Consider the following 72,089-nt stretch of genomic DNA (forward strand, 5'->3'; position numbering starts at 1 on the left):
TGGACCCGTCTTGATATCTCCTTTGCAGTCAATCAAATTTGCCAGTTCATGCATGCTCATCTCGATCAACACCTACAGGCTGCAAAGAGGGTTCTTAGATACCTTAAAAGCACTGTCTCTGAAGGTTTTTGGTTTAATAAGGGTTCTATTAATCTCACTGTCTTCTCTGATGCTGACTGGGCAGGATGTACATTTGATCGACGATCCATGAGTGGTTACTGTGTCTTTTTAGGATCTAATCTTATCAGCTGGAGTGCTAAGAAACAATCCACTGTAGCCCGCTCTTCCACTAAAGCAGAATATCGTTCTTTGGCACATACTGCTGCTGAACTTACTTGGATCCGCAAAATATTTCGTGACATCGGCTTCCCACTCTCTTAGGTTCCAGATCTGTGGTGTGACAATATTTCAGCCATCTCTCTTGCTTATAATCCAATGTTTCATGCCAGAACCAAACACATTGAAATTGACTACCATTACATCCGAGAACTGGTCTTAGCTAATCTCATCAAAGTTAAATTTGTTTGTAGTCAAGACTAATTGGCAGATATTCACACAAAGTCTCTATCCAAAAGCCGATTCAGCTATCTTAAATCCAAGCTTTCTCTTGGTTCCATGGTTGATCTCCAGATCAACTTGAGGGGGTGTATTGAGATAGATGCCAAATCATCCAAATAAGTCATTAGTTAGTTATAACTGTATACAATTAGCTGTGGTAATTGTGTAATTAGTTTTAGAAGTTAAGGGCATTAGTGGTGCAAGTCTGTGGCTATATATACACCATCTTGTACTGTTGTAATCATTCAATGAGAAAAAGTAGTTTCTTGTTGTGGTCTATTTTATCTGACAAAGAGACTAGGGCCGGCGGCAGAGAAAGAAAGAAGAGAGATATGTGTTTGTAGAATTGTAGGGGAATGTGTGTGTTGTTATCCCTCCTACATTGTGCCTTTATTTATAGTAGTAAAGGTAGAGAAGATATTTCTTCTCCTCCAAGTAATACAAGTTGTAATAGGAAATGATAACTAGAATCAATGCTTATCTAGGATTTACACAATCATACTTAAACTAGGAATGTTTACAACCTTCCCCCTTGAGTGGGTAAATACTCAAGGTAGATTCAGCATCATGCAGAAGTTGAGGAAGTCGATTCGTCGGCATTGATTCCAAGGAACAACGCTTATTCTCAATAAGGTAAGAACTTGCATAAGTAGTAAGTCTCACTAAAAAAACCCTAAGGTTATGGCAAAAACCCGAGTAGGGACAAAATCCATAGTCTAAGGAAAAATGCGTGAGAAATACAAAGTCAAAAGAAACGTTTACAAGACGTCATCAGGGATATGACCAGCCCAAGGTGGGAGCCTCGTTAAAACCTAGTTAGGTAGCAAAAACCCAGTGGGAAAAATGCTCCTAATCGTAGGGAAAAAGAGTACATTAAGATCAAGCAAGTATCCAGAAGATACTCCCCTTGAGTTTGACATAATTCCAAAGAGAAATAGCAAAGTTACAACTCAGAAAGTTTACGCATACCAATTCCATGAACAAGCTTCTGAAACATCGCATTCGGTAGTGATTTGGTGAAGAGGTCGGCCAAATTGTCTTGTGATCGGATTTGCGTGACTTCAATCTTCTGATGCTCTTGTTGTTGATGTGTAAAGAAGAACTTCGGCGCAATATGCTTGGTGTTGTCTCCTTTGATGTAACCCTTCTTGAGCTGTTCGATGCAAGCTGCGTTATCTTCAAAAATTGTCGTCGGGGCATTAACGGCGGGATGAAGATCACAGGAGCTTCGAATATGGCCCACTACTGCTCTCAACCAAAAGCATTCCCGAGTTGCTTCATGTAAGGCGAGAATTTCAGCATGGTTAGACAAAGTGGCAACTAAGGTCTGTTTAGTTGACCTCCAAGATATTGCGGTGCCTCCAACGGTAAAGACATAACCCATTTGAGAACGCGCCTTGTGCGGATCAGATAAGTATCCAGCGTCGGCATAACCAACAAGGCGAGAATCAACCCGATGAGCATAGGGTGCGGCATCACTCGAGGATTCGTAGGGATAGAATAAGCCCAAATCCGTAGTACCCTTAAGGTAACGGAAGATGTCTTTCACGCCAGTCCAGTGTCTGCGTGTTGGTGCATTGTTGTATCTTGCCAAAAGATTAACAGCGAAGGAGATGTCGGGTCTAGTGCATTGAGCTAAGTACAATAAAGCGCCTATCGCACTTAGATAAGGAACTTCAGGCTCTAAAATCTCTTCATCATCCTCCTTCGGACGGAAAGGATCTCGTTTTGCATCTAGCGTATGAACGACCATAGGAGTACTCGAAGACTTCGCTTTATCCTCATTAAAACGACGCAACACCTTCTGGGTGTAGTTCGATTGATGTACTAAGATTCCATCCGAACAATGCTCTATCTCGAGACCGAGACAGTATCGAGTCTTACCTAGATCTTTCATCTCAAATTCCAACTTCAGGTGCGAAGCAGTTTTCGCGAGCTCTTCAGGAGTTCCGATGAGATTCATGTCATCGACATATACTGCAACAATCGCAAATCCAGAATGTGACTTCTTAATGAACACACAAGGGCATAGTTCGTTATTCATATATCCCTGACTAGTCAAATACTCACTCAAACGGTTATACCACATTCTTCCGGATTGTTTCAAACCGTATAGTGAACGCCTCAGCCGAATTGAGAGCGTGTTCCGGGGTTTGGAAATATTTGAACCAGTCAATGTAAGTCATTCGGGAACTTTCATATAAATTTCCGTATCAAGATCCCCATAGAGATACGCGGTTACTACGTCCATTAGCTGCATATCCAGTTTTTCGGAAACTACCAAACTGATAAGGTATCGAAAGGTAATCACATCCATAACGGGTGAGTAAGTTTCGTCATAGTCAATCCCGGGGCGTTGTGAGAAACCTTGTGCTACAAGACGAGCTTTGTAACGCACAATTTCGTTCTTCTCATTACGCTTTCGAACGAAAATCCACTTGTAGCCAACGGGCTTCACATGTGGAGGAGTAGGAACTACAGGTCCAAACACCTTACGTTTCGCAAGTGAATCAAGTTTGACTTGGATTGCTTGTTTCCAGTTTGACCAATCAGCTCTACGTCGACATTCATCAACGGAACGCGGTTCAATGTCATCGCTCAACATGATCTCAGTAGCTACTGCAATTGCTAATGCATCGTCGACAATCATCTCATTTCTACGCCACACATCATCTAAGCTAGCATAATAGACCGAAATCTCACGATTCTCGGGAGGAGGATTCGTCTCTTCAAGGACGCTTCCATAATATAGAATTTCCTCATGAGTTGGGTAAAATGAGTAAGCGATAGTCGGATTCACGGTAGGCTCTTCAGGACCTTGTGCCGTGGTTTTCCTCTTCCAGGGGTGTGAATCCTTTGAACCAAGGGGTCTGCCACGCTTTTGTGTAGGGGCAGATGATTGGCTAGCCGCTAATGTACCTGGATCACCAGAATTGGCGTCCCGGGCTTCCAGGAGGGTAGTCCGTTGTACATTTGGTACATCCATCTTTGCAGGCGTATTCGCAGCTGGAATATGTGATCTTGTCACGCACGCTAGATCGGTGAAAGCATCTGGCATGCTCTGAGCTATGCTTTGGAGATCTAATATGCGCTGCACTTCAGCTTCAGACTGAGCGGTGCGGGGATCTAAATGAGACAAAGTGGGAGTCGTCCACGATAATTCACGTCGTTCATTAGGAACGTTGACGTTCTTATCTCCCCCTAACGACGGGAAGACTGTCTCATAGAAGTGAAAATCCACGAAACGAGCGGTAAACAGATCGCTTGTCAAAGGTTCTAAGTAACGAATAATCGAATGAGAATCATATCTGACATAGATTCCCATCCTTCGCTGAGGCCCCATTTTTGTACGTAAGGGCGGCGAGATCGGCACATAGACCGCACAATAAAAAACGCGCAGATGCGATATGTCGGGTTAGCATCCGGTGACCAACTGAAGGGCACTAAATGGTTGTGTCGCAACAGGCCTCAGGCGGACCAACTTTGCTGCGTGCAATATTGCATGGCCCCAAGCAGCGATCGGGAGCTTGGTACGTGTGACCAACGATCGAGCAATCATTTGTAAACGCTTAATGAAAGCCTCTGCCAGGCCGTTCTGGGTGTGAACATGGGGTATAGGATGTTCAACTTCAACCCCAACCGACATGCAATAGTCATCAAAAGTTTTAGATGTGAATTCTCCAGCATTATCCAATCGAATAGATTTGATCGGATAATCAGGGTGGTGAGCCCTGAGCTTGATAACCTGAGCCAACAGTTTGGAGAATGCAGCGTTCCTTGTGGACAACAAGCACACGTGTGACCAACGTGTAGAAGTGTCAACCAAAACCATAAAATATCTAAATGGTCCGTAGGGAGGTTGAATCGGTCCACAAATGTCCCCCTGAATCCGTTGTAGAAAAATGGGAGGATTCAAACGAATCTTGTCATAAGAAGGCTTAGTAATAAGTTTTCCCATAGAACATGTTTGACATGCAATTTCATGGATCGAACCTAAGCTTCGGGTTAGTGGATGCCCGTGTGAAGTTTTGAGGATACGGCGCATCGCTATTCGTCCAGGATGTCCCAAACGATCATGCCAAAGTGTAATTTCGTGCGCGGTCCCTGTGGTAGGGCCGGCCACATAGTGGCATTCTATGGGGCGTATGGTCGTAGTATACAGACCACTCGGGCTACGCTTCATCTTCTCTAGAATACGCTTCTGGCCATATTCGTAGGAAGTTACGCACAGAAATTCAACTCCGTTTTCTACGTGTGTTTCAGCGTGGTAATTGTTATCTCTAATGTCCTTGAAACTTAGTAACGTTCTTCCAGAACGTGGAGAATAGAGTGCCTCAGCAATGGTCAAGATTGTACCATTGGACAACATTATACGTGCCTTACCGTATCCTTCGATCAGGTTGGATGGGCCTGTGAGGGTTGTCAGAGGTGCATTCTTAGGTACGAAGTTAGTGAAATAGATGCGTTCACGCAAAACAGCATGCGTGGTTGCATTATCTGCCAGACAACTAACTTTCCCACTAGTCATACCTAGAATGAAAAATTAATTTGAATCGGTCACATGCATAAAAGTTTATAAAAACAAGTATCAATTCAAAATAATTTCATTTATTCAAGGATTAAAAACTTAATATCCAAAATAAATCGCCAACTAATAATCCAAAACATAAAGGAAAATTGTTCAAAATCAACCAAAAAAACAAGGTGGGGTTCGGCCACTAGGTGGAATTCGGCCCTAATTGTCTTATTTCAACTGAAAAATAAGTCTATGTCTAAGATTCTAATCTTCCATAGGAGTGGTATCCTCCTGAAAGTCAGAAACCTCCATCTTTGTAGTCTCCGGTTCGTCCACTTGCATGAAGTTTGATTCAAACTTCTTACGACGAGAATGATATTCATCTACAACCTTCTTGGGAGCACGGCAAATACGGGACCAATGGTCCTTTGAACCACAACGATAGCACATATCGTCATTCATTGTGGCAAGTGCTTTGCCTTTATTCTTGAAGTTCGGGGCCTTGGGAGCGAGGTTTGGGCGCTTCTGGGCTTTGTTTCCTCGCTTGGATGGGCCTTGGCTCTGTTGACCTTGGTGGGATGGCTTCTGGCCGCCCTTACCACGCCTCTTTTGGCGTTTTGGGTGCTGATTAGTGCTATAATGTGCTTCAGGCACAACAGTAGCCCCAGTAGGTCGAGCTTGATGATTCTTCATCAATAGCTGGTTCTGCTTTTCAGCAAGAAGTAAAATAGAGATCAAATCCGAGAACGTAGTGAACTTCTGAGCTCTATATTGTTGTTGCAGGACAATATTAGAAGCAGAGAATGTCGAGTAGGTCTTCTCCAGGAGATCCTCTTCAGTCAAAGTTTCATTGCAAAACTTGAGAAGTGATCGGATTCGACAAACTTCAGAATTATATTCATTCACAGACTTAAAGTCTTGGAAGCGCAAGTGCTGCCAGTCGTGTCTTGCTTCAGGCAAGAATATGTCATTTTGGTGATCGAAACGATCAGCCAAAACGACCCATAATGCACGTGGATCCTCTTCAGCAAGGTACTCAGTTTGCAGAGCGTCATGGATATGTCTTCGGATGAAGATCATAGCAGTGGCTTTTTCAGCTTCGCCAACAGGTGTATCCGTTGCTTCTTTAATAGCAGGACGCAAGTTCTTTGCAGTGAGGTGGAGCTTCACATCTTGAACCCACTTGAGGTAGTTCCTTCCAGAAACCTCCAAAGCGGTGAAGTCGAGTTTGTTCAAATTCGACATGTTCCTATCACAAAATGGATGAACAAGATGTGGTTAGTGTAATGGAGAAAAATCAATCCATTCACATAGGAGTAGAACATACAGGTTCTAATAGACATGTATTGGTTTAATTTCGCATGAAAAACTTCGGGTTTCATGGGTGATATGTTTAAGTGAAAACTTCAGGTTTTCAAACAAGGCATGTTTAGAAGAAACTTCGGGTTTCAAAGTAATTATGAACTTCAGGTTCATATATTCTTGCAGGCAAACACAAATATATATGCAAACAAATATGCAAAGAATATATGTAGAAATATTGTATAATGATAAGTGAATTAATTTATTTTTGGTCTTCGGGGCCAAATTAAAGTGTGGGTGAAAATATAAAACCCATATTATTTTAAAAAAAATATTAAATAATAACATCTCGGGGCCTAAAAATATAGGCCGAGTACCCCCGGGTGTAGGCTGTAGGCCCACGGGGTGAGAAGGGAATGGGCTGCTGTGTGCAGCCCTAAAAAAAATTTTCTATTTTTTTTTTTTCGCGGGCGGGCCACTTCAGGTTGGCCCAAAGAAACAAAAAAAATTCTTTTTTTTCGGTCTAGGCCGTTGCAGGCGAGCCCAGGAAATAGACAAAAAAGTTTGATTTCTTTGCGGGCTGGGCCGCTGCAAGTGAGCCCAACAAAAAAAATTGTTTTTTTTTTCTTGTGTTACACGGGCCGAGTGACAGAGCCCGAGTAGGGCTCGGGAAAGAGGTCCAAAGAAATCCCAGCCGTGCTGGGTGTGCGATGCCGAAGAAGAAAGCCGAAGTTCGTGGACGGCGCCATGGCAGGCGGTGTGTCCAGGGTCGAGCAAGCCATGGTTCGTCGAAGAACCAGGTGTTTGTCGACGAAGAAGAGATCTCGACGTCGATGGAAGAAAAAAACCGAATGAATTCAATTGAATTCGAGTGAAGACCCATGAAATTCTTCTGGAATTTCTAGAAATCGTTGGTGAAAACGATGGGTGGTCAATTTTGCACGACTGCAGGTCGTGTGGTGTCGGAAAATCGACGGCGAGGACCTGGGCTTCAGGCCGTAGGTCGGGACAAGGTGCTTCAAACGCACCGTTTCGGTTCAAGGCTTGCGGCCTGGGTTCTCGGTTTGGGTTGGGCCATCGCAGGCTGCGGGCCTGGTGGCTTGCGGCCTTGCAAAGGCACGGGTTCGACTAGAACCCTAATTCCCAATCGCAAAAAAATATTTTTCTTTTTCAATTCAAATATAATTATATGCATGTAAAATTCAATGAATCACATATTTACGTTGATGCATATGCAAATAATAGTTTCAATGCATGTACATATGTAAGATTCAATTCATGATAAATATCAAATTCACATAATTGTAGCAATTTTGATTATGAAGCATACACAATTTATGTAGAATCTAAAATACGTTAAACGTAAAGTTGGGTCATGCATCATGGTGAATGTTCATGCTATCAGGGCTTGCAAAATATCGAGTTAAAAGCCGTTGTTTGGAAAGAACCTGATTGCGTGATGATATGGATGAACTGGTTTGATGTAGAAAAAAAATCTCCAACGTCAGATTCCTAAGCGCAGCGGTAGGAGCGTGCTGATAACGTGTTGTGGTCTATTTTATCTGACAGAGAGACTAGGGCCGGCGGCAGAGAAAGAGAGAAGAGAGATGTGTGTTTGTAGAATTGTAGGGGAATGTGTGTGTTGTTATCCCTCCTACATTGTGCCTTTATTTATAGTAGTAAAGGTAGAGAAGATATTTCTTCTCCTCCAAGTAATACAAGTTGTAATAGGAAAGGATAACTAGAATCAATGCTTATCTAGGATTTACACAATCATACTTAAACTAGGAATGTTTACAACATTTCTATAATTATTGGAGACGGGATCACTTTAAGTGTCCAATTATTTAAGGGCTCATTTGACTACTACTTCGGTTTTAGTATTTAATATTTTTCATTTGAAATATGCAAAAAATATACAGGAAAAATTGAGAGATAAAAAAGGACGGTGAAAGGGAGAAAAAGAATAAAGACTGAATAGAAAAATAAAATCTAAACAAACTTCAAAAGGTAAACACGAAATGATTGGTTATGGTTCTTGCAACGTTAGAAAATGAAGATGTGCAAATTTTTCCTTGGATGATGGCTCCCTCCTATGAACTTAGAAACTTGTATTTGCAATTATAATACAAAGTTTCAAAAGGTTTGTCCAAATTCATGCATCCAAAAATGCTCGTTTGACAAGTTTCCCTCGTCAAGATAGAATATTGCCCAAAAAAAGGTTTATCCATTACCTGTCGTTATACACCGTCCAGACGTACCAACTTAGTTATGTTGGGGTTGCAAGGTTTAAAGCAGGTCATGATGGACTTAATTTCACATTGAAAAATGTCACAACAATCTACAATATAAAAGTAAGTGGTTCAAAGCAGTGAAAACTTTTAAGATAAAACTTCACACTTCAACAATTAAGTTAGGTATATTGGGTTTGACTGACCCATATTGGACTCGAGTAGTTAAGTTGGGATAATATTAGCACTGGATTAAATGCATAACAAGTTAGACATAGGTCTTTAGTCAAGGATTTGATTCACAAACCCCTCGTCCGGTGCGCCAATAAAAATAAAATAAAAATGAATAAACGAAATACGTGAAGAAGTTGGAAGGCTACAGAGTTCCCTCTGTTTCATTTTTCCTTCTTTTTCTTAGTCTGTATCCAATATATGTCTTTAGTCAAGGATTTGATTAATCTAAGTTGGATTTTATGTGTTTGGCTTTATGAGGCATGTAAAAACCTTTGGACAAAAATATAATTATGGTTTATTATTGGTATTAGGGATTCGGGAGATGTACATGAATTCGAGTGGTGATTATTAATTTGCAAACTGATAGAATTTTTACCACCTGCAAAAGTAGGAATAAAAATATTTAAAAATACTTGCAAGAGAACAAGGTAGTTGTAGTATAAATGACTCAAGTAAGGTCGTTTTCCACATGAATTGAATGAATAATTTGTATTTAAACTAATTCTTAACTAATTATCTAAAACAAGGTTTTGGAAAATGTTGATTTTATGATCTAAAATATTAAAAACGAATTTAAAATTAAAAAATTTAAAGAAATTAGCAAAATAAAGAAACCAAAATGAAATGTTTTGGAAACCAAATTGTAAAAGTCTAGTGTTCCACCATCACCTTAACAATCTTATGTAGTTTTACCAATTACTTATGAATTACACATGCAACTTTGAAGGTTAGGTATTTCTAATGCATATTCTCCTGGTGATATTCAAGCAAGAACGTAATGCAATCCGTCTATGATATTTAGATCAAATATGAACATGCAAGACTCATTAAGTTTTGTTAAAACCCTTTGAAAAACCATGCAACCCCCTAAGAGTGTGGTATTCTCATTGGGTGAAATTACAATTATTAACCACAGGAAAGCAATACTCAATCCTCCGGAGATATTCCGACCGAATTGCATCCGATTACTTATCATTAAGACATAGAGACAATTTAAACACAACGATTAATAATTCAAAGTAAACATGCATAATATCATAAGCAATTGAATAAAGACTACATATTTATGCTAAGGCTCATGACCTCGCCCTAGCAAACAGAAATTAGTTACAAACAACCATAAAACAAAAAGAGTTTTATTGAAATGGAAAAAGGATAGAAAACACCTTGAAAGAAAAATACAAATCATCAAACGCTCTCTAAATTAGTGCATCCCCTCCAAAACCTTAATGGCTAAAAAGCCTTATTTATACTACTATAAAATAAAACCCTACCTAAAAAAGGTCTTAGAATAAAATTAGGAAACCAAATAAATTAAAATAAACTATGAAACATAATCCCAAATTAACTAGGAGAATCTGCCATAAATCTGCACAGTCACGTTTTGGACCCATATCTGCTCCAAAATCAGCCCAAAATAGCTGGATTTAAAGTTTGGACTATGTTGAACACTTCTTTAGAAGAAGGCCACGAACTCATCGGATGTCATCTTGAGATCCAAAAATCGCAATTAAGCCCAGAAACGTCACTTTCCAGCACCACGCACTGCTTCTTTATTTCATCGCCAGAAAATAACCGCTTGGTGGAAAAATATGATATTTTGACGCAATCAAGCTAAGCAACTCGCAAAGATCCTCGAATTGGAATGACTCCAAAATTCTTCCATTTGATCACATTTTGACCCAGAGGAAATCGGAAATCCTATATTGAAAATACAATTTAAAATATCAAAATTCTTCTGAAATAATAACCAAAATAAACTAAGATTAGGGTAATATATATATATAGCATAATATTGACTCATCACTAAGGATGGCAATTTAATCCGTCAAATCCGATACCCGCAGGTAACTGGCCCGAACAATTCGGTTTCGGGGAGCAAATTTCGGGTTTGTTACGGTTATGGGTAACTGTTGGGTAAAATTTTCTGTTTCGGGTTCGGTTATGGTTATAGGGGTATCCGCTCCAAACCCATACCCGAACCCGCCCCATTTTCATTATTTAATAAAAAATATAAATATTTATTATATTTAAAACCTTTGATTTCTTTAATACTACATGGGAGACTACAAAAGTCTTGAGCACCACATACACGTACACGCGTACCCACACATGCAAAAGTCTTGAGACTACAAAAGTCCCATTTTTGTGCTCTGTACTTCTCCGTTCTCCAAGCACCTTTCTCTTCTTCCCGTGCTCTGTCCCTCACCTCACTTCTCTGCAAGTCTCTCTCTCTGTCTTTCTCGCCTTCTCCTCATTACACACCACACCACCATCTTCTTTCCCTCATCCCTCACCTTTCCCTTCTTCCCATGCTCTCTCCCTCACCTCAATTCTCTGCAAGTCTCTCTCTCTTTGTCTTTCTCTCCTTCTCCTCATTACACTCTCCTCACCTCTCCTGATCTACGCAAACATGGCACCGCCACCCACACCACCCCACCGTCTCTAGCGAGCCCTCGAACCACACCCTCCAAACCCCCACCATCTCTGCAACCTCTCACTCTCTCTCCCCGTCCCTCTCGTACCATCACCTCAAACTCCCCTGAGAACCAACCACCGACCTCCTCGTCCCTCTAACTGTTTAATCAGTTAAATTTTACGGTTACGGGAAAACCGTTACCCGATGGACTTGGTTACGGGGAATACCCGTTCGGGTTTTTTACGGTTTTGAGTATGGGGAAAACAAACGGGTTCGGTTATGGGGATGGCACATCCGAACCCAATCCGCCCTATTGCCATCCCTACTAATCATGAACTATGGTGAAAGGGGAATGCGAGAGAAACTAAATTTGTAAACTAAATGACATGAAAGTTGATGATTGGATTATGACTTAAGCATTGATAAACATGTTCATCTCTATTGGTAATATATTATCATTTAGTTTACAAATTTAGTCTTCCTGATATTATCCATAGTAAAAATACGAGTTTAGCTAGTCGGGGTTCCTTTCACTTGCCTCATCGGTTTCTCCCGTGCTATTTTTTTATACATGTTTTGTACGGAATGATTCACGTTTAAATTGTATTGTTGATTATTTGGTCTTGGATTTAAATTGATTTTGGTCTTGATTATGAAATTGCATTTGAATGTGGTTTCGTGTTTCTCCGAATGTGACCCGTATTGCATGTGGTGATGACCAGTTGTTATTTAGATATTTGGCATACGTACTATATCCCTTTTGTGAACCCCTCCGCTTTATGGCATAGGTAGTTATTATGTTTTATTTGGTAATTAGGCAATGTTGGTGTATAGTGACAATTGGGTAATCGCGTGCCATTGGTTTTAACTCATCGATCGAGCATGTGTGTGAGATGACATGGCAGTGACGATATTAAATTATATTTGTTATTCTCAGAGGCTTAATTATGCATTACTATATCGGTGATGTGATTATCATGTTAATAGTTGGATTGTTTTTGCAAGCTGAATTGCCCCCACATCTTGATGTAACATGCTAGGCTTTGAGGGAACACTAAATTGAGAAATGTATATATGTTGGTTCCCTCAATGGTAATTGAATATCTTTAATGTTAGGAATGGTCATTTGGATTTATATGTCACTATGTTGGTCTCTATATATGCATTATAGCCTACACCAAACGTTGATTACTTCATCTCGTGGTACTTGTGGAACCACAGAATACGTCTTCGGTGACTGGTAATGATGATCATATACAACTGGTGATATAACAAATTTTCTTTCCAAGTTGTGAGATGTCAAACTATTGTATGGATGCAGTAGTAAGTGTTTTACAGTTGGCCAAGCATGACTTACGAAATATAAACGAACTCCGACTGCAATTTGATTACTTCAATTTAAGGTTTGATACAGTGCAAAACTCCATGGACTGGATGGTGAAGCTTATGATTCACTCTCCGGACATTCTGATTGTTGGGACCAAATGAAGCCGGCACATTAGACGGATTAGTACTAAGCATCTGGAAGCACAAGACTTGCCACTTCATTCCAAGAGAAACATTTGTTTAATTCAACATTTAGGTAGTTCTGGCATTAACTGAGAGAAGAGACATTACTTGCATCCTACAATGCTCAGGTACAATGCAACGCAACACGATTATTCTTGTATCCTTCTTAAGGGACTATCGACCACGGAAAATTAGATATATTACTCAAATGTTCACAATGATCCCCAATGATGCCAAGATCACTGACGGGTGAACGTTGTAACCTTTCTGAGAACATCCGAGAGGTTACACTCGTTGAGGGGCTCATGAGCTTACAGATAATGACATGATCCCACACTCAAAAAGTATGCAGACTTCAGATTGTCTCTTGTGGACTAAGCATCAGTGCCTGGCTCTTGAATTGCTACCTTCGAAAAGCTTGCTTCCAACTCGTTTAACTCATCTATGTACAGTTCATCACCATCGTCAACATTGGTAACTTCAGCATCACCACCAGCTGTTGCCGAGTCGCTCGGTCCATCTCCATTAGAGTTCTCATTGGCCTGAATTGGAACCATAGAAAATTTGAGTGATACAGTTAACGCAGTGTCCATTCAATTTGTGCTAGTCAAACATAACACCCCATAGAAAAGCATGTTGTGCTTTGGCCGGTCAGTGCGAAACCAAATTCAGATTATCTCACCAAAATACAAATCCACAGTTGAATAGTTTAAAATACAAGAAATAAAGACACCAAGAAAATTACGAGGTTCGGCAAAATCCTGCCTACGTCCCCGGAGAGATATTGCTCTTCACTATGAGAATAACTAGTACAAAATACAAACAACAACAACAACAACAAAGCCTTTTCCCACTAAGTGGGGTCGGCTATATGAATCCTAGAACGCCATTGCGCTCGGTTTTGTGTCATGTCCTCCGTTAGAACCAAGTACTCTAAGTCTTTTCTTAGAGTCTCTTCCAAAGTTTTCCTAGGTCTTCCTCTACCCCTTTGGCCCTAAACCTCTGTCCCGTAGTCACATCTTCGAACCGGAGCGTCAGTAGGCCTTCTTTGCACATGTCCAAATCACCGGAACCGATTTTCTCTCATCTTTCCTTCAATTTCGGCCACTCCTACTTTACCTCGAATATCTTCATTTCCAATCTTATCATTTCTTGTGTGCCCACACATCCCATGAAGCATCCTCGTCTCCGCCACACCCATTTTGTGTACGTGTTGATGCTTCACCGCCCAACATTCTGAGTCATACAACATCGCTGGCCTTATTGCCGTCCTATAAAATTTTCCCTTGAGCTTCAGTGGCCTACGACGGTCACACAACCTGCCGGATGCACTCTTACACTTCATCTATCCAACTTCTATTCTATGGTTGAGATCTCTCTCTAATTCTCCGTTCTCTTGCACGATATATCCTAGGTAGCGAAAACGGTCGCTTTTTGTGATCTTCGCTAGATTGCTCCGATCATTAGTGTGGATAAGTATATAAATGGATATAGATAGGAAAGCAAACACAAGATGTACGTGGTTCACCCAGATTGGCTACGTCCACGGAATAGAGGAGTTCTCATTAATTGTGAAGGGTTTACACAAGTACATAGGTTCAAGCTTTCCTTTAGTGAGTACAGGTGAATGATTTAGTACAAATGACATTAGGAAATATTGTGGCAGAATGATCTCGTAATCACGAAACTTCTAAGTATCGGAATGTGGTATCGTCTTGACTTGCCTTATCTGTCTCATAGGTAGATGTGGCATCTTCTCTGGAAGTACTCTTTCTCCATCCAGGGGTGGTATCTTTAACTGGTGGAGATGCACAAGGTAATGTATCAATTTCACTTGAAGCTTACTTGTAGTTTCAGGCTTGGTCAAGCACGATACAAACCATGTAGTAGGAGTCCCTCAAGTTGCCGAGCTAGGGGATTTACTGAAAGAGGTGACAGACAAGGTAAGCAATCAGAGCTCCGGCTGATTGTTCACATTCTCCCTATCTTGCAGGCAGCATGAAGGATAAAGAGAAGAAAAATGAGAAGAGATGATATGGGATACTTTTGCTTTTGAAGAAGTAACTTTCCACAGACTTATTCTTGAACTGAGCTGGAGGGTTTTCTGGTTTCCTCCAGAGTATAAGGCCGACTGAAGAATTTGAGGGTCAAAACAAGTCCATCAAATCTAGAGTACGTTCGACCCTACTGATATGGGATACTTTTGCTTTGACAGAGTAATGGATGTATCGGCACGTGTGCTGTTACGTTTGTCTCCACATGCTTCCTTGTATCCTTCTCACTTGCCCTATCTGTTCCTCAGGCAGATGCGGTATCTTCCCTGGAAGCATAAGATGTTGAAGATGAGTACTCGAGAGCAATGCCAGGTAAGTAAGTTCCAGGCAGTCAGTTCCTGGCTGGAAGCTTGATTCCAAGTGCTGACTGATTGCTCTCTTTCTCCTTGTCTTGCAGGTAAGAACAAGGCCAAAGGAAAAGACAGGGAAAAAGCATGATATGGGATACTCTTGCTTTTAACCCTGATGATATGAGATATTCTTGCTCTAGTATAACTTGTTTGCAGAGGTATTATCGGGGGGAAAGAGAGCTGAATATTTCGAAAGGCTTCGTTGAGAGTGCCCTCTCATATATGAGGAAGGGTTGAGCATTTTTGCAGGTCTGTTTGTCCGTTGGGGATGGAGGTTGACATATATAGGAGTCTCCTTAACAACAAGTAATAATGCTATTCCTTTACCCTGTCAGAGCACTTTGAAAAAGTGGTCTGTGGTATGTGGAAAGCTGATGTTGCGTGTGAAGATTACAGACAGCTTTATCCAAGGAGATCCGGCTCTTGTAGTTGGGAAAGTGTTGCCTCTTCGGTTTTCGAACAAGCAATCCTATCAGGGATCTGGCTCTCGAGATTCGGAGAACGATGTCTCTTCGATTTTTGAGAAAGCAATCATTCTGGGGGTCTGGCTCTCGAGATTCGGAGAGCGGTGTCTCTTCGATTTTTGGGAAAGTAATCATGTTGGGAGTCTGGCTCTCGAGATTCGGAGGGCGGTGCCTCTTCGATTTTGGAGCAAGCAATCTTGTTGGGAGTGTTTTCTCGAATGTGAGTAAAGGTTGGGCATGTTTGCTAGTCTACCTTGCCACGAAGCACAGAGGTTGACACACAGGGACTTTCCAATTATCCAGCAATGGTACTGTTCCTTTACCCTCTCTTCGATTTTTGAGAAAGTAGTCATGTTGGGAGTCTGGCTCTCGAGATTCGGAGGACGGTGCCTCTTCGATTTTGGAGCAAGCAATCTTGTTGGGAGTGTTTTCTCGAATGTGAGTAAAGGTTGGGCATGTTTGCTAGTCTACCTTGCCACGAAGCACAGAGGTTGACACACAGGGACTTTCCAATTATCCAGCAGTGATACTGTTCCTTTACCCTTGTGGGTAATAATATGGGGTAGCTAGACCTTCAAAATTTATGTGTCTAAACTTTGTTAGTGCTGTTTCTTTGCTATTCTTTTACCCGTCTTGGTCAGAGCGATGTAGTGGAAGCTGCAAGCTTCACGTGCTCAACTTTGGCAGAGAACTTTGGCAAAGTTATCTGTGATACACATGAGCTACTATTGCGTGTGGGAAGTGGGTGATTGAACAGTAAGACTCATGTGCTTTCTACTTCACCAGAAGTCTTCGACAGAATGCCCATAATTTCCGCAAAGCTGAGTGTGCGTGTGACAGGTGCTGCCAAGGCTGGAAAAGTAGGTGCCTCTTCGATTTCTGAGATCGGCCCTCGTGGTCTCTGAGCAGCCCAACTTTTGAGAAAGCAAGCGCCTCTTCGATTTCTGAGATCGGCCTTCGTGGTCTTTGAGCAGCCCAACTTTTGAGAAAGCAGACGCCTCTTCGATTTCTGAGATCGACCCTCGTGGTCTCTGAGCAGCCCAGCTTTTGAGAAAGCAAACGCCTCTTCGATTTCTGAGCAGGCGCCTCTTCGATTTCTGAAGCTCCGTCGAGTGCAGATTTTTATAGGGGTTGGCATTAAGTTCCAAAGCACACTTGAATCTCCACCAGTAGAAGCTCCATTCTTACACTTCTAAGATCTTGATTTGTTCGACCTCTTCTCTCTTCAACACCTTTGAAAATGTCTGGCCCTTCCGACCGTCGTTTTGACTTGAACCTTGTTGAAGAGGCAGCCCCGCCTTCTCCAGACAACATATGGCGCCCATCCTTCGTCTCCCCTACTGGTCCTCTTACCGTTGGGGATTCCGTTATGAAGAATGATATGACCGCTGCGGTGGTGGCCAGGAACATTCTCACTCCCAAAGATAACAGACTACTTTCCAAACGATCTGATGAGTTAGCTGTTAAGGATTCTCTGGCTCTCAGTGTTCAGTGTGCAGGTTCTGTGTCTAATATGGCCCAACGCCTATTTGCTCGAACCCGCCAAGTTGAATCATTGGCGGCTGAAGTGATGAGTCTCAAACAGGAGATTAGAGGGCTCAAGCATGAGAATAAACAGTTGCACCGTCTCGCACATGACTATGCTACAAACATGAAGAGGAAGCTGGACCAGATGAAGGAATCTGATGGTCAGGTTTTACTTGATCATCAGAGATTTGTGGGTTTGTTCCAAAGGCATTTATTGCCTTCGTCTTCTGGGGCTGTACCGCGTAATGAAGCTCCAAATGATCAACCTCTGATGCCTCCTCCTTCTAGGGTTCTGTCCAGTACTGAGGCTCCGAATGATCCCCCTCTGGTGCCTTCTCTTTCTGGGGCTCTACCGACTGCTGCGACTTCTCCTAAGCAACCTTTGTGAAGGCTCTCTCTTGTTTGTTTATTTTGACTCATGTATATGTACATATTTGTAGCTTATCGGGGATATCAATAAATATGCTTTCCTTCATTTCAACGTATTGTGTTAAATACACCAAAGCCTTCTTCGCTAAGTTCTTTGAATTTTCTTTTGTTGGAGCTTTGTGAGTGGAGCATGTAGGTTGAGGTAGTGTTCCCTTAATTTCCTGAGTGAGGAAAACTTCTCGGTTGGAGACTTGGAAAATCCAAGTCACTGAGTGGGATCGGCTACATGAATCTTAGAACGCCATTGTGCTCGGTCCTGTGTCATGTCCTTCGTTAGATCCAAGTACTCTAAGTCTTTTCTTAGAGTCTCTTCCAAAGTTTTCCTAGGTCTTCCTCTACCCCTTCGGCCCTGAACCTCTATCCCATAGTCACATCTTCTAATCGGAGCGTCAGTAAGCCTTCTTTGCACATGTCCAAACCACCGTAACCGATTTTCTCTCATCTTTCCTTCAATTTCTGCTACTCCTACTTTACCCCGGATATCCTCATTCCTAATCTTATCCTTTCTCGTGTGCCCACACATCCAACGAAGCATCCTCATCTCCGCTACACCCATTTTGTGTACGTGTTGATGCTTCACCGCCCAACATTCTGTGCCATACAGCATCGCCGGCCTTATTGCCGTCCTATAAAATTTTCCCTTGAGCTTCAATGGCATACGGCGGTCACACAACACGCCGGATGCACTCTTCCACTTCATCCATCCAGCTTGTATTCTATGGTTGAGATCTCCATCTAATTCTCCGTTTTTTTGCAAGATAGATCCTAGGTAACGAAAACGATCGCTCTTTGGTATTTCTTGATCACCGATCCTCACCCCTAACTCGTTTTGGCCTCCATTTGCACTGAACTTGCACTCCATATATTCTGTCTTTGATCGGCTTAGGCGAAGACCTTTAGATTCCAACACTTCTTTCCAAAGGTTAAGCTTTGCATTTACCCCTTCCTGAGTTTCATCTATCAACACTATATCGTCTGCGAAAAGCATACACCAAGGAATATCATCTTGAATATGTCCTGTTAACTCATCCATTACCAACGCAAAAAGGTAAGGACTTAAGGATGAGCCTTGATGTAATCCTACAGTTATGGGAAAGCTTTCAGTTTGTCCTTCATGAGTTCTTACGGCAGTCTTTGCTCCTTCATACATATCCTTTATAGCTTGGATATATGCTACTCGTACTCCTTTCTTCTCTAAAATCCTCCAAAGAATGTCTCTTGGGACCCTATCGTACGCTTTCTCCAAATCTATAAAGACCATGTGTAAATCCTTTTTCCCATCTCTATATCTTTCCATCAATCTTCGTAAGAGATAGATTGCCTCCATGGTTGAGCGCCCTGGCATGAACCCGAATTGGTTGTCCGAAACCCGTGTCTCTTGCCTCAATCTATGCTCAATGACTTTCTCCCAGAGCTTCATTGTATGACTCATTAGCTTAATACCCCTATAGTTCATGCAATTTTGTACGTCGCCCTTATTCCTGTAGATAGGCACTAAAGTGCTCGTTCGCCACTCATTTGGCATCTTCTTCGTTTTCAAAATCCTATTGAAAAGGTCAGTGAGCCATGTTATACCTGTCTCTCCCAAAACTTTCCACACTTCGATTGGTATCTCATCTGGGCCTATTGCTTTTCTTTGCTTCATCTTCTTCAAAGCTACAACCACTTCTTCCTTCCGGATTCGACGATAAAAAGAGTAGTTTCTACACTCTTCTGAGTTACTCAACTCCCCTAAAGAAGCACTCCTTTCATGTCCTTTATTGAAAAGATTATGAAAATAACCTCTCCATCTGTCTTTAACCGCATTCTCTGTAGCAAGAACTTTTCCATCCTCATCCTTGATGCACCTCACTTGGTTTAGGTCCCTTGTCTTCTTTTCCCTTGCTCTAGCTAGTTTATAGATATCCAACTCTCCTTCTTTGGTATCTAGTCGTTTATACATATCGTCGTAAGCCGCTAACTTAGCTTCTCTCACAGCTTTCTTCGCCTCTTGCTTCGCTTTTCTATACCTTTCACCATTTTCATCAGTCCTATCCTTGTATAAGGCTTTACAACATTCCTTCTTAGCCTTCACCTTTGTTTGTACCTCCTCATTCCACCACCAAGATTCCTTTTGGTGTGGGGCAAAGCCCTTGGACTCTCCTAATACCTCTTTTGCTACTTTTCGGATACAACTAGCCATGGAATCCCACATTTGGCTAGCTTCCCCCTCTCTATCCCACACACACTGGGTGATTACTTTCTCTTTGAAAATGGCTTGTTTTTCTTCTTTTAGATTCCACCATCTAGTCCTTGGGCACTTCCAAGTCTTGTTCTTTTGTCTCACTCTTTTGATATGTACATCCATCACCAACAAGCGATGTTGATTAGCCACGCTCTCTCCTGGTATAACTTTGCAATCCTTACAAGTTATAAGATCCCCTTTCCTCATTAGAAGAAAATCTATTTGTGTTTTTGACGACCCACTCTTGTAGGTGATCACATGTTCTTCTCTCTTCTTAAAGAAGGTGTTGGCTAAGAAGAGATCAAATGCCATTGCAAAATCCAAGATAGCTTCCCCATCCTCGTTTCTCTCCCCAAAACCATGGCCACCATGAAAACCTCCATAGTTGCCTGTCTCCCTGCCCACGTGTCCATTTAAATCTCCTCCTATAAATAACTTCTCCGTCTGAGCAATTCCTTGCACCAAGTCTCCAAGATCTTCCCAAAATTTCTCCTTCGACCTCGTATCCAACCCTACTTGAGGTGCGTACGCACTAATCACATTGATAAGTTCTTGTCCTATTACAATCTTGATTGCCATGATTCTATCTCCTACCCTCTTGACATCTACAACATCTTGTACCAAGGTCTTGTCCACGATGATGCCAACACCGTTTCTCGTTCTATGTGTGCCCGAATACCAAAGTTTAAACCCTGAGTTTTCTAGATCCTTTGCCTTACTACCAACCCACTTAGTTTCTTGTAGGCACATAATATTTATCCTTCTCCTCACCATAACTTCCACTACTTCCATAGATTTTCCCGTTAAGGTTCCTATATTCCACGTTCCTAAACGCATTTTGCTCTCTTGAACTCTACCCTTCTGTCCTAGCTTCTTCACCCTCCCCCGTCTAATAGGATCAAAGTACTTCTTTTGTGTGTCCCGGGTAAAGTTGATAGGAGCATATGCTCCCAAACAACTTTGAGTGGAGTCGTTCGAAAAGAAGTTTCTATAGCCCCCTTGCTCATTTAACACTGCATCCGGGTGCCGATGGAGATACAGCGACCCTTGCTCACTTATCACTGTGCTCGGGCCGCACAGCGCGCCACTTACGGGTGACGCCCTAGCTTTAGCGCTATTTTGTTCTGGATTCATTTTCATAAGGATTCGACGTGATCATGGAGTGCCGGCTGTCGACTACCTGACGCCCTCCCCCTCCTCCTTTATCCGGGCTTGGGACCGGCCATGTAAGACATAGGCGGAGTTAACTAGTACAAAATACATTTGAGTTAAATTGACATAACCCAAACCCTAATCCCTTGTACACTCACAAAAAATTTCCAAGAGCCTCACTCTCACTCTCTATTTTCTCTCCTTTGTGTTCTCCTCCGGATGCTCACACAATGCATAACTATTTCCTTTTTTTTTTTTTTTCCAAAGATAGAGATAGATTAAATACGAATATGAATGTTTACATCCTTAGCAAGACTGTTAAACAAAAATTATGGGCCTATACAATCCCAGATAAAGTCTTGACCCTCATTGAAAACAAACTTAGCAACCGAGTGAGCATCAAGATTGCTCTCCCTAGACACGTAAGAAAATGAAACCGACATCAACCTGCGTGCTAGATTCTCAATATCATCAAGAATACATTCCAAGCTAAAGTCAATAGGCATTTCCTTCCTGAGCATCTAAATGATCATCTTGGCGTCGGATTCAAAAATCTTAAGTTCGCATGGCATATTCAACACCCTATTCTATACCTAGCCTATAGAGTACAACTTTTTCTCCATTTGTCATTTAATGCATAGAAAATAAAACATGCACACTTGCATGCAAGCAAACACAAAGTCAAGATTTGCTTGCTTCCAACTTTGCTTGTGGCAGTCACCATGTCTTCTCTTGAAACAAGACTTCCATGCCACAACCGAAAGCCAAACACAAAGTCACAAATGGTGCTGCCATTTCCTTGTAGCATTCAAAAAGTTACACTATCAAAATTGTTGCCAACTCATAATTATATGAGCCAAACACAACAATCTCTACCTTGGCGAATATACCATGAAAAAATCCTTGCATCCCTTGCCAAATCCTCCATTAGCCTTATATACCAGCATACACACCCTGAATCAACCTCGTTGGTCATGTTCCGATTTAGTCACTGCCAATGCATGTGCAGCTGCTGCAAGCTAAAAATCACTATTTAGCTTCAGAAAAAAGGTCTCAACACACCCCTCGTCTCATTCGGTAGAATTTCCCCCTCTTTATTGTCTGCAACCTGGAAACTTGTCAGCCCGCCCATTTCCAGCAACACCCGTCAAGCCAAACAAACATTCCTCACACTTCTCCTCCTTCAGGACCATTTTATCACTTGCGAATCCCATAGCTCCACCTGCTGCAAAACCCCTATAATACTTGAGACTATACATCACCAGGAGAAGTGTTGCTTTGAGTACCTAGAGGGTATACTCGAAGTCTTCCGCCACAAAATTGCTACAACCCAGACCAAGATCATCTTTTCTTTTTCTCAAAGGATAATTTTTCTTTTTATGCCCGAATTCTTTGCAGTCGTAGCATTGTAGTCTTGTAGACCCTTGCCTCCGGAACTCGATTTGAACTTACTGTCTCTGTCAAATCCTCCACCCAATTTTCTTCCACGATTCCAACCTTGAACAGCTCAAGCAGTCTCGTGCCCACCATCAACAATGGTTTTCTTCTTTTGTGTATCATAAAACACCAAAGAAGCCTACACCTGCTCCAAGCTTACAGTATCTTTTCCATGTAGTAAGGTTGTCACAAGATTCTCATACGGATCTGGAAGTGGGGTAAGAAGTAAGAGGGCTTTATCTTCTTCCACAACCTTAATATCAACTTTCCGCAATCGATCCATGTATCCGTTGAACACATTCATGTGGTCTATGAGATTCCTGCCTTCATTCATCTTCAGCTTATACAGCTTCCGCTTCAGATGTAACTTGTTGGTCAAACTTTTAGCAATATAGAATTTTTCCAACTTCTCCAGAATCTTCATCCATAACATTGTTGGTCAAATCGTGCTAACACAACGCGACTCCAGCTCCTCTCACTGATCATCTGTCATTTCTTTAGGCTTCCCATCTTTTCCGTTCAAAGTTCTAGCCAAGCCTTGTTGAGTCAAGACATCCTTTACTCTCATCTGCCAGAGAGTAAAACTGCCTTTCCCATTAAACTTCTCAACTGAAAATTGTTAGCCTTATAAGGTTATACAATTAAAACACAAACGAATGAGTAACTGACCTGATTCCAATAGTGGCCATGGAAGTCGAACACAAAGTAGTAGAGCACGGAAACACCATGATCTTCTATAAACTCCTAGCCGAATACAACTACTATATGGGAAGCATTATGTTGTGTGTTCTAGGGCTTATAGGGATCGGTGTTTTATATAGGCTAAAATCTAGGGTTTCCATCCATAAAGGAAACCTAAACTTTACTTTCTTAGCCTGTAAGTCAAGTATCATAATCATATTCAATTAAGGATTCCATCAATCCTATTTCCAATATAAGACACCTTATATAGGATTGATATCTTTAAGAGATCAAATCACAATCAACATTATTCCCAATATTACATTCCTATTACATGTAGTAGACCACTTAAAGGTAGATTTATATTTGATAAATCCAACATTCTCCCACTTGGTCTACAAAATGTAATATTCATGTTTATACTTGAGTAGGGGTGGGCACGGTGCGATTCGGTGCGGTTCCACCCCAAAACCGGAACCGGAATCGGAAAAATCAACTGTTCAGTTCGGTGCGGTTCCACTTAAATTTATTATTAGAACCTTACGGTTCTACACCGGTTCCGATTCGGTTCTTGCCGATTTACGGTTCCGAATGCTAAATTATTTGAACACCAAATCATCATACATTCAAATACATCTTCTAAAACTGATTTTATAAAGTTGCATACAACACATCTTTTTTAATGCAATGTCTTTGGTAGTGGCACCAAGTCAACAAAAAGGGAACTACAAGACATGCATTGATCAGTCAGTCAACAAACAAAAAAATAAAGAAGCAAACTGTAGGTTTATCTCCTCATATAGATTATTGTTCATTTCCAAGTGCATGATAAGTATACACAAGAGGTATGTCCTTCAATTCCCACAAAATGCACCGTATAATGCACAAAGTGCTCTTCAAACAAATCCTCTGTGAGACTAGATGACCTCCAAAATTGCCATTCCAGCAAGCAAGAAGGTCAGCCACAAATCTCAGAGAGCAAGCAGCACTGCAGCAGCTCCTGTACACAATCAAACAACATATAATCAAATCAAACAACTTATTTCAGAGAGTAAGCAGAATCAAACAACTTATTTCATAGAGGAAACATGGGCTTCCCCAGTTTTAAAAGTTTGAAGAATCAAACTGTAGGTTTAAATTTAATTACACAACAATTAAACAGAATTTGCTGACAAATATACCCACTCTTTATGTATAATCATATCATGTAAAAGTGAAAGATTAAGGAGAAAGCCCAGCTGAACAATGAGCTCCAATGCTAAACCTGTTCTCCAAAGCTACGAGTTGGATGCCCCAAATTCAACACAGGTTAAAATTCCAACCAAACAGAAGCATGAAAGACTTGAATTAACATGGATCTCAATCACTTAAAGGCAGTCAAGCCAAATGTTGTACGACCTAAAGGACAAGCTACATTCTACTTTCTCGTGGTTATTGATGATAGTAGCAGAAAACATGGAGCAATATTTGTAGTGAAAAATAATATAAATGAACATTTGTAACAAATATATCTAAAATGAAACTCCAGAAGATCTACAATTAAACCATTTTATACCTTAGAGAAACTATTAGGAGGAATCCGATGAAGACAGTCTTCCAATGCTTTTACACTAATGAGATCTTCTTTTCTCCTCACAATGAAAATAGATTCTTGATTTTGGTCGTCAGTTGTGCCACTGCAGAGCAACCAAAAAAACAAATTGTTAATTAACCTTCAAATCGTGCCACTGTAGAGCACAATTAAACACTTTATTTTTCCCTGGGCAATAATGTTGTCAATTAAAGTTAAACCACTTTAATTTCAGCACAGTTAAACACTTAATTTCAGTACAACTAATCCTAATGTAATAATGGGGTTCTGTAAATGTTTAAAACTCCAAATCCTTTTTCTATTCCACATTGTGTAAAGACAGAACCGAACGCAATCGATTCACAAGAACAAAATGCACCTTCAGAGTTGGTTAGGATATGTTTGGTTGCTGAGAAAATGTAGACTAAGAAAAAGAAATAGAAGGTTGTAAACATGAACATGAATAAGAATGTAAACATCCATCCAATACGAGAACTCGGAACTCGGGAATTGCCAAAACCCACAGAAATTCACAAAAACAAAAAAGCCCAGAAATCGAAAACTGTCATAAGCTCAAATCAAAACCCAGAAACAAGATTAAAGATATCAAATTTAGAAACCCACATTAATAACAAGACGACCCACATTTCAAGTTATATGAGATAAGATAGAGAAAATACCAAGGAGAGAGGACGGAGGACGAATAGTCGTGAGTTGTCGCGAAGGAGGGATGATGAGGGCCGTCACAGTCGCAGAAACTGAGGCCATGGTGAGGGTCGGATCTCAAATGTGCGAAATGGAGAAATGGGGATGTGAGAGGGGTGAGGCTGTGTAAGTCAGAGTGAGGTGAGGGTGAGGATCAGGTGAGTGAGTGAGTAAAAGTGTAAAACCTAATTGGGATGGGATCCAATGCTTTGCAACTTGGTGAAACTAATTTGTCAACCTATTATATCATGACATGTGTGTATATATATAATTAATTAATTAATTATTAATAAAACGGTTCGGTTCGGTTCCGACCGGTTCTTGTTCATTCGAAACCGGAACCGGAACCGGTTTGAACGGTTCGATTCGGTTTTTGACTCAAAGTTGACTTTTCCGATCAACATGGTTTTTTTCGGTTTTTTTTATACGGTTCGATGCGGTTTTGTGGTTTGACGGTTTTTATGCCCACCCTTATACTTGAGATTGGAGATTAATGTCACTTAAGTGGCCATCTAACAGTGATTACATCTCGTCCTTAATGCAGCTTCTATCAAATGCATTTCTTAACATGGAACTAACAAGGTTGTAGGATTGACACAACCCAAAACCTTCATAATCACACATGCTAAGATCCTCATTCACATGAAACACAAATTATGATCAAGAGATGAAACTTTAAATAAACTTTAAATTAACCAAAATGTCTTACTTTATATCATCTTAGGTCCACCTTATTGTAACTCACAAGTTACACTTTATGCTTTTTCGAAGCCTTAAATTTGCCAATGCAGATATCCTTCATCTAATGAAACCACCATAACCTGCAGGTATGACTACATCTCCAAAACAATCATGCATCACTTTCATTAGATCAATAATAATACAAATGATGTTTGTAGCCAATGGACACAACTGAAAATACCAAAAAGGCACATGTCCAAGTAAAATATCCCAAAAACTTCATAAAACAAATTAATTCAACACTTGTGAGCAAGATGAATTAATATGTTTTTGACACTGATCTATGCACCATACCAGTTACTTTCATAGTGATTTCCAACACCTACGGGCAAGATGGAAATCCTCACAACTGAGGTAGTACACAAACCATGTCATGCCATTTAATATGCAATTTGATAACAACTTGATATCTAATATATATTTCATCAAATAATTGACTAGCACACGAAAAATGTGACTTAATGAATCCAACTGGAGATTAAATTGAATACATGGATTCTATACATACCTTATAGGTCATCTGCAAATGTAAGGCATTACTAACATGAAACTCAAACTCCCACTGATCTGCAACATCATTACTTAATTTGCAAATCAATACATAAATCATACTTTTGAAAATATGCCTTTGGGAATAGCCTTACTCAGTCAATGAATGCATGTTACCTTAATGAAAGGTACAACTAAACATGAAAGCATTCACCATTGTTACACAAAACTTGCATCCAACAACCATCTTATATGTATTAATAAGTCCACATTCATGCTAAGTCCTTATGAGCCCCAAAACAAATGATCAACCGAGAAATCCAAATGATTTCAAGTAACAGAAAAATGTACACATATACCAAGTATCCATTCGTGCAACGTAAACATATTATAGACATTCAAGTAACACAAATTCATGGAAGATAGAATAATGCTTTAATAGATTCATGCAAGTCCACTTAGTGCTCAAAATTTTAGAACAACTCCCACTAAGTTTTCAAAGTTTATACTTGCAAATAAGTTAATGAGTGTGAAGCCCAATTTTCGTTCACTGATTCTCCCACTTGGGCAAACACTCTTTCAAAGATGTACCTAAATAAAATTGCCTTATATTTTAGACATAATAAAATAGGCATCACAACCAACATAAAGTTGTCAAACAGAATTTCAGCAATGAGTTACACTTACTTTATAATTTATCATAATTAATTTACAAGCTTGATTGCTACCAAATTTATGCTGATCAAAATAGACATACTAATCTTCAAAAAATAAAAATTCAGAGCCGTTTTTGGTCAAAATAGTAGTCCAAAGTCACATCTCAAAAAGACCAACACAATCTGCCAGTAAAAACTGTCTATACGAGCATGGGTTACTAGTAAATTCACCATAATTAAAATACATGGTAGAAAATTATGAAAATTTTCAGACACATATTAGACATCTATATGTTGAACATATCCAAACTTCAGGTTATTTGGTGACTATTAGACATGTCATTCACCCGATTTAATCAAGACACGCAATCTGCCAGAAACAATTATGTGCGTTTATCATGAATTTATGCATCCATAACAAATTCAATTTCATATCATTTCAATTTCAATGTCCAAAGGAAACTTTAGTAGTCAAATTTCATCCTCTAAACCAACATCATAATTCAAATTGAAAAGATTTACAAGCATAAGACTTAAACAATGCGTACCTTAGCAATCCTTGATTAACCTTCATGGGTCCAATACTTTGCATCAACAAGTCTCATGAAGAGATACAAAATACATCATGATGCAACCGATTTCCATGCCTTCAAACCACAACCTTTTATGGGGCTCATTGTGGAAATATTTGTCACTAATGGCATGGAACTTTATCCCAATAAACTTCATGAAACTAAATTAATTTACACATGTAGGCAAGAAAATTAACTAGTTTCTAGTACTAGATTTTATGTCACAAAAATTCCTTCATGAAAAACTTCAACACCTATAGGCAAGATGAAGATTTTCACAACTTCGATGAAATAAAACCCATACTATGCCATCTTAATTAAACTAAAAGAACTAATCCACACCTGTAGGCAATAAGATTATCCCTTTTATTCTAATTAAGATGCACAGTTGACCGAAGTAACTCAAAAACATAGTCCCATCGTCAACTAAGCCCTTGTGTCTTGCTTAGTTGAAAAGGCATTGGTCAACTCCGCCCTGAAACAATACAAGAAGTCACATGGATTAATTAACAGTAAGTGACAAAATTATGATAACTTGATTGGAACTTCGAGTCTTGTCCACAAATGGCACTAATTCCTTCATGACTCCCTTTGACATTAAATTAATCTCAAAAACCTAACAGCATACTTGAAAGAGATTAATCACATATAGAACAAGTTTCATTCCACCGCAAGAATGTCAATACTTATCATTATGGAGTCAATTACTTAAAAACTAAATTGCTCAAATGTTTTCTTAAGTTAAACATGTTCCTTTCCTTTTTATATATTTCTTTCCGTAATACAAAACTACTGAATATAGCATTAAAATCATGAATTAGCTTTGTAAATACCAAATTAAATAAAAGGAACAACCAAAATTATTTCCTTCCATAGAAAACATCTCCAATATATGCCCTACATTAGCCTTGAAAAGTTTCTTTTCTTCTCCCCTTATGGCACATAAAAATTTACTAATCAAAGCACTGTTTAAATTCTTTAGGCATAGGAAAAACCACAAACAATAATACATGTGACATCCCGTCCCTAATTTTAAGAGTTTTTAAAGTTTTAATAAAGAATTTTACAAAAATGCCCTTTGAGGTACGCGCATTATTCGAGGTTAATCATCATGTCGTGCCATCTAAGATTTGTTTTCTTGACATATCCTTGTAGTACTCGTCGCTACAGAAGCGTGGGCGCAGACGGTTCGTGATTTGGAGTTATAACGAAAAAGTTATTAATGTTTGAAATTTGGGCATTTTAGGAATTATAATTTTAGTAAAATATGGAATTTCTTTTATGAAAATGGACGGCCCATATTTAATGAAGAAATAAATGGATGGCTGGGATGAGAAGAAAGGAGGTTACGTGTTTGTGTGCGTGGCTGGTGGAAGAAAGAAAGGAAGAAGAAGAGATTGGGCAGAATTGCCCAACCAGAGGAAGAGAGCCGGAGAGAAAGGAGAGAAAGGAGAGAGAGCTGGCGAATCTAGAGGAGAGAGAAGGAGAGGATGGCCAACCAGAAAAGAGGAAAGGAGGAAAGGAGGGAGAGAGTGGCGGGGGGGATCGGCCGGATCCCCTTGGCCCGTTCTTGACCCGGTCGACACCCATGCCGATTTTTGATGATTTTCACCCGTTTTTCCGGCGAATTGCTTCAAGAAACCTCATGGGAAACACTCTAGGAGCCTTCCTCTATCCATTCCATCTCAAAATTGGAGAGATTTGGCTTTGAAAATGGAGAAAACCGCAAGAAAGGGGTGCGGCGGCTTTGTCTTCAAATCACCCAATCCCGAAGCAATTTCTTCCAATTGCCGCCACCCATAGCTTCCTCTTGAGGCCTAGAACAAAGCCCAAGCATTGGTTGGGACGGCAGAGTTGATTTGAGGACGAATTGGAACTCACCCATTTCTAAGGTCCGCACGGATTTTGGTGAAATTGAAGTGTTTCCAAGCCAAATTGGCCTTGGCCTCAGGTATAAAGTTTACTCTACTCATTGAGATCTTCATTTTTGTAAATTTCGGTAATTTTTGGAGATAGTTGGATTTTCTGGCAAGCCGGGGCGGCCAACCGCCACCCGCGGCAGCCCGTGCGGCGACGCGTGGCCAGTGGTCCGCCAATGTCATTCTTAGCATGTGTTTAATGTTCTAGGTTCAGTTTGATAATTGATTGACGTAAATTGAGTAATTGAACCTAAGTTCATTACGATTCGTGGTTAGGTGAAAATGTGAATTGACGATCCGACCGTTGGATCGTCACCAAACTTTGATACGTTGTAATACGTAATATTTGAGGATTATAGGAACTTACGGATTGGGAATCTGATTTACAGATCTTCCGGAATTGGAGTTGTAAGTTCATAAAATAGAATGTTAACCGTCACTTGGTTTTGACAGTGGACGAAGATCCGACCGTTGGATGGTAAGGAAATTTAGGATGTTGATCTAGAGATATATTGTGGACCTCTGGAAGTTATGGATTGGAAATCTGAGTTGCAGATCTTCCCGATCGAACTGCGTAGTGACATGTTTTATATAAGTTATATATTCTAGCGATATGATTTTTGAGGTTTGATTTGATGATTGTTCTAGGCGCCGATCGTCATGACGCCTTGATGTGTTGTGCTAGGGAGTTGTAGGGTGAACTCCAGGTGAGTGGGCAGTTACTTTCTGTATATACCTATATACTATTGATTTTCCCAGAAATTGAATTTAAATGAAAGTATGTTTTAAAATGCCATGCATACATATATATGAAATATATGAATTAGTAATTTATGCATATATATGTTAATGGTGCTGTGGACGCACATGTGAGTATCAGGTGAGTTTATATTGTTCATATGATTTATTGATGATGTGAATTATGTTGAGAGCTCATAACCTGCACCCCTGGTGTTAGTGCTTATATTATTCACCCCGCACCACACGCTCACCTTGGATCCAAGTAGGTGCATGTCATACAGATCACAGTGGTGATTCCGACTTGTCGTACAGACCACTAGAGGTGGTTCCGACCTGTAGGTGACTTTAGATTGTTATACAGTTGTTGATGAGAGAAGCACTAGAGCGTATTCTTACACCATTCTTGTCGTACAGACTACTTTAGGTAGTTCCGATTTATGTGCAGAGTAGTGCCGTACAGGTCACAGTGGTGACTCCGGTTGGATTGGATATTGAGCTATAGAATTAACCGTACAAGACCAACTATAGGGTCTCCGATTGATTCCTTGATTCACCTATTATATTGATACATCTTTATTATGTTTTGATGCATATCATGGCATATTTTCTTGAAAAGTGTTAAAGACTTGTGATTTGAGTTTTGAGATTATTTGTGGTTATATATATACTATTTTCTGGGAAAGTATACAGGTTTTACAGCGAGGGGTTAGAAATGTTGTTCAATGAAATGTTTTCGAAAAACTTTGTTTTACTGACCCACTCAACTTTGTTTTGCGCCCCTCCAGGTTCAAATAGCAGAGCTTTGGTGGCCACGAGGAATCCAATGGTGTTCTGACAGAATTCACAAAAGTAGGACTCAGCCTCGGGTGTTACATGTTAGTAATTGTATCTTTAAAGCTTCCAAATTGTGTAAATGGTTACGTCACTCTTACATGACGACCAGCATGCCCTCCTTCGGGACGGGGTGTGTCAATACATGTTTGAAAATTCGTGCTTACCAATTTAGTCACATGCTCTGAATGAAATACATACCTTATGCCTTCATATGTTCACCACTTCTTTATAAACATATTTAAAATCACATGACCAACCATAGTTCTCATATAAATAAATAAAATATAAATGAGAATTGTCACATAATTACTACAAACCTCATTCTATTTGTATAATGTCCTTGTTCTTGTCACTGAATGCTTTCTGTCATTCTCAGTCAATTCACTAGTTATGCATCAATTTCATAATTAACTAGTCATGTACAATTGACTATACTGAGATATGAAAGCAAAATAGTAGACCAAACTAATTTGATTAGTCATGCAAATTCCTTATGTAGTTAATATCATTATAAACCGTACTTGAATTAATCCCCAATCAAATTTAAGTGCTCGTATACTGCATTACTAATCAACACATTTGTGTCTTTACATAAGATCATCTCAAGCTTAAAGCAATATATGACAATCCAATCCCTTTAATAAAACATGCCATATGTCAATTTTGCTACATGTTTGCAAAACTTAAAATTTTAATCCATATTAATTACTTCCCACAGCTACCAGCGACATGGCAATCCAATTCAGTCCATATATATGTCACGCACATTATCATATAAGACAACTACAACAACAACAAAGTCTTTTCCCACTAAGTGGGGTCGGCTATATGAATCCTAGAACGCCATTGCGCTCGGTTTTGTGTCATGTCCTCCGTTAGATCCAAGTACTCTAAGGGTGCGTTTGTTGCACCAGACTGTCTCGGATTGGACTAGCTTCAGGGACTAAACTGGACTGGCTTAGACTAGACTAAGCTAGACTAGTTTAGTGAAGCGTTTGGTGCAGTGTCGGACTAAGAAGCAGGATTACAATATTATATTATTTTATATTAATTTAATATATATTGATTAATAGTTTATTATTACTTTATCTTGTTTTTTCCTTCTTCTATAATCATCATCCTCTCCAATCTTCCTTTCCCTTTTTCCCCTTCTCCGATCTCTGTTAACTTGTCCCTACACCTCTCCATCCGCCTTTCCCTTTTACTACACCTCTCCATCCCCCTTTCCCTTTTACCCCATTTTTGTCCCTCCGCCTCTCCCTCCTATTTCCCTTTTCTCCATCCCCTTTCCCTTTTTCCCCTTCTCCAATCTCTCTGTAACCTTATTTCTCCACCCGCCTCTCCATCCTCCTTTCCCTTTTTTCCCCATGTCCCTCCGCCTCTCCCTCCTATTTCCCTTTTCTCCAATCTCTGTAAACTTACTTGTCCCTACGCCTCTCCAACTTCCAGCTTTCATTGAATCCCATGCCGTAGAAAATCGAGGTCGATGAACCCAGGGCAGCGAAGCAGACGAAGGAGATAAAGATGCAGCGAGAGTGGACGAAGGCAAGATAGGACAATGGAAGGTCTTAGCTAGTCCTATGGGTGTCGGGGTCTCTCGCTAAGACCGGCTAGTGAAGGAGTTTGTGAAAGCGAGTCCCACCTAGTGCCATTAATGTTAGTCCCGCCAGCCACCAAACACAGGATTATAGTCCTATTTAAGCTAGTCCAAGCCAGTCCCTCCTAAGCAGCTGTAACAAACGCCCCCTAAGTCTTTTCTTAGGGTCTCTTCCAAAGTTTTCCTAGGTCTTCCTCTACCCCTTCGGCCCTGAACCTCTGTCCCGTAGTCACATATTCGAACCGGAGCGTTAGTAGGCCTTCTTTGCACATGTCCAAACCATCGTAACTGATTTTCTCTCATCTTTCCGTCAATTTCGGCTACTCCTACTTTACCTCGGATATCCTCATTCCCAATCTTATCCTTTCTCGTGTGCCCACACATCCCACGAAGCATCCTCATCTCCGCTACACCCATTTTGTGTACGTGTTGATGCTTCACCGTCCAACATTCTGTGCCATACAGCATCGCTGGCCTTATTGCCGTCCTATAAAATTTTCCCTTGAGCTTCAGTGGCCTATGACGGTCCCACAACACGCCGGATGCACTCTTCCACTTCATCCATCCAGCTTGTATTCTATGGTTGAGATCTCCATCTAATTCTCTGTTCTTTTGCAAGATAGATCCTAGGTAGCGAAAACGGTCGCTTTTTGTGATCTTAGCTAGATTGCTCCGGTCATTAGTGTGGATAAGTATATAAATGGATAGAGATAGGAAAGCAAACACAAGATGTACGTGGTTCACCCAGATTGGCTACGTCCACGGAATATAGGAATTCTCATTAATTGCGAAGGGTTTACACAAGTACATAGGTTCAAGCTCTCCTTTAGTGAGTACAAGTGAATGATTTAGTACAAATGACATTAGGAAATATTGTGGGAGAATGATATCGTAATCACGAAACTTCTAAGCACCGAAGTGTGGTATCGTCTTCACTTGCCTTATCTGTCTCATAGGTAGATGTGGCATTTTCTTTGGAAGTACTCTTCCTCTATCCAGGGGTGGTATCTTTAACTGGTGGAGATGCACAAGGTAATGTATCAATTTCACTTGAAGCTTACTTGTAGTTTCAGGCTTGGTCAAGCGCGATACAAACCATGTAGTAGGAGTCCCCCAAGTCGTCGAGCTAGGGGATCTGCTGAAAGAGACGACAGACAAGGTAAGCAATCAAAGCTCCAAGCAATCAGTCCCAGATCAGAAGTTTGATTTCAAGTTCCGGCTGATTGTTCTCATTCTCCCTATCTTGCAGGCAGCATGAAGGATAAAGAGAAGAAAAATGAGAAAATATGATATGAGATACTTTTGCTTTTGAAGAAGTAACTTTCCACAGGCTTATTCTTGAACTGGGCTGGAAGGTTTTCTGGTTTCCTCCAGAGTATAAGGCCGATTGAAGAATTTGAGGGTCAAAACAAGTCCCTCAAATCTAGAGTACGTTCGACCCTGCTGATATGGAATACTTTTGCTTTTGACAAAGTAGTGGATGTATCGGCACGTGTGCTGCCACGCTTGTCTCCACATGCTTCCTTGTATCCTTCTCACTTGCCCTATCTATTCCTCAAGCAGATGCGGTATCTTCTCTGGAAGCATAAGATGTTGAAGATGAGTACTCGAGAGCAATGCCAGGTAAGTAATCAGGTAAGGGGTTCCAGGCAGTCAGTTCCTGACTGGAAGCTTGATTCCAAGTACTGACTGATTGCTCTCTTTCTCCTTGTCTTGTAGGTAAGAACAAGGCCAAAGGAAAAGACAGGGAAAAAGCATGATATGGGATACTCTTGCTTTTAACCCTGATGATATGAGATATTCTTGCTCTAGTATAGCTTGTTTGCAGAGGTATTATCGGGGGGAAAGAAAGCTGAATATTTCGAAAGGCTTCGTTGGGAGTGCCCTCTCAGATATGAGGAAGGGTTGAGCATTTTTGCAGGTCTGCCTGTCCGTTGGGGATGGAGGTTGACATATATAGGAGTCTCCCTAACAACAAGTAGTAATGCTATTCCTTTACCCTGCTTGGTCATAGCACGGTAGTGGGAGCTGCCAGCTTCACATGTTTTAACTCTGTCAGAGCACTTTGAAAAAGTGATCTGTGGTATCTGGAAAGCTGATTTTACGTGTGAAGATTACAGACAAGTTTTATCTAAGGAGGTCTGGCTCTCGAAGTTGAGAAAGTGGTGCCTTTTCGGTTTTAAGCAATCCTGTTGGGGATCTGGCTCTCGAGATTCAGAGAACGATGCTTCTTCAATTTTTGAGAAAACAATCCTGCTGGGGGTCTGGCTCTCGAGATTCGGAGAGCGGTATCTCTTCGATTTTTGAGAAAGTAATCATGTTGGGAGTCTGGCTCTCGAGATTCGGAGGGCGGTGCCTCTTCGATTTTAGAGCAAGCAATCTTGTTGGGAGTGTTTTCTCGAATATGGGTAAAGGTTGGGCATGTTGGCTAGTCTACCTTGCCACGGAGCACAGAGGTTGACACACCGGGATTTTCTAATTATCCAGCAATGGTACTGTTCCTTTACCCTTGTGGGTAATAATATGGTAGCTAGACCTTCAAAATTTATGTGTCTAAACTTTGTTAATGCTTTTTCTTTGCTATTCTTTTACCCTTCTTGGTCAGAGCGATGTAGTGGGAGCTGCAAGTTTCACGTGTCTCAACTTTGTCAGAGAACTTTGGTAAAGTTATCTGTGGTACCTATGAGCTAATATTGCATGTGGAAAGTGGGTGATTGAACAGTAAGATTCATATGCTTTCTACTTCACCAGAAATCTTCGACAGAATGCCCGTAATTTCCGCAAAGCTGAGTGTGCGTGTGACAGGTGCTGACAAGGCTGAAAAAGTAGGTGCCACTTCGATTTCTGATATCGGCCCTCGTGGTCTCTGAGTAGCCCAGCTTTTGAAAAAGCAAGCACCTCTTCGATTTCTGAGATCGGCCTTCGTGGTCTTTGAGCAGCCCAGCTTTTGAGAAAGCAAACACCTCTTCGATTTCTGAGATCAACCCTCTTGGTCTCTGAGCAACCCAACTTTTGAGAAAGCAAACGCCTCTTCGATTTCTGAGCAGGCGCCTCTTCGATTTCTGAAGCTCCGTCGAGTGCAAATTTTTATAGAGGCTGGCATTAAGTTCCAAAGCACACTTGAATCTCCACCAGCAGAAGCTCCATTCTTGCACTTCTAAGATCTTGATTTGTCCGACCTCTTCTCTCTTTAACACATTTGAAAATGTCTGGCCCCTCCGACCGTCGTTTTGACTTGAACCTTGTTGAAGAGGCAGCCACACCTTCTCCAGACAACATATGGCGCCCATCCTTCGTCTCCCCTACTGGTCTTCTTACCGTTGGGGATTCCGTGATGAAGAATGATATGACTGCTACGGTGGTGGCCAGGAACCTTCTCACTCCCAAAGATAACAAATTACTTTCCAAACGGTCTGATGAGTTGGCTGTTAAGGATTCTCTAGCTCTTAATGTTCAGTGTGCAGGTTCTGTGTCTAATATGGCCCAACGCCTATTTGCTCGAACCCACCAAGTTGAATCATTGGCGACTGAAGTGATGAGTCTCAAACAGGAGATTAGAGGGCTCAAGCATGAGAATAAACAGTTGCACCGGCTCGCACATGACTATGCTATAAACATGAAGAAGAAGCTTGACCAAATGAAGGAATCTGATGGTCAGGTTTTACTTGATCATCAGAGGTTTGTGGGTTTGTTCCAAAGGCATTTATTGCCTTCGTCTTCTGGGGCTGTACCGCGTAATGAAGCTCCAAATGATCAATCTCTGATGCCTCATCCTTCTAGGGTTCTGTCCAGTACTGAGGCTCCGAATGATCCCCCTCCGGTGCCTTCTCTTTCTGGGGCTCTACCGACTGCTGAGACTTCTCCTAAGCAACCTTTGTGAAGGCTCCCTCTTGTTTGTTTATTTTGACTCATGTATATGTACATATTTGTAACTTATCGGGGATATCAATAAATAAGCTTTGCTTCATTTCAACGTATTGTGTTAAATACACCAAAGCCTTCTTCGCTAAGTTCTTTGAATTTTTCTTTTGTTGAAGCTTGTATGTTGAAGCTTTGTGAGTGGAGCATGTAGGTTGAGGTAGTGTTCCCTTAATTTCCCGAGTGAGGAAAACTTCTCGGTTGGAAACTTGGAAAATCCAAGTCACTGAGTGGGGTCAGCTATATGAATCTTAGAACGCCATTGTGCTCGGTCCTGTATTCTATGGTTGTATTCTATGGTTGAGATCTCCATCTAATTCTCCGTTCAGATCCTAGGTAACGAAAACGGTCGCTCTTAGGTATTTCTTGATCTCCGATCCTCACCCCTAACTCGTTTTGGCCTCCATTTGCACTAAACTTGCACTCCATATATTCTGTCTTTGATCGGCTTAGGCGAAGACCTTTAGATTCCAACACTTCTCTCCAAAGGTTAAGCTTTGCATTTACCCATTCCTGAGTTTCATCTATCAACACTATATCGTCTGCGAAAAGCATACACCAAGGAATATCATCTTGAATATGTCCTGTTAACTCATCCATTACCAACGCAAAAAGGTAAGGACTTAAGGATGAGCCTTAATGTAATCCTACAATTATGGGAAAGCTTTCGGTTTGTCCTTCATGAGTTCTTACGGCAGTCTTTGCTCCTTCATACATATCCTTTATAGCTTGGATATATGCTACTCGTACTCCTTTCTTCTCTAAAATCCTCCAAAGAATGTCTCTTGGGACCCTATCATACGCTTTTTCCAAATCTATAAAGACCATGTGTAAATCCTTTTTCCTATCTCTATATCTTTCCATCAATCTTCGTAAGAGATAGATTGCCTCCATGGTTGAGCGCCCTGGCATGAACGCGAATTGGTTGTCCGAAACCCGTGTCTCTTGCCTCAATCTATGCTCAATGACTCTCTCCCAGAGCTTCATTGTATGACTCATTAGCTTAATACCCCTATAGTTCATGCAATTTTGTACGTCGCCCTTATTCTTGTAGATAGGCACCAAAGTGCTCGTTCGCCACTCATTTGGCATCTTCTTCGTTTTCAAAATCCTATTGAAAAGGTCAATGAGCCATGTTATACCTGTCTCTCCCAAAACTTTCCACACTTCGATCGGTATATCGTCTGGGCCTACTGCTTTTCTATGCTTCATCTTCTTCAAAGCTACAACCACTTATTCCTTCCGGATTCGACGATAAAATAAGTAGTTTCTACACTCTTCTGAGTTACTCAACTCCCCTAAAGAAGCACTCCTTTCATGTCCTTCATTGAAAATATTATGAAAATAACCTCTCCATCTGTCTTTGACCGCGTTCTCTGTAGCAAGAACTTTTCCATCCTCATCCTTGATGCACCTCACTTGGTTTAGGTCCCTTGTCTTCTTTTCCCTTGCTCTAGCTAGTTTATAGATATCCAACTCTCCTTCTTTGGTATCTAGTCGCTTATACATATTGTCATAAGCCGCTAACTTAGCTTCTCTCACAGCTTTCTTCGCCTCTTACTTCGCTTTTCTATACCTTTCACCATTTTCATCGGTCCTATCCTTATATAAGGCTTTACAACATTCCTTCTTAGCCTTCACCTTTGTTTGTACCTCCTCATTCCACCACCAAGATTCCTTTTGGTGTGGAGCAAAGCCCTTGGACTCTCCTAATACCTCTTTTGCTACTTTTCGGATACAACTAGCCATGGAATCCCACCTTTGGCTAGCTTCCCCCTCTCTATCCCACACACACTGGGTGATTACTTTCTCTTTGAAAATGGCTTGTTTTTCTTCTTTTAGATTCCACCATCTAGTCCTTGGGCACTTCCAAGTCTTGTTCTTTTTTTCTCACTCTTTTGATATGTACATCCATCACCAACAAGCGATGTTGATTAGCCAAGCTCTCTCCCGGTATAACTTTGCAATCCTTACAAGTTATACGATCCCCTTTCCTCATTAGAAGAAAATCTATTTGTGTTTTTGACGACCCACTCTTGTAGGTGATCACATGTTCTTCTCTCTTCTTAAAGAAGGTGTTGGCTAAGAAAAGATCATATGTCATTGCAAAATCCAAGATAGCTTCCCCATCCTCGTTTCTCTCCCCAAAACCATGGCCACCATGAAAACCTCCATAGTTGCCTGTCTCCCTGCCCACGTGTCCATTTAAATCTCCTCCTATAAATAACTTCTCCGTCTGAGCAATTCCTTGCACCAAGTCTCCAAGGTCTTCCCAAAATTTCTCTTTCGAATTCGTATCCAACCCTACTTGAGGTGCCTACGCACTAATCACATTGATAAGTTCTTGTCCTATTACAATCTTAATTGCCATGATTCTATCTCCTACCATCTTGACATCTACAACATCTTGTGTCAAGGTCTTGTCCACGATGATGCCAACACCGTTTCTCGTTCTATTTGTGCCCGAATACGAAAGTTTAAACCCTGAGTTTTCTAGATCATTTGCCTTACGACCAACCCACTTAGTTTCTTGTAGGCACATAATATTTATCCTTCTCCTCACCATAACTTCCACTACTTCCATAGATTTTCCCGTTAAGGTTCCTATATTCCACGTTCCTAAACGCATTCTGCTCTCTTGAACTCTACCCTTCTGTCTTAGCTTCTTCACCCTCCCCCGTCTAATAGGATCAAAGTACTTCTTTTGTGTGTCCCGTGTAAAGTTGATAGGAGCATATGCTCCCAAACAACTTTGAGTGGAGTCGTTCGAAAAGAAGTTTCTATGGCCCCCTTGCTCATTTAACACTGCATTCAGGTGCCAATGGAGATACAGCGACCCTTACTCATTTATCACTGTGCTCGGGCCACACAGCGCGCCACTTATGGGTGACGCCCTAGCTTTAGCACGATTTCGTTCTAGATTCATTTTCATAAGGATTCGACGTAACCATGGAGTGCCGGCTGTCGACTACCTGACGCCCTCCCTCTCCTCCTTTATCCGGGCTTGGGACCGGCAATGTGAGATAAACTTACACAGGTGGAGTTATTATCATATAAGACAACTGATTAAAAAAAAATTGATTTGCACGAATTTATTTTACCCATGGAAATCAGAGGAAATAAGGATTTGAGGTGTTTTCCAAAACCTGTCTGTGAGGCATCTAAGGGTGCTTAGTCCCCTTTGCGTCTGTTCACCCTGGAAACTGCGGCCGAAGCTGATGAGGCCAGCCAATAGGCTCACTCATGTACTACTAACAAAATAGCCATGAACAAACAAGATATATATGCACATTTATATGTATGCTTATGGGTATGCCTTAAAAAATTCAACTTTTCCCAAACATACTATCTGCTACTAGTTAAAAGAAACTGTAAAGCACTTGTTTAAACAAGGAAACCAAAAGGAAAGGTTATACCAGGATTTCATATGCCAATGTATATATATGAACCTTCACATCCATATGTTAATGCCTTCATGTATTTTCCACTGTATGTTTTCATTCCATACATCAATTCCTTCATATGCCGGTATATATGAACCTCCCCATCGAACTTGCTGATGTACAGGGATCTCAAAAATTTCTCCAGTGCAAGGTTAGAATAAATGTAAATATATACACAACTTGAAATTATATTTGTATATATTAGTCATACTGTTGCAGAAGCAACCAATTGGTTCAGTCTTTGATTTTATCCATACCTTTTATATTTAACTGGTTAAATATATACAATAACGTGGGCTTGTGACCCAAATGCGAGGCATTAAAGATGGTGTGGAAGATAAGTGCATTAAGTCGATCTCATTCTCTTCTTGGGAATGTGTCTTCCTATGTATACGTACACATCGAAGCCAGCCATATGGGCCTCTACACTGGGACGACAGCGCCGCCACACCGACAACCTCTTAACCGTGCGGACATCTTTGATTTTCATTCTCAACTGAAAATGACATGTTTGTAGTCATCATGGTGAATAATAAATCTGAAACTTCAATGAACCAAAGCTTCCAACAAAGCTCTAATACAATTGTTGTGCTTTGGCCGATCAGTGCAAAACCAAATTCAGATTATCTCACCAAAAATACAAATCCATGGTTGAATAGTTTAAAATACAAGAAATAAAGATACCGAGAGAATTACGAGGTTAGGCAAAATCCTGCCTACGTCCCTGGAGAGATATTGCTCTTCACTATGAGAATAACTAGTACATGATACACTTGAGTTAAATCGACATAACCTAAACCCCAATCCCTAATACACTTACAGAATTTTCCCAAGAGCCTCACTCTACCCCAATAATTTCTCACTCTCACTCTCTATTTTCTCTCTTTTGTGTTCTCCTCCGGATGCTCACACAATGCATAACTATTTCCTTCACTTATAGTCATGCACCAACAATTATGACAACAACCAAGACCAGAAAATCTTAAGTTCACATGGCATATTCAGCACCCTATTCTATACCTAGCCTATAGAGTACAACTTTTTCTCCATTTGCCATTTAATGCATAGAAAATAAAACATGCACAATTGCATGCAAGCAAACACAAAGTCAAGACTTGTTTGCTTCCAACTTTGCTTGTGGCAGTCACCATGTCTTCCCTTGAAACAAGACTTCCATGCCACAACTGAAAGCCAAACACAACAAAGCAACCCAAATTCCTCACTGGCATCTACGGTCAATAGTGTAAAAACAGTTATAAGCTTTAATATACCTGAGCACTTCTATCTCATAACTTCCAGTGCAATAGGAAACACAGTTTTGAGGTCAGAAATATAAAAGCGTGACGGCTAATAAGTGAAACCACCCTTCGGTTCACTGCCAATAAAAATTTAAAATTAAAACTAACCTTCTTCTCAGCAACTGCAGGTTCTTCCTCCTTGTGGTATTTCGCATATGCCTCAGCATCATCCACAAATAAGCTAGAATCTGATAAAAATAGTTCATGGCCACTGCAAGAGTGGAAACAATAACAGAATCAGTTCTCCATATTTGAATTGAAAGACATGGGGCAGCTTACCTATTTTCTAGGTTTACAGGTTCAATATAAAGAGAATGGAGATATCTTTTGTCAATCAATCCAAATATATCAAGGATTTGATCCACAAAGCAGGAATGACTCCTGTAAACCTGCAAATACTCTTTGTAAACCTCATCACCAAATGCTACATGCAGAAGGACAAATGTAATTAGTGATTTGGCAATTATTATGTCCAAAGGATCAGCTCAAAGGCAGAACCAGAAAACCCCAGCAGTCGTAACTAAGTTTTCCAATAACCTAAGCAAACCCTAGCTAGTGTCCTTATCATAGTACAAGCCTATTGTACTTCCATTTTTTGTGTGTTCCCTTCGCCAGAAGACATCTGTTAGGGTTTGTCTGCTGCTTTTCCAGCAAGAGCTTTTTCGGGTCCTTTTCAAAGGGGACAGCGGATATTTCAGGTCTAGAACTACCAAGAGAGATTGGGCAATTAATTGTTGTGTTCAAGAATTTTTGGAGCTTGCCTCGTGGACTTGAGTGACTGCTTAGGTTTGAGTCTTTAGGAAGCCATCACAACAGTTTATTTCCATCAAATTACGACTTATTCTATCTTCCTTGCTTGACTTTGTAATCTTTGAACTAAAAACATTTTGTGTGAATGTATAGACACCATGTTTTAATATCTCAATTAATGTGACAATTTTTCATTTATCTTGTGTCGTGTCCCATTTGAAACCTTATTTATTCACAATAAAATAAAAAATCATCACAGAAACCAAAAATTAATATAACAAGTTGATGTCTCTCGTATTATTATCCTCTGTGGAGAGTGTGAACATGATTAAACCCTATTAAACCAACATAGGCATATAACCAGCTCATCATTTTTTTAAAGGGAACCAACTGGTGTCACCCGTGAGGTTACCAACTCATCATTTGAAAGTTTCAATTATCAAGGACATGACTTCACTAGTTGACATCAGATTTTGATTTATCATTAATTTCTTGGGAATTAAACTTGACTGAGTTTTCGAATCACTTAATTAAGGAAGCAATCTCTATATTAAACTATCAAACATTGGGATTAAAATATCAAATAGAAATCAAATTAACCTTTTTAAAACAGTGCTTTTTCCTCATGCATGTGTTTTCTTCAGCATATACATACATATAAATACCTTATCGCACTTAGCAGCCTATCTGCATTACTCACTCTGCTCCCACACCAACATTATAAAAAGCTGTCTCATTCCCATTTCCTCTGTACTTGGATACAAAACATTGGTTCTTAATTTCTGTTCTTACCGAATTTCTGGTGTTACTCCAAGTCCACACCAATGGCTCTATCTAGGCTTCCTCCAAAGAGAGGCCGGATCAAAGTTAAGATAGTGTCCAGTCTTGTCAAGTTGGTGGTGAGAGTAGCTTTGAAAGTCGGGAGAGGGTTGAGCCGCCGTAGAAAGGTGGCGACACAGGTTGAGCAGGCGCCTATGGAGCCGGCTAGTGATAAAATTAATCACGTGTAGGTCATACAGTGTACTGCAGTACTATATGTATTAGTAGAGCACATGCATGCTCTTAAAAATGCATGAGAAAGTTTGTAATGGGGCTTTGCTTTCGGTTTTATATATATGTACTGATCCTACCATCAGTTCGTAATAAAAATTTCTTTTTCTTCTCTCTCTGTACATTTTTATGGAGGATGAAGAGTCCTGTTCTTGTAGACGATGAACTCTGTGTTGTTCTGCATGACTTTTAGAATACAACGATGTTTCACGAACGTGAATAGAGATATATGTTATCCGATTCCAGATTTAACCGCACGCGTTTGGGAATCATGCATGTTTGCAACAGATATACCTAATGTATCTGTTTCAATTTATCAAAATGTTGATGTAGTCTTAAGGGATGACTCTTGTTGAAGAACGTAAAGTCCCACGTCGGAAATCTTACAGAATAAAACACAACTTAGAAAACTCCACACACTGTCTACTTAATCTTTTTACCTGAGTTTTATTTTTTCATTTATTCGTTTTTAATATTCTCAACAAGTTTCAGTACAGTTATAAAATGTGCAATTATATGGGCAACAAGGTTGATCCAGTCGTGCAAATTTGAAGCCTTTTTATCCTAGACAGTATCTGTGACCATAAAGAAAGACAAACTTTTGTAGTTGAACCCGACAAACCCTTGATTGTGTTGTTGATCAATTCCAATATAAAAAGTTTTAACTGCTAGGGAGCAAGGCAGCACTATTCCTTGTCAAATTTGGTTTATTACCAATCAATAATCATCTAGCTGTCAACAAGAAAATAAAAAAGAATAAACATATATCTAATTTTAAGCGTCCAATTATTTAAGGGCTCATTTGATTACTACTTCATTTTTAGTTTTTGAATTTTGAGTTTGTGATATGAAAAAAGTATACGAGTAAAATTGAGAGACAAAGAAGAGCAATGAAAAGGAGACAAGGAAGAAAGAAGGATGGATACAAAAGTAAAATCCAAACTAACTTAAAAAGGTAAACACGAAATCACTGGTTTTGGTTTCTGCAACATTAAAAAATGAAGATGTGTAAATTTTTCCTTCGATGATGGCCCCCTCCTCAGAAAAAACTTGTAATCCCAATTATAATTTGAAGTTGCAAAAGGTTTTTCCAAATTCATGCATCCAAAAAAGCTCTGCTTGTCACTTTTCCTCATGAAGATAGAATATTGCCCAAATAAAGGTTTATCCATTACCTGTCTTTATATACCGTCCAGACGTACCAAACTTAGTTATGTCGGGGTTGTATGGTTTAATACAGGTCATGATGGACTTAATTTCACATTGAAAAATGTCACAACAATCTACAATATAAAAGTAAGTGGTAAAAGCAGCGGAAAGTTTTAAGATAAAACTTCACATTTCAAAAATTAAGTTACAAGCCTGACCAATCTATGCTAGACATGAGTAGTTAAGTTGGGATAATACCAATGCCGGATTGAATGCATAACAAGTTAGATATATGTCTTCATTCAATGATTTGATTCATAAACCCCACGTTCGATGTACCGATAAAAATAAAATAAAAATGAATAAACGAGATACGTGAAGAAGTGGGAAGGCTACAAAGTTCCCTCTGTATCATTTTTCCTTCTTTTTCTTAGTCTGAATCCAATATGCGTCATTAGTCAAGGATTTGGTTAACCTAAGTTGAATTTTATGTGTTTGGCTTGATGAGGCATGTAAAAACCTGTGGACAAAAATATAATTATGGTTTAATATGGAATTAGGGATTCGGGAGATGTACGTGATTTGCGTGGTGATTATTAATTTGCGGACTATGGTGAAAGGGTAATGCTAGAGAGATTAAATTTGTAAACAAAATTTTGTAAACTAAATGACATTAAAGTTGATGATTAGATTATGACCTAAGTGTTGATAAACGTGTTCATCTCTATTGATAACACATGATTTAGTTTGCAAATTTTATCTACAAATTTAGTCACCCTAGAATTATCCATGGTGAAAATACGAGTTTAGCTTGGAGATGAAGTCGAGGGTCATTTCACTTGCCTCATCGCACAATTTCTCCCATACTATTATTTTTAAATGTTTTGTAGGGAATGATTTACGCTTAAATTGTACTGTTGATTATTTGGTCTTGGATTTAAATTGATTTTGGCCTTGATTATGAAATTGTATTTGAATCTAGTTTTGGGTTTCTCCGAATGTGTCACCCGTATTCCATGTGGTGATGACCATATGTTATTTGGATATTTGGCATGGTGCTATATCCCTTGTGTGGACCCCCTCCGCTTTATGGCCTAGGTAGTTATTATGTTTTATTTGGTCATTAGGCAATGTTGGTATACTGTGACGTTTGGGTAATCGCATGCCATTGGTTTTAACTTATAGATCGAGCATGCTCATGATTTGAGATTTTAATCAAATGTTATATATATTTGGACTTAAAACAAAAAAGGGGCGAACCCTAAGGGAGAGCAATGTCGTATGTGCTGCTCACTTTTATCACTACATATTTTTCTGTGCAGGTGATCCTAAGAAGATAGTGCGTGAGATAACATGGCAGTGACGATTAAATTATTTGTTATTCTCAGGTCCTATATTGGTGATGTGATTATCATGTTAATAGTTGGATTGTTTTTGCAAGCTGAATTGCCCCCACATCTTGATGTAACATGCTTAGGCTTTGAGGGAACACTAGATTGAGAAATGTAAATTGGTTCCCTCAATGGTAATTGAATATCTTTTATGTTAGGGTCATTTGGATTTATGTCACTATGTTGGTCACTATATAGGCATTATAGGCCACACCAAACGTTGATTGCTTCATCTCGTGGTACTTGTGGAACCATAGAGCATGCCTTTCGATGATGGGTAATGATAACCGTATTCAACTGGTGGTATGACATATTTTCTTTTGGGGTTGTGAGACGCCGAACTATTATATGGACGCAATAGTAAGTGTTTACTGTTGACCTAGCATGAATTTACAGAATATAAACCAACATCGGCTGCATTTTTGTTACTTCGGTTTAAGGTTTCAGACAATGTAAAACTCCATGGAGTGGATGGTGAAGGCTTATGATTCAGTCTCCAACTTTCGGATTGTTGGGACCAAATGAAGCCGCCACATTTGATAGATTAACACTAAGCATCTGAAAGCACAAGAATTACCACTTGAATCCAGGAGAAACATTTGTTCAAATTCTTCAACATTTAGGTAGTTCTGGCATTAACTGAGAGGAGACATTACTTGCATCCTACAATGCTCAGGTAAAATACAACGCAACACGATTATTCTTGTATCCTTCTTAAGGGACTATCGACCCAGGAAAATTAGATAAATAACACAAATGCGCATTATGATCCCCAAGGATGCTAAGATCATTGACGGGTGAACATTATAACCTTTCAGAGAGCATCCGAGAGGTTATGCTCCTTGAGGGGGTCATGAGCTTACAGAAAATAACACGATTCCACACTCAAAAAAAAAGTATGCAGACTTCAGATTGGCTCTTGTGGACTAAGCATGAGTGCCTGGATCTTGAATTGCTACATTCGATAAGCTTGCTTCCAACTCGTTTAACTCATCTATGTCCAGTTCATCGTCATCATCAACATTGGTAACTTCAGCATCACCACCAGCTGTTGCTGAGTTGCTCGGTCCATCTCCATTAGAGTTCTCATTGGCCTGAATTCGTACCATAGAAAATTTGAGTGATACAATTAACAATGTCCATTCAATTCTGTGCTAATCAAATATAACACGCCATAGAAAAGCAACCCAAATTCCTCACCGCATCTACGGTCAATAGTGTAAAAACAGTTATCATAAGCTTTAACAGACCTGAGCACTTCTATCTCATAACATCCAGTGCAATAGTATACACAGTTTTGAGGTTAGAATTATAAAAGCGTGACAGCTAACAAGTGAAACTACCCTTCTGTTCATCGCCAATATAAATTCAAAATTAAAACCAACCTTCTTTTCAGCAACTGCAGGTTCTTCCTCCTTGTGGTACTTCTCATCTGCCTCAGCATCATCCACAAATAAGCTAGAATCTGACAAAAATAGTTCACGGCCACTGCAAGAGTGGAAACGATAACATAATCAGTTCACATCCAAAATGCCCCTTCATTGTTCATAGCTATTTCCTTTGTTAACATCAGAAAGTTAATGTTTGTATCCATTTTATTTTTATTATTTTTTCTTCTTTGAAAGGGTGGGGTGATAACAAATTGGAGAAAGTGGAAAATAAACACACCTCATACGGTCATTCTTAGCTCGCTCTGCCATTTTTGCAGCTAAGCTGGCATCTCTTTCTGCAATCTTTTTCTTCTTCCATTGCATAAATAGCTCAGGAGTCATAGGTGTTGAAGTTGTCAATTTAACACGCTAAAACCAAGGCGAATGTTTGCTTAGGTTACATATCAGGAAATGATAGCAATGATAAACTGAAAGCGTTTAGACAGCCAAACTCGAAATGCTATTACAGTATAACTTAATGTAAAGACTTGTTCAAATAACCTGATTTTCAATCTCCTCCTCAATGGGTATTTTTTCACTCTCCTCGTCCAGCAGAGCCTTCATCTGTGACTTCAAAACATATCCTGGAGGAAGAGCATGCCTGTAGTGGCAATTTTTGCCTCCATTGGGACAGACCCAAAACCAACCATATTGTTTCTTCTCCACTGCTTCTAAGAAGTATTTACAGATCTGCACATGTATTAAAAACAACAAAGGAAAAATCATTTTGAAGTCTAACAAGTTCACTGATGGTTCAAATATCTATATTAAATAAGCATGTACGAAGTTGGGAACTAGAATGCAGGTTGTACGAAACACCTCAGAGAGAGAAAACTTACAATGTCAGTTGGTTTGTTCTGCTGGTACTCATTTTTCTTCGACTCGACCATCTTCTCCAAAGTTTCTTGATCCCAATCCTCCATTGTTTCTTCTATAAAAGATATAACATCAAACTCAGAACATTCAAAATTGTCAAATAATTGGCATCATACTGAAGTTAAAAATTATAATGGTACCATTATCACGCTTATCACTGTAAATGTCAATCTTTTCTCCTTTCCTCTGAACATTCAAATCATGTGAGAACTTGCACTTGAAACCCTTTGCACACTGCCCCGCTTTATAGAACTCACATAGTATAGACTTGGGATCAACACCTAAGCACAATCAATTAACCATTTATATCATGTCGGAATTTCAAAAACGCCAATCAACTAGACACTAGAACAGAAAGTAATCACTTACCAACTGGTACTTTCGGTTGACTAATAGCAACCTTAAATAAGTCATTCAGTTCCTTGTCCTTGGCCTTCTCTTCCTCCTTCTTCTTCTGTTACACAAATCTCACAGACAAAATTTCTCTCATTTTAGTTACTATACAAAAGAAACTCCATATGAAGCAAAACAGATACTCAAACACTTGACAAAACCAAAGCCTAAAACTCGAGAACAACTATCATGAAACAGAGATACCAAGATGGCAGTGTCCCAAACCCATCATGCAACACCATCCGAGAAATTAAAACACATGGCACCACGTCATTATTTCGGGATGCCACCCGCCACGTCATTATTTCGGGATGCCATGGTGGCATCCCAGGTTGTAGCAACTCCTTTTTCCCCAAACTAATATATGTGTAATTGAATGTTTCCCTAACCATGCAAATTCAAAATTTTATTTTCTAATCTTTTGTTTTCCAAAAGGCGATATCCTAAACTATTTTATCCACGCAGTAGGATTCGAACTTGCGCGTAAGGGTGTAAATTGTCCTGACCAACTGGACTAACTAACTTCTGCAACGTTAATTCTTATCTAAATTGATGGATAACATCCATTCTGTCTCGTCGCATAGAATCAAAACAAAAATCGAAACTTCCATAAAAAAAATAATTTCTAATACATCAAAATCAAGTTAATTAATCAACCAATCAATCAAAATTTAATCATTCCTCGATTAATCATAGAAAATAAGAAGAAGATGAAGAAAATGGGACCTTAGCGGCGGTCTTGGAAGGATCGGGTTTCGGCTGGACAGATTGCTTGAGGGTCTGAACATACTTCTGGACATTCTTGCTCTTGTTCTTGTTCTTGAGCCCGAAGGTCTTGTCCTCTACGATCTTCTGCTTCTTCGCCAAATCGGCCTTCGATTGCTGCTTCGGCGGCATCTCTTATCGGCATCAAATGTTTCCGATTTCCGATATTTCGGACAACTGCAGGATTTTGATCTTCCGTCCGAATTTCAGAAATGATGTGTCGCTGACATCCGGTCTGGTAATCTGGTTAAGGAATTTGGCCCGGTCGGGACACTCCAGAAGCTTGCGATTGTGTGGATTTCCGGCTTTGCCCTTGGAAATCCTGGACGTGGCGGATTGCTGGGGGCGGGTTGGCCTCACCCTCGTGTAATTCTACTGCCTTCTGCGAGAATTGGCGCCACGTAGGAGTTGGACGCGAAAAATGCTTGGTCTATTACCTAACTACATGTCGTTTAAAAAATATATTGCGTGTGTTTTTTTTAACACTACATGTCGTTTTGAGATAGTGTGCTTAATCTCCTAATTAATTTTCAAGGTTGATATAAATTTATTCTTACATTCCTTAGCGTGAATATATCTTGTGTCAAAAAGGAAGAAAAAAAAATTCAACAACCCCATGCAGATATAGATTTGCTAAATTAGCTAGAGTAGTGTATTTCTATTTTGGATCCATGTTTGAATCTCATACATCCTCTCGTAATTAGATAATCCAGAGTTGGATATCGTTTGTATTAAACAAGGAAAATAAAAATATTCAACAACACAATAAACTAATTCATCTCACTTATGAGATTTGAACCGTGAAAACATCTTTTAACAATGCGCCATAATTGTAAGTGGTAAATCATCCTGATGTTTAGAGTCTTCATTTTCTACCCATTGCGCCGTGGGTGTAAATCATTTCCCTCCCCATTTCCTTATCTGAAAATTCAATCTAAAATGTGTGAGACCCGTATTTTTTTAAGAAGTAATATTCACATTGTGGGACCCATGCAAGGACTTATCTTTGAAGGGGATTTGTATGTAGGGGTGGTTCGGTATGGGATATCATACCGAAACTAATATCCCGAATCCCAAACCGAAATTTTTCAGGACGAGAATTTGAAGACCAATCCTAAACCAAATTTTTGGGAATTCCAAATTGAAATATGAAATTATGAATTGTTGTTCAACTATATAATTCAAGAACACATTCATAAACTATGAATGTCATTTCATTCACACTACCATTTAATCTAAACCTGGCATGCCTGACTGTTTTTATCAGAGTCAAAATTCAAATTAATTAAACCCTTTTTGCAATCTGTTGAGAAACAAAAGAATCAAGCCATCTGAAATCATCAGCCATGACAGCAGCAATAATAAAATCCAAATGAATATCAAACAGAACATGAAAAATATGCAAGGTGTAGGGCATTCCAGATTGCGGTGCATGAATTAGAAACTACTAGCATGAATTAGAAACTACTGGCATCAATTATAAAAGAATAATATATATGTATAAATATATATAATAATTAATATTATATATTTTCGGTTCGGTATGGGATTCCCGAAATATCGAGAAGCCAATCCCGAATCTTGTACCGAAATATCGAGATCGGTTAGGGATAGCATCCCTAAAATTTCAAGAATTTCGGTTTGGGAAATTTTTGGTTTGGGATCGGGATTTTTTTGATTCGGTTCAGGGTTTTCAGGAATTTTTTCCACCCCTATTTGTATGAACATGACAAAGGGCTAGTTTGGTATTATTGTACTTTGAAAAAATTAATTGTTTTTGCTGTGCTGTGAAATAAAACAATAAAAAATGTTGGTTTTTTTTATTCAAAATGGTCTCTGAGATTTTCATAACAAATATGTAACATCCCACATCGTCCAGGAGAGTGATCCTTAAATGTATATTCTCATCCCTACCTAGCACGAGGCTTTTTTGGAGTTCACTGGCTTCGGATTCCGTAGGAACTCCGAAGTTAGAGAGCACTCCCAGGATGGGTGACCCACTAGGAAGTTGCTCATGAGTTCCTAGAAACAATACCGTGAGGGAATGATAAGCCTAAAGCGGACAATATCGTGTTACGGTGGTGGAGCGGGCCCGGGAAGTGGTCCGCCACGGGCGGGGATGTGACAAAATAACTTTGGTTGCTGAGATTTAAAATCAATAGAAGTGGGTCCTGAGATTGTCAATTTTATGGCAACCCATCCATCTCGTGTTCCTCGACTCCCAATAGAAAATTGAATTCGACCAACAAGATATAGGCCGCGTTGCACAATCCGACATGGTTTCGCGATGAAGAAGAAACAATTTTTAAAACCCAGGAATCTCAATCTTTTTTTGGTGCTTTGTGATTAACATTACTGGATTTTGAACATTATTGAATTTTTGGGAGACAACTGGGTTTTTCCATTTGGTGTAACGGGGAAGATGACTAGGCTTTGTAGTTCTATTCTCCCTCTCATTTTTTTTCCGGTTAGAATTTTGTTTAGGTGTAATGAGGAGGATTTAACTTAATAACCCTAGCTACCCTTAGATTAATATAAGGGTTCAGATGAAAGAACTCCTCACTAGTCCTCAACGTTAGGAAAGCAGCTCTGTATATTTATATATTTACACTGTGTTTGTATAAAGAAATTTAAGATTACTAAGGAATTTTAAAATGATGGAAATTGAAATGACAAGATTTTATTTTCTAGAATTTGTAAATTTTCTTGTTTGGTTAACCTAAAAGAACAATGGAATTAAATACGGAATTTGTTATTTTTAAACTCTCAATCATAGAAATTGGGAAATGACACCTATTTACATGGAATTTGAACTTGGGAATTAGAGGTCCCAGATTCCAAGTTTTTTTTCCACGCAGAAATTCTAAATTTCTATGTTTATGAATCCAAACAAGGGAATTGGTGCATGTCAATTTATAAATTCTGACTTTTATCAAAATTCCAAGTTTATTTCCCTCATCCAAACATAGTGGTTTACTCAAATATCTCAATGGCTATTTGACGAATAAAGAACCTCAATCGTTGGAAGAAATATCAAAGTATCTCAAAAATACGTAGGTAATTGGAAAAGTATATATGTACACAAAAAATCATGAGTTTAATTTTACCATAAAATAACGGTAAGAAGTTCATGAACATTTTCATAGAAATAGAAATGCTATGACTTCAATCATAATTCATAGTCACCAACTTCTAGTTTACTTGAATATTCATTAACATTTTCACTAGTGCACCCAAATGGCCTACGTTATGTCTCTTTTTAACACCCTATCACAGAAATTCTATATATACTAAAACGCAGTTCAGTTGTTTCAGTATTCCTAAGCACAGTAAAAGGATGGAATTGCCCCTGGTTTTCTCTTTCTTCTGCTTCATATTTTCATCTCAACAGTAAAATGACGTGTTTACCCCTATTTGACAAGGGAGCTTTTTGGGTCTGATTTGTAGAGACCTGTATTAAAACGAATTTGATTTGAAACAGAGGAGAAGATGGAGTGTATGAAGATGTGCTCATGTTTATATGGAGGTTGTTTAGAATAGATTCAGAGATGGTTATATTTCATTGATTTTTCTCTGTTTAAATATTATCAATTTTCTTTATAATATCTCAATTTTTAGTTTATCATGGAAGGTTAACCAATGGCTACTATCATAGTTTCTAGCAAAGTGGAAATGGATGCTTCAGACAGTTTTTGTATTGAGCCTGTTGATTGAATACCTCTTTTGGTGATAATTTTAAACTATTTTGATGGTTTGAACGAGATGATTTAGAACAGTTTCTGTATTATGTTTCTTTATATGCAGATAACCATATGTATTTGCAAGCGATGTAATACTCTTTCTCTGTATCTCTCTCTATGATTTAAAACTTTATCTTTCAATGCCAGACTCTTTATCCAACTTCCGATAATGTCATCAGTTCTGGTACGTAGACCAAACGATACAATGCACGCAAAGCAATTGTCATTGCAGCCATCGCCATCTCACATGACAGTGTGGAGCTATCTAAGATATTGAAGTGGGGGATGATTCTGATCGAGCTGCTTCTACATGTCCACCACGACATTTGCCATCTCATTCTAAATATCCAAATAGTTGGCAAGGTCCATCACCATCTCCATCATACCCTCAAAACTACTATCACTTCTCTTCCCCGACAAATCATCCTTAATTGTGAGTTTTAACTCTCTTGAACTTGCAAGAAATGGAATTCATATACGACATGAGAGTGCAGATGTAGCAACTCTATGGTGGGATTTCGGAGCTTGTGTAGACATGCAAATGGTAATGCAGCATTCCATGAAGCAGAAGTTCATTCAGGTTCGTGTTGTACTTCTCATTTGTTTCTCATAATTTAGGGTCTCAGATCAACATGAGCACACGTGCACACGTGCGCACGCGCGCGCGCGCACACACACACACATATATATATATATATATAATGTCCAGATTTTGTGTATTTTTTTTGTAAGTGATTCATGGTAGTTGTTAAATATTGTGGCAGTTGAAAATCCTCACTTCTGTGATTGTGATATGATCACTGTGTATTTACTTTATTTAATTACAAATAAGTGTGATGGAAATTTAAAGTTTAATTTATGCATGTTCCTCCCAACTATCAATATGTTGCTTGGGGTTTACATTTTTTGCACATGATGCCAAAAAGGAATAGGAATAGCAAAAGAAATTCTTAACTATGGTTTTTTTTTTTTTTTTTTAGATCATGGAATGCTTTTCTCACGCTGAGATTGTAACTCAATTAATAAGCAAGTGAAATACAAAAGTTCTATATCGCATGTGAAAAGTTGAGACATAGAAAACAAGATATTTTTATATGTATTATAATTACATGGATGTAAATCAGATAAAGTTTACGTATCATTTGTTCTTTATAGAACATAAAGATATAAATAGATTTTGATATAGATGTAAATAAATTTAAAGTCCCCCACACATTCAACAAAGTTTTAAATTCCACGGCATCGCGCGGGCTCTTTTGCTTGTGGATTTCCAAGGGGGTAATTAGGCCTCGGTTATATGGAACCCATGCTCTTTGGAGTACCACTTTAGCCCTTGGTGCAACCCAGGCTTGTGGTGCAGTTTGCAATTTTTTACGTTTTAAATACAATCAAATTTTCGTCCAAAAAAAAAAAAACAATCAAATCACTTAGTAGTATGTCTAGTGTTATTAATTTCTGCTTATAATTTTGAAGTTTTATGTTCAAATCGACGAGTTCGCTACCATATTTTTATACAGTTGATCTATTGTGTAACTTAGATCAAATTTCTCACCACTAAATATAAATATATCATTTATATTAATTAAAAGACAACTAATTATTAAAACTTGAAATGATTAATTGGCTGACCAACCAACAAACGATATACATAGTAGTTGCTTCTAAAAATTCTTAACCCCTAGCCCCTCTCCTCTAAAATAACAAAAAATTGATTAATGCTATTCATACCACATGATGTGTGGTAAGAGAGATGGTAACCGCCACATCAAATTAGTGTTTTATCTCATTTAGTGTTGATTTTAATCTCATTGGATGCTAATTCAATACATTTTACATCATCTGGTATAAAATATGGTAATTATAGCTGTCACACTTGTGTCCAGGTTTGCTAGTACGATAGGGCTTTTCGCCTTTTCCAGTCTTTGAAGAGCAAACACTACAGGAATATAACAACTTTTTGGCTTAGCGAAGATTTTCTAAAAGAATAATACTAGGGAGACCGAATTTTAAATTTCGAAATCAAATGATGTGCTATTGATTGCGATATTACCACTTGTAAAACAAGGGTTAAACCATAGAAAATTCTTGCAAGAGAACAAGTGTTTATAGTATAGAATGGCTCAAGCAATGTCGATCTTCTCAGGGACTGATATAAACAATTTACGAGTTTTTGTGTATTTAACTTATTTAACTCTAAGAACTACACTAATTTGACAAAACTAAATACTACTGGATGTGACTTAAACAAATATCTAAAATGGGAATTGGCTTATAGGAATAGTGATCAAACTAAACAAAACAAGTAAATATATAAACTCAAGATAATACAAATAATTTAAGAAAATTAGATTGACAAGGTGCTAGAGTTCAACCTTTTACCAACAACACTCCTACGTAGCTCTTCCAATTGCTTAAGTAATCGAAAACATATATGCTTTGAAGGTTGGGTTTTTCTTGTGTATGTTTTACTTGTGACATTCAAGTTAAAACGCATACCACTACATGCAATTTATCCATGACATTTGGATTAAATATAAACATGAATGATTCAGTAATCTTGATGAAAATCCTTTTGTTAAACCATGTAATCCCTAAGAGTATGATATTTACCTTAAGAGAAATTACAATCCTCAATCACAAGAATCATAACCAATTTTAACGTGACATTCGTTCAAAATTGCATCTAATGACTTTTCTAAGCATCCTAATGGTGATCAATCATCAAGACACATAGATAGTTTAATTTAGAGATTGAAAATATCAAAGTAAGCATGTAACAACATTTAAGCAATTGAAAGATAAATCTACGTAATCATGTTGCGGCTCATGGCCTCACTCTAGCAAAAGGAAATTAGTTATACATAATTATTTGAATACATAAGAAATTATCCATGAAGAATCAAAGAAAGAGACAACCCTCTTTTTTACAAGGAAGCTATCTCCTAAGCTCTCTGATCCTCTTGGAGTTGCGGCATCCCTTCTGCTTTCTGCTATGTTGCTCCTGCAACTCTGTCTGTTCCTCTTCTTCTCTACTTTCCTTTCTTTTGCTCTCTGCTGTGTGCCTTGTCTTTCCCACTGCCGGTCTGTGTGTTTTCTTTTCTTGCCTTTAACAAAAGGCAGCTCCTTTCCAAGTCACTAAGGCCACAAGTGGAAGACAAGCCTCATCCCACTTCCTAGTGCTCCACTTTATCCTCACTCCCCCACTTTGCTTTCTGATTTCTTTTTCAAACACCACCCGTGGAGACAAGCTCCACTTCCAATTCTTTTGTTTGTTTTTATTATTTCCTTTTCTCCTTTTTGCTTGAAATTGATCATAAAGCAAATTTAACTGCACACTAACACAAGGTAAGGTAAAATGCAACCATTTTAACACAAAAACATCACAAAGACTTTAGAAATGGATGGTAAACTGCATGAAATATATGAGTGATCAAATACCCCCAAACTTACATTTTTGCTAGTCCTCTAGCAAAACAAAACACAAAACAAAACCACTCAACTAAGACTAGACTCAACAACTTAGTAGCCAACTTCTCAATTTCGATTTCAGAGATAAGTGCTAACCATGAAACAAACAACCAAGAACTAAGCAACAAGAGCTCAAAACATCATCCAATAGTTAACCAAATTTCCTTCAAACAAAACGTTGAAATGTCATGTGTGAGCTAGCCATGTCAATGCAATTCCAAGCTCCTTTAAATCATCATATGCAAACATGTGAGCTTCTCACAAGACATACGCTCATTCACTCATAAGTTTTGGTTAATGTGTTTCACTCAAGTGATCTCATTGTACATGCCGCCATATGCTTGCTTGTCCACCTAACTCGCTATCAATATTTAAGTAAGACCTTAGATCAATAGGACTTTATTACGTTGTAATGGGGCTAAAGGTGATAGGCTAATGAAAGAAATGATATGGAAATCAAAAAATTTGAGAAAGTACACTTTGGTAGTTTTCCAACACCTCAATATCACACCACCTCAAATTGAAAGCAAAATAATAAAACATCGAGCACATGTTACTCCCCAAATTCAACTTCAAAAGGAAATTTATACTCTGCAGACACATTTTCAACAAATCAACACTCTCCATTTTTTTTTATTTTTTTATTTTAGCAAAAGCTATGCATAAATCTGCAAAAGCTACATCACCCATCAAATTCACATTTCATTGTAATACACATGCTCCATCTATCTTTCGACATAAATGAAACCCCCAATAGCACAACCCATGTAATACTTTCTCAAAACAATAAGGAATCGATTTCTGTGTATGGGCTCAACTCCAATATCGGAGCAAGGTAAAGAGATGTGGCTAACAAAGAAATGGCTTAGTTAAAGGCTCAATGGGCTACTACGGACACACATAGCATATAAGGTAGGCATGAAAGGCTCAAACGATCCAAAGATGGCCTATATCACTTCTAAGTTATTACATGAATTGATGAATGAGACGAGAAGTATAAAGCAAGTTCTAAAGATACATGTACAATGAGATCATACGCACAAGAAGGAATGAGATTGATGCATAATGGTTCAATCATGTATGGGCTCAAAAACTCACAAGGTTTACATAATCTCACATGATTCACATATGAAACGCTAAATCATGCTCAAGTTTCACATCGACAAGACTAGGCACATTTATTTTTCAAGTTGATTGCTGGAAATCACAGTTAACACAAAGACAACGAAAAGAACTTAGACTTCTTGAAAGTAAGAAGGAAATTAAGATCAAATCTCATCATTGAATTGAGAAGTAGCTACAAACAACAACAAAAATGCAAAATTTTTTTTTTTATTAATTTTTGTTTTTTTAAACAAGAAGTAAACTAACGAAATATATTTCCACCCCCAAACTTAATTATAGCATTGTCCCCAATGATAATGAAATGAATTTTGAACAATAAGACATAAAAATGGAAGGAAAGAAATACAAAATGAAATAAAGACACATAAAGAAAAGGAAAGAACACACCAATTTGTGTAGGCAAGGAGAGTAGCAGTAAAAATGCATTTTTTTTTGTTCCATGGTAGAATTCCAAATCATCCCCAAACTTGTTTCAACACATCCCATTATGCATAACAAATGTGTGAGTAACCCGTGAGATTAAGAAACTTTTCAAGAAGTTGTGCTAGAGACTGCAAAATCATTACCTGCATAAGGGAGCAAAAGTAGGACTTAAACACACAAACCAGAAAACAAGAGAAAAACAGAACAAGAACATTTAAAATTATTCAAACTAAAGATAGAAAGCTTGGGTTGCCTCCCAAGAAGCGCTTTAGTTACTGTCTAGAGCTAGACATTCTGTTGGCAGTTTGATTCAAATAACAGGTTCCTTCAAAGTGATGGAATCCTTAGCAAGATCATATGGAGACTCCTTGTATAACTTCAAACGATGTCCATTAACTTTGAAGACAAAACTAGTTTGCATGTTTTGGATATCCACAGCCCCATGAAGATGGACCTGTACAACACGATATGGACCATTCCAATGTGATTTGAGCTTTCCTGGGAATAGTTTTAGTCTCGAATTAAAAAGCAAAACCTTCTGACCCGGTTGAAACTCTTTACGAAAGATGTGAGCATCATGAAATTTCTTGGTCTTATCCTTGTAAATATTTGCATTCTCATAAGCATCATTCCTTATTTCTTCCAGTTCATTCAACTGCAGCTTCCGCTTCTCTCCAGCTGCCTGGTAGTCAAAATTGAGGTGCTTAATAGCCCAATATGCCTTGTGCTCAAGTTCCGTAGGCAGATGGTAAGCTTTCCCATACACCAAACGAAAATGAGACATCCCAATTGGTGTCTTATAAGCTGTCATATATGCCCACAAAGCATCAGTAAGCTTTAAACTCCAATCCTTTCGAGATGAACTGATAGTTTTCTCAAGAATCCTCTTGAGTTCACGATTAGATACTTCAACTTGTCCAGATGTCTATGGATGGTATGGGGTGGCTATGTGATGGTGAATATGATACTTGACACAAAGGGCAGCCATGGTGCGGTTTAAGAAATGCGTACCTTCGTCACTGATGATAGCACGAGGTACTCCAAATCGGGGAAAATAGTATTCTGCAAGAAACCTAACACCACAGAACTTTTGCATGTTGGAGAAGCTATTGCCTCCACCCACTTAGAGACATAATCAACCGCCACCAAGATGTAGAGATTGCCATGTGAAGAAGGGAAAGGTCCCATGAAGTCTATACCCCAGACATCAAATAGTTCAATCACCAAAATACTTTGTTGGGGCATCTCATTTCTTTGAGAAAGATTGCTAACTCTTTGACACTTATCACAAGCCTGGCACCATAGGTATGCATCTTTGAATAAAGATGGCCAAAAGAAACCACTCTGTAAGATCTTGGCCGCAGTCCTTCTTGGTCCAAAATGACCACCACATGCATAATGGTGAGCAAACTTCAAAATGCTTTCTTGTTCTTCTAAGGGGACACACCGACGAATGATTTGATCTTGGCAATGCTTAAAAAGGTATGGCTCATCCCAAAAGTAGTGTTTTACAGTGGAGAGGAACTTCTTCCTTTGTTGGTAACTGAACTCTGATGGTATTTCTCCAGATGCCAAATAATTTGCGATGTCAGCATACCATGGTACTTGATAAATAACTGCTAAAAGTTGCTCGTCTAGAAAGCTCTCTTGCAGGGGCAATGAATCTGCCTCATCAGTGCTTGCATTTACTAATCTTGAGAGATGATCCGCCACAACATTCTCACGTCCCTTTTTATCTAGGATCTCCAAATCAAACTCTTGCAAGAGAAGGACCTATTGAATCAATCGTGGTTTGGCCTCTTTTTTAGACAATAAGTACTTGAGAGCAGAATGATCATAATACATAATGACTTTAGCACCAATTAAGTACGATCGAAACTTTTCAAGAGCAAATACCATTGCAAGTAATTCTTTTTTCGTAGTGGCATAATTCAGCTGAGCATCATTCAAAGTGCGGCTGGCATAATATATAACATGGGGGAGCTTGTCACGTCGCTGACCAAAGACAGCACCCACAGCGTAATCGGAAGCATCGCACATGAGCTTAAAAGGAAGGGTCCAATCTGGAGCTATTATAATTGGGGCTGATGTGAGAAGATCCTTCAATTTGTTGAAAGCATGATGACAATCTGCATTAAAATCAAAACAAGCATCTTTAGCAAGTAAACTACAAAGAGGACGACTAATTTTGGAAAAATCCTTGATGAATCTTCGATAAAAACCAGCATGTCCCAAGAAAGATCTCACATTCTTCACAGAAGTTGGTGGTGGTAATTTGGCGATCATCTCAATCTTTGCCTTGTTGACCTCTATTCCTTTGCTTGAAATTAGATGTCCTAGCACAATGCCATGCTTAACCATAAAATGGCATGTCTCCCAATTTAACACAAGATTAGTCTCCCTGCATCTTTCCAAAACCAAAGACAAGTTATCCAAACATATATCGAAAGAATTACCAAAAACAGAAAAGTCATCCATAAAAACCTCAACAATATTTTCAACCATTTCAGAAAAAATACTCATCATACATCGTTGGAAAGTGGCAGGGGCATTGCACAATCCAAATGGCATTCGTCTGTATGTAAATGTACCAAAAGGGCATGTAAACGTTGTCTTCTCTTGATCCTCAGAGGCAATTGGAATTTGGTTGTACCCTGAATAACCATCTAAGAAACAATAGAAAGAATGACCAACTAGTTTCTCGAGCATCTGATCAATGAATGGCAGCGGAAAATGATCTTTTCTAGTGCTGTTAAGGCTTTCTATAGTCAACACATATTCGTCATCCGGTGGTCATCCTTGTAGGAACAAGTTCATTGTTATCATTATTCACCACAGTAATACCAGTTTTCTTTGGAACCACCTGAGTCAGGCTCACCCATTTGCTATCCGAGATTGGATAAATGATACCTGCATCGAGTAACTTCATCACCTCAACTCTTACAACTTCCTTCATGATCGGATTTAGACGTCTTTGAGCTTCAACAGTTGGTTTAGTCCCAGCCTCCATAAAAATCCTATGCAAGCACAAAGCTAGACTAATGCCCTTTATGTCAGCAAGTGTCCACCCCAGAGCATCTTGATACTTGCGAAGAACTCTTAGTAATTTGTCTTCCTCCGTGTCATTAAGATCAGCAGCAATAATAACAGGCAAGGTCTCGTTCACCCCGAGATGAGCATACTTGAGGTGGCTCGGCAGTAGCTTGAGCTCTAACTTCAGAGCTTGCTCACTTGAAGGAAGAAGAGGCTGCTTAGGCACTCCAAGGCTTTCATAAACATGTCGCCACTTTGGATTATGAATTGGTGCACTATCCAATGCAGCAATGACGTCCACCACATTTTCTTCCATAGATAAAGTAGCATCATGGTTGGTGACGCAAGTTAACTGCTCATCGTTAGATGATCGTGAGGCAAAGTTTGCATGCACAATTCCATCCAAAACATCAACATGAAAACACTCTTCAAGTTTGAGAGGACGCTTGATAACTTCAAAGAGTTTGAATACAATTGACTCTCTTTGCACTCTTAAGGTTAAAGTACTTGCTTCCACATCAATAAGTGTCCGGGCGGTGGCCATGAACGGTCGGCCTAAAATGAGAGGCACTTCCTTGTCTTCCTCCATGTCAAGTATAATGAAATCAGTGGGGAGATAGAATTTATCCATTTTAATAATCACATCTTCCAGAATACCCAAAGGATAGGTCATAGACCTATCTGCCAATTGAAGACTCACAGATGTGGGCTTAAGTTCTCCTTCACCTAATTTTTGAAAAACAGAATAAGGCATAAGGTTAACACTTGCTCCTAAATCAATCAATACTTTATGAAAATCAAGACTACCAATAGTACAAGAGATAGTGAAACTCCCCAGATCTTTCTTCTTGGGTGGTAGCTTATGTAAGAGGACAGCACTACATTGCTCAGTTAAAATCACCTTCTCGTATTCCAAGAACTTTTTCTTTGTAGAACATAGCTCCTTCAGAAATTTGGCATATGATGGGATCTGTTTAATAGCATCTAATAGAGGCAAATTAATTTGAACCTTAGCCAACGTCTTCATGAATTCAATGCATTGTTGATCCTTGGAACGTTGTTGCTGTCGTTGTGGAAATGGCAAAGGTGGCTTGTATGGTGGCTTGTCAAAATGTGCAAATAAACTACCAAGGCCTCTTTCCTTGTTTAAATCAAAGTTGGGTCGAGATTGCACTTTGTCACTTGCACTAGGATCTGGAATACATACTGCAGAAATAACCTCTGACTGAGACTTTGCAACTAACAGTGCACTTTCAATAAGTTCTTCTTCTTCCACTTCGGCTTCATGGTGCACCACTTCTCTGTTGTCATAGCTCTTGCCACTTCTCAATGTCCGTATTACTTTGCAATGCTCCATCCCTCTTGGATTTTGCTCAGATTGGCTTGGGAACTTTCTTTTCTTTCTTTCATTGAACATGGTAGCAAGCTGTCCAACTTGAGTCTTCAAATTCCCCACTGATGCCGTGAGATTCTGAATGCTAGTTTGTGTGGATTGGGCAAAAGTTTTGGTGCTATTAGAGAGAGCGAACATATGTTGAGCTAGCTGTGACATTTGATCTTCAAGAGATGGTTTCTTAATCTCACTAGTTGATTGGTAAGACTGTTGGTATTGACGTGGCTGTTGGTTGCCACCCCAACTAAGATTGGGTTGGTTCTTTCACCCATGATTATATGTATTGGAATAAGGGTCACTTCTGGGTCTAATGAAATTATTCACCATATTCACATGCTCTTGCACAAGCTCAGGGTAGCTATCCTTGTTGGGGCATTGAGTGATGTCATGAGTTGTCTCACTACAAATGATGCAAGCTTCTTGGGCATTGGACATGGAAGAGACCTGCATTAAGGCAATAAACTTGGCATTAAATTTCTTCTCCATTTTAGCAATTTGAGCAGAAACATTAGGAGAACTCTGAGAAATCTCAAAAACTCCCTTCTTTGTGTTTGTTCTTCTGTCCATTGTTGGGATTCAGAAGCCATCATATCAAATAACTCAAATGCTTCCCTTGCTGATTTTGACATTAGTGACCCTCCAACAGATGCATTCACTTGACTCTTGGTGGTGGCATTGAGACCATCATAAAATATGTTCATTTGAAGGTTAGAATCAAACCCAGCATGAGGACATTTTGTGTACATCTCATTATACCGTTCCCAAGCTTCATGGAAAGACTTGTTTGGCTTTTGAGCGAAAGTCAATATCTCTTTCTTGAGTGCAAGAGTCTTGGAAGAAGGAAAAAACTTATTGAGAAATTTTTCTTGCAATTATGTCCATGTTGTAATGCTATTGGCAGGCAGAGAATGCAACCACACCTTGGCTTTGTCCTTCAAAGAGAACGGGAACAAGCGTAACTTGATAGCTTCAGAAGAGGAACCTCTGATTATGGTGTTGTCACATGCCTCAATAAAATCAGCCAAATGCATGTTAGGATCATTGTTTGGCAACCCATGAAAGGATGGCAATATGTTGAGGATGTGAGGTTTGATTTCAAAAGTTGTCCCATCTTCCACATCTGGATATATAATGCACCTTGGCACTGCATTGACTTTCGCTGCCAATGAATTCCTTAAAGGTTGACCTGCTGCAGGTAAGGCTAGGGCCATGTGTGCAACTGGTGCCAAAGGTTGGAAAATAGATGTGTTGCTCTCAGGATCACGGAACAAATCCTTAAGAAAAGTATCACCAAGGTTGGAATCTTGTGCTAAATATTTTTCTCTAGCTAACTTCCTTGCAATTCTCTCTGGTTCAGGGTCGTAAGGAATAAGCACTTGATTCTTGGACCTTGTTCTTATCACCATATACTACACCTGAACAAACAACAGAAATATTAAGCCACAATAAAAATAAAAGTAAAATAAAATAAAACTTAACAGAAACTAACTAAACAACAAAAAGGAAAAGAAAGTAAGTAAAACTAGATGAATCAAAAACACAGTTTATGCAAATTGGCAACCACTAGTTAGTTAAACAAAGACAAAAATCTCACACCACACATCCACTGCACTTAATCAAAGATCGAAACTCAACTAAATTAATTGCTGTTTTTTTTAATGATTAATAAAAATAAGACATAAACATAAGCATAAGAAAAATAAACACAAAAGCTCAGGAACTGTTGGCACAGTCCCCGGCAACGGCGCCAATTTCTTGATAGCGATATTACCACTTGTAAAACAAGGGTTAAACCATAGAAAATTCTTGCAAGAGAACAAGTGTTTGTAGTATAGAATGGCTCAAGCAAGGTCGATCTTCTCAGGGACTGATATAAACAATTTACGAGTTTTTGTGTATTTAACTTATTTAACTCTAAGAACTACACTAATTTGACAAAGCTAAATACTACTGAATGTGACTTAAACAAATATCTAAAATGGCAATTGGCTTATAGGAATAGTGATCCAACTAAACAAAACAAGTAAATATATAAACTCAAGATAATACAAATAATTTAAGAAAATTAGATTGACAAGGTGCTAGAGTTCAACCTTTTACCAACAACACTCCTACGTAGCTCTTCCAATTGCTTAAGTAATCGAAAACATATATGCTTTGAAGGTTGGGTTTTCCTTGTGTATGTTTTACTTGTGACATTCAAGTTAAAACGCATACCACTACATGCAATTTATCCATGACATTTGGATTAAATATAAACATGAATGATTCATTAATCTTGAAGAAAATCCTTTTGTTAAACCATGTAATCCCTAAGAGTATGATATTTACCTTAGGAGAAATTACAATCCTCAATCACAAGAAGCATAACCAATTTTAACGTGACATTCGTTCAAAATTGCATCCAATGACTTTTCTAAGCATCCTAATGGTGATCAATCATCAAGACACATAGATAGTTTAATTTAGAGATTGAAAATATCAAAGCAAGCATGTAACAACACTTAAGCAATTGAAAGAGAAATCTACGTAATCATGTTGCGGCTCATGGCCTCACTCTAGCAAAAGGAAATTAGTTATACATAATTATTTAAATACATAAGAAATTATCCATGAAGAATCAAAGAAAGAGACAACCCTTTTTTTTACAAGGAAGCTATCTCCTGAGCTCTCCGATCCTCTTGGAGCTGCGGCATCCCTTCTGCTTTCTGCTATGTTGCTCCTGCAACTCTATCCGTTCCTCTTCTTCTCTGCTCTCCTTTCTTTTGCTCTCTGCCGTGTGCCTTGTGTCTTTCCCACTGCCGGTCTGTGTGTTTTCTTTTCTTGCCTTTAACAAAAGGCAGCTCTTTTCCAAGTCACTAAGGCCACAAGTGGAAGACAAGCCTCATCCCATTTCCTAGTGCTCCACTTTATCCTCACTCCCCCACTTTGCTTTCTGATTTCTTTTTCAAACACCACCCGTGGAGACAAGCTCCACTTCCATCACTCCCCCACTTTGCTTTCTGATTTCTTTTTCAAACACCACCCGTGGAGACAAGCTCCACTTCCAATTCTTTCCTTTGTTTTTAGGGAATTTTAACGAAAAGCACCCGGTACTGTTCACTTTAACGAAAAACCACATTTTTACACTAAAAAGTCAATCCTGGTACTATTCATTTTACCCTTTATTTTGTCCTTATCATTAAAACTCAAAGTTTTCAAGCCCTTTTAATTAGTTTTCCTTTGTTTTTATTATTTCCTTTTCTCATTTTTGCTTGAAATTGATCCTAAAGCAAATTTAACTGCACACTAACACAAGGTAAGGTAAAATGCACCCGTGGAGACAAGCTCCACTTCCAATTCTTTCCTTTGTTTTTATTATTTCCTTTTCTCATTTTTGCTTGAAATTGATCCTAAAGCAAATTTAACTGCACACTAACACAAGGTAAGGTAAAATGCAACCATTTTAGCACAAAAACATCACAAAGACTTTAGAAATTGATGGTATAAATGCATGAAATATATGAGTGATCAGCTATGAATAAGAAACAAGCACGTTTATCGACACTTAGTTAATAATCTAATCATCTATAGCAACATTATTTTGTTTGCAAATTTGATCTAAAATTTTTGGTCTTGCTAGCATTACCATATAAAAAATATGCGTGCTGGGATGAAACGTGACGTTATTGCATATACAACAGCTACCAAGGTTTGAAGCTTTCCTGTCACGCGATTTATCTTGTTTGTAACCACTATTCTTCCTACATGCGCGTAATTAGATGCAAAATTGCATTATTTTCCGCCCTAAATGTGATGCATCATGTCATTTGGTTCATACGTGTGCGTGGAAAGCGGAAATTTGGAGCAAGCATTGTCGCTGTTTGCAGAAATGAAAAAATATCAGATACACCCAAATTTCGTGAGTACCAAGAACAAATGGTTCTGATTTACAATCATATGTCCTAGCACGTTCTGAGAAAAGTTTTCGTACAAAATAAGCACGATTTACAAATAATTCCATATTAGTTGGTTTACATTAGGGTTTCCTTTTAGCATGTTATGTTGGAGTGGTCCTGCCATAAGGATGGAACTGCTCCAAGATGTCTGAAAACATAATCGCCGGTCATTTTTTTGCTTTATTTTATAAGATACGAGAATTCCAGACATGCCTGGACATGATTCTGCGTATAATTCTAATGACAATGCAAACAAAATGATCACAAGTCCAACGTGTAGATCCTCGAGTTTTTTTACTTTTCAGGTGACATATAATACAATTCTGAGGGCTCGTAGCAGATACGATTCTGTGAGGGGAGTATAACAATGCCTGGCTACATACCGGGACGTGCAGAATGCAGGGTATACCAACACATATTTTGGTTGTCATGAACAAGTACATTTTGCTAATTCTGCAGTTATTTCGCGGTACAAATCTAACGATCATTACCTCAAGCAACTAATTGAGGAGTGGTGTGAAGGATTTATGCATGACAGCTATGCCAACAAGGAGAGTTCAGTTCCCACGACAAAACTGATGTAGGGAGACCTGGAGGTCTGCTGCTTGAAAAAGTTGCTGAGCACCTGCAAAAGCATATTGAGCAGTTGACCTTCAAGGATTGACAAACGCATGGTTACATATCTGCAGAATCTTGGAGATTATGTTATTACGTGAACTCGTTAGGAATTATCCCTTTGATAATTGTTCTCAGTTTGCTAAAATAATTATTGACAGGTTGAAGCTCGTATCGTTCTTGCAGTTCTATGAATGATCAAAGAGAACTAAAGATTAGGTATGGAACTAAAGAGAACTAGTTTCGCCAAAGCAATAAGTTTCCAAAATTACAGTCCCACATTAAGAACACATTTCTTTGATTATACAGTCACAGAGACGCAACATCAGCAGGAAAATAAGAAAAAAGACTTGTCATTCACGAGGAAACAAAGTCACGAAATCATTGTTCATCACTTACCATAAAACAAACACTCCTACCAAACTCAAGCCTGAGGCTCATATGTCATATCCAATCCTGCTCCTGCAGTTTTAGCGGCAAGTAAACCTGAGTCAGATATTGAAAGCCAAATGCGCTCAGAGCCTGAATCTCTGCTTTCTGCTTGGTCTTCACCATAAGAGTCAGCTCCTCAACCCATTTTGGATTCTTCTTCACAAAATCTTCCTCCAACATTTCTTTCCCTGTTTTGATATCCTGATCTGTCATCGTCAACCTACACTGCTCTGGAATTTTGTACTTGTCCAAATCACTCGGCCGTATCCCCAACCATTTGATATCCGGTGTGGTCAAATTCGCACTGTCGTATGACATGTTCTTCGACCCACAACCATAAACCGATAAAATCTTCAGGCCATATGGATCACTGTCCACAAGGGCGAGCACCGGTAGCTTCAATTCAAGCTTCAATTTCCTCAAAAAGAGTCTAGTGGCTACATCAGGTTGCCCCTTCGCAGTCAGGATAATACACGGAAACCTATTGTAAAACCGATCCTCAGACAATCGAATAAAAGCCGCATCCTTCTCAACCAGCAGTATGAACAATGCATCACTCTGCACATCCCCAACTTTGCGGATATTGGGCGGAATGGCTTTTCCGCCCATTCCCATTTTTGTGCAATCAATCATATCGCCATTGTCGCTGAATATAAGCCTCCCCACAACTACACCTTTCTCTGAGGCAATCACATTGAGACTAGAGCGCGTACAGCCAACCATACAGGCCGCATCATCGAGGACCGAATCGGACTGATTCTGGTCCTGAAAGAGCTTGACATCGGTGTAGAAAAGGTCACGCTTGGTGACGTGGATGTCCTTGAGGCAGAGCTGGTGAATCAGCTGCAGAACACGAGCTGTGATGGTGGCCTTGCGGACGGTGGAGACGTTGGCGTACGGGCGAAGGGAAGTCTTGTCCTTCAACACGATGCGGTCGAGCTCCGGGATGTACAGCTGGTTGGCGGCGGCGCGTGAGGGGACCTGGAATGTGAAGCCGTTGCCGTCGAGGATGGATTTGATGACCTTGAGCATTTGGAGTTCGATCTCGTACTGTACAGACTCGTGGTCGAGTTCGCGGACCTCGCGGCAGGTGGAGGAGATGGGGAGGTCGGCCAGGCTTAGGGATTTGGAGGAGGAGGCGGCGGCGGTGGTGGAGCGGAGGTTCTCGAGGGTTTTGTTGATGATTGTGTCTTTCTTGGGGACCTTCTTGTTGGGATGGTGGGTTTCATCGTCGGAGCTCGGGTCGGTTCGACGGCGTTTCCCTTTCTTGTCCGCCATCGTTGGGATATGGGGAAAGAGAGAAGGGTTGAAGTGGCGGGAAGCGCTGAGGTTTGTGGCTGCAACTCATTTTTTTCACTCTAGGTATTTGTATTTAGGTTTTCTGATTACAAATGGAGGCCCGAACCCGAAGGCCCAACAAAACCCAAGTTGAAACTTTAAAGGCCCGAACCCGAACCCGAAGGCCCGATCAATGATTTCATACTACTGGGCTGGCCGAATGAAAAAATGGTCATCCAGCAATAGAGAGAAGTAGAATTTTCAGCTCGATCGCTTAACCAGAATTTGATCCGCAATACGATATATTGTTATGCTAGAATAGTACCAAATCAATTGGAAATAAACATAAGCTAACCCACAAAAAATATATCTAATGAAATGCAAGAACAAAATAGAAAAGACACCAAGATTTAATGAGGTTCCTCAACAGTCAATGTAATTGGAGTACGTTCTCGGAGCAGTAGGAGCTCACCTAATAATCCACTATCAATCAAATGGGAGTGTTTACAAAGTATTTGGCAATCTCACTACCCAAAACCCCAATATACCCAATAGCTCTTACACACCAAAGAAACAAATAGAAAAGAAAATATAGAGATTAATTTCCTCTGCAAAGCCAAATGCTCCAAACTTCTACTGCTCAACATTTTCTTTATATATGCAAAATGTGAGCCAAGTTCAAGCAATGAACAAACTTGGCTACATAAACAACCTTAGTCAACATATTAACAAGGGTTGTAGGGTTTAGTTGGAATATTTTGGAGATTTCACCAACAACTTCACGCACAAGTAATAACGCACATCTATGTGATTAGTCCTCGCATAATGAACTTGATGCTTAGCCAAATAAATGGCGCTCTAACTATTACAATGCACCTCCAACTGCTTCTGATCAACCCTTAAATCTCTGATAAGTTCATGCATCCAAATGACACCCTTTATAGCTTCCACAACTGCCATATATTCAACCTCTACAGTAGGCAACAAACCACTGCAAAATGGACCTCCACCAAACTGGCCCCTTAGCATAGTACAGATAGCCTATAGTAGACTTCCTTTGATCCAAGTCACCTAAATGATCTGAATCAACATAACCAATTGCAAAGTTGCCAATACTAGAGTCATCCCTCTCAAAGCATAAACCAACATCTCTAATATCATGGAGATAACTCAATGTTCACTTAGCTGCATGTCAATGCTCTTTACTTGAATTATGCATTTATGATATATCGACTTGTTTGTACCATACTTAGGGCCTCCGTATTTAGATCTTGTACAAATACTCGGAGGACTTAAATGTAATTATGTAATAAAGGAAGAGGCAAATATGTAATAAGTGAGGATCCCTTATTCTATAAAAGGACTCCTCACCCTCTCCTCATTAGGGGAGGCCAATCCTTAGGCCATACCCTAACCCTTTCAAAGCTCTCACATCACAGAGAAGCTCTCTCTCTCTCCTTCTTCAACATCTCAAAAAAATACAATATCAGTGTGGACATAGCCCAAACCTTAGGGTGAACCACGATACATCTTGTGTTATTTACATTACTTGCAGATTCACGGTCGGATTTACGTTGTTCCAATACCTCCAGTTTTGTGCATCAACATTTGGCCCTGTTTGTGGGAAACGACACGAAAAGCTGTGTCGGTTATCTTTCATCTTTTTACCTCCGCCGTGGATCTGCAAAATCTGAAAGAATCCAAACCCTCCTTCCTTGGGCTTTTCCAGAAAACCCCTATAAACACAAAGCTGCTCGTCTCTCCCTCTTACTTTCTCTCTCTAAAAACTCCAGATTCGAAAAAAACTTTCTCTCTCTCTCTTTCTTAAGAAGTTGACAGTTTGTCTATCGAGGAGTTGGGGAGTAAAAACCCAAATAGGTGGATGGGAGAAAGCAGTATCTTTATTAAGTTATCACAGCCTCTGCACTCTGTTCTCTCTTACATTCCACGACAAAACGTTAAACGTGGCACTGCCATTACCAACAACACGCGATAAACACACCCCTTTCCTTCCATTTCCACCACACAGACTCACTGACTTCAACCAAAGATGAGAAACCAGACAACAATGGCGGAGGTCGAAGTTAACGAAGAGAAGAAGCAATTCTCGAGCACACATCCATGGTGACTGGGTGTAGGAACACCCAAATCCTCAAAGGTTCCTCGGTCGGCGATTCCAACAGGTGTCAATGTTCGGCATGTACTCTGCTTCTCCGATAATCACGCGCTACCTGAAATCGATGAGTTCACTGCGGAAGGAGCTCGGTTTATTCCTGGATGTGAGTCGGGTCGGGTCCACGGGTGATTTCGTTTCCAAAATGGAGCCCCGGTTCGAGGCAACTTTCAAGGACATGGAGGAGCTGAATGAATAGATCTACGAGATCCCACTCACCCAAGAAGGCCTGGCCCATGCCCAATTCACCAGCGTCGAGATCCACCGCGTCGTCTCGGACGCCACTGGAGTCAACAGCCCTAACTGACGCCGTTTCTGCTTCGCTATTTTTGTCCTCAGAAAAGCACCAGATATGCAGAGCAGTGGGCGAATACAAAGTTCCTGACGCCGGAGGAGGAGGTTTGGTGGATCCTTATTCGTCTCGTATTCCTTCCTAAAAACCCAAAAAACCCATCAGATTTGTGGAGCTTCAAGATCTCGCTCTGCTGCTCCACTTCTCAGAACACGCTCTCCGAGTTGTCCATGGGCGAAGCAACAATTTCTCGGCCGCATTTGTGAGGAGGCTATCGTTGCTGAAGGACCAGCACCTCAATAGCAATAGAGAAAAAGATCTGAAATCGAAAGGCGCTGCGTGCACGACAAGGTCAGAATAAGTTTTAGTCCCAACGACGACCAACGGTGAAGCAATAACCAGTATACAGAAGTGGCAAAGCACAGAACAAGATAAGATTCCATTTCTAAATAAGGATGTCTGGAGATGAGAAAAGCCGATGAGGAAGTGGATTCACAATACTGCTCACCCATGCTGTAAACCTGCAAAGCAGAAAAGCAAAAGCAGATAAGAGAATAAAATATGAGAGATTGTGATTTGAATGAGCAAGACCGCAAGTGGTAGGGGACAAATGGTAAAGAAGAGGTTAATGATTTAATTGGATGCACATGCATGACAAAGACAGAAAGAGAGGTGCAGTGAAAATAAGAAAGCAAAAATGGAACAAAGGAAAAAGAAGAAAGAGGAAAGCACTTGGATAAGTATACTGACCTTTCATCATGCATATTCCTATTTTGAAAAACTCATCCAGAGAACATGCAAAAGT

At 39.5% G+C, this 72,089-nt stretch overlaps 2 protein-coding genes, 1 long non-coding RNA gene and 1 other non-coding gene across 5 annotated transcripts; 1 reads left to right on the forward strand and 3 right to left on the reverse strand.

Annotated features, from left to right (window-relative positions):
- Positions 1-13,128: 13,128 nt before the first annotated feature.
- LOC103400356 (zinc finger CCCH domain-containing protein 11-like) lies at positions 13,129-49,755 on the reverse strand. Of its 2 annotated transcripts, none has more exons than XM_070820585.1 (8): positions 49,336-49,629; positions 48,586-48,670; positions 48,357-48,497; positions 48,180-48,271; positions 47,842-48,030; positions 47,579-47,709; positions 47,296-47,398; positions 13,129-13,311 (listed from the first exon to the last, which is right to left on the reverse strand). In XM_070820585.1, exons 1-8 carry the CDS (start codon positions 49,504-49,506, stop codon positions 13,144-13,146), a joined length of 1,080 nt encoding a protein of 359 aa, XP_070676686.1. In that variant the 5' UTR covers positions 49,507-49,629; the 3' UTR covers positions 13,129-13,143. The 2 variants fall into 2 exon arrangements, with proteins under 2 accessions (XP_070676686.1, XP_008337225.2); XM_008339003.4 differs by lacking the exon at positions 13,129-13,311 and adding an exon at positions 46,484-47,004 and having other exon boundaries at positions 49,336-49,755.
- LOC139195297 (uncharacterized) lies at positions 23,709-25,575 on the reverse strand. The gene is made up of 3 exons (XR_011580080.1): positions 25,338-25,575; positions 24,643-24,763; positions 23,709-24,087 (listed from the first exon to the last, which is right to left on the reverse strand). It is a non-coding gene; the product is annotated as an uncharacterized lncRNA (long non-coding RNA).
- Positions 49,756-63,273: 13,518 nt separating the features above from the next.
- LOC114825700 (small nucleolar RNA R71) lies at positions 63,274-63,380 on the forward strand. The gene has a single exon (XR_003774531.2). It is a non-coding gene; the product is annotated as a small nucleolar RNA R71 (small nucleolar RNA).
- Positions 63,381-66,752: 3,372 nt separating this feature from the next.
- LOC103419314 (DNA topoisomerase 6 subunit A) lies at positions 66,753-68,917 on the reverse strand. Its single transcript, XM_017327830.3, has 2 exons — positions 67,509-68,917; positions 66,753-67,119 (listed from the first exon to the last, which is right to left on the reverse strand). Exon 1 carries the CDS (start codon positions 68,817-68,819, stop codon positions 67,554-67,556), a length of 1,266 nt encoding a protein of 421 aa, XP_017183319.1. The 5' UTR covers positions 68,820-68,917; the 3' UTR covers positions 66,753-67,119; positions 67,509-67,553.
- Between the last annotated feature and the right edge of the window lie 3,172 nt (positions 68,918-72,089).

This window comes from Malus domestica, chromosome 04, assembly GCF_042453785.1.
Source record: "Malus domestica chromosome 04, GDT2T_hap1".
Classification (NCBI taxonomy): domain Eukaryota; kingdom Viridiplantae; phylum Streptophyta; class Magnoliopsida; order Rosales; family Rosaceae; genus Malus; species Malus domestica.

What these genes read in the sequence shown, in the direction of transcription:
- LOC103400356 (XM_070820585.1), bottom strand. Translation starts at nt 49,506, where the DNA reads ATGCCGCCGAAGCAGCAATCGAAGGCCGATTTGGCGAAGAAGCAGAAG. An exon ending in GCTAAGAATGACCGTATGAG is followed by an intron (nt 47,399 to 47,578) that starts GTGTGTTTATTT and finishes CCACTCTTGCAG; the next exon opens with TGGCCGTGAACTATTTTTGT. An exon ending in CTGCAGTTGCTGAAAAGAAG is followed by an intron (nt 13,312 to 47,295) that starts GTTGGTTTTAAT and finishes GTTCCAATTCAG; the next exon opens with GCCAATGAGAACTCTAATGG.
- LOC103419314 (XM_017327830.3), bottom strand. Translation starts at nt 68,819, where the DNA reads ATGGCGGACAAGAAAGGGAAACGCCGTCGAACCGACCCGAGCTCCGAC.